Source organism: Lampetra planeri, chromosome 6 (genome assembly GCF_965212315.1).
Source record: "Lampetra planeri chromosome 6, kcLamPlan1.2.h2, whole genome shotgun sequence".
Classification (NCBI taxonomy): domain Eukaryota; kingdom Metazoa; phylum Chordata; class Hyperoartia; order Petromyzontiformes; family Petromyzontidae; genus Lampetra; species Lampetra planeri.
Genome location: NC_136112.1, coordinates 9012998 through 9085086, shown reverse-complemented (window position 1 = coordinate 9085086; position 72089 = coordinate 9012998). Strand labels below are relative to the sequence as shown.

Sequence of the window (72089 nt, the reverse complement as noted above, 5' to 3'; positions counted from 1 at the left end):
GGACGTCCGTGCGACGCACCGAGGTACGCTGTTAGCACAAGGATCAGCGGACCGCCGTGGACACTTAACAGTGAGTAAGAAGGTGAATTAGAATCATAGCAGATAAATCGGGAATAGGTATAGAGGTATCAGCGTAGGCCAGCCTCGTCGACTCACTGATTTAACATCTAGTTCCAGGTAGCGGATAATAAATCATTAATAGCTGATCGTGGCCTCGTGTGATCTCGTGTTATAAGTGTGAACGCGTGTGGTACTGTGTATGCGTAAGCTCGCGGCGTGCGTAATCAGCGTACCCCCGGTGCGCGATCATAACGTGAGCGGCGAGGGTTGAGTGAGTGCCGCGCAGAGCTGTGTGTGGGTGTGCGCGTGCGTAATTAAACATGCCTACTACGCGGACCCGCGGGGGAGGGGAATCCTGGAGCGACGCCTCTCACCCCATGGGTGAAGAACGCAGCAGCGGTTCGCCTAGCAGCGAGGGGGCGAGTAATGAGGTTAACCCGGCCGTTAGGGGTACCGAGGGAGGGATCGCGGGGGCTAGCGACCCCCACACATGGCTGCACTGCCCCCAGGTGCCACTGGCAACCTCCTCTAAACTGGTGCGGCCGTGGCGGGGCCCTGTGGAAGTGGTGGAGGTGTTACGACCGCAGTGCGTGCGCATCAAGTGGGGGAAGCGGCGATGGTTCGTGCACCCCTCTAGGTTAAAACCCTTCTCTGCGGTACAAAATCACACTTCACACGCGCGTGGCCAAACATGTGGGGGGTCGGCCGACTCGCTGGGTCCGTCTCCGTCGCTCTCACCTAATGCCTTGCCGGCTGTGCCACCTTCAGGTGCATCAGGAGTGACGGGCTCACGCCCGATCACCCCTCCTGCGGATACCGAGGGTCACGCGGAGTCGGATGAATGCTCACCCCAAGACGGACAATTGCCACCTGATGGTCCGCCACGCGCGGTTACCCCGTGTGAGGGGCCCGCTGCAAGGACGCGCGCTAAAATGCGCAAACTGTTGTGAGGCCGGAAAATGTGTACATAGCTGTTGTGTTCATTGGATGTTGTGTGGGTGGTGTGTTCCCCACTCCTCGGATGTACATATGTTGGCTTCACCGTGTGTTGTGTGTGCGTGGTGGGTTCCCTGCTGATTGTATATAGGCTGTTTTTTTTACGGAATTCGTATTTATTCGGGGGGGGTGCGACGGGTTGTTTTCTCATCTTGCTGTTGCGTTCTTGTTCTGGTTCCTGTTATTGTTCAAAAATAGTGAGGCACACGCGCGGTCAGGGGGTGAAGGCACCTTTATTGTCAAATTTTTGTATGTTGGCAGCCGGGACGGCTGCATGCTATGCGGGGGGGAGTGATGTAGGGGTGTTAGAGAGAGAGCCCGTTATGCATGGCAGCCTATGGTAAACAAACACAGTAGGCGGGGCTACATGAGTGCACGAGCAGGTGCCCTCTGCGACGTCCGCGCCAGACACCCTGGGGGGTCGATTCGGTCGTTATGATCCCCCGGGGCCCCACCCCTCAGGGAGGGGTTGGGTATAAAAGGGGAATGTATCGAAGGGCTCGGGAGTGATGTTTAGCTAAAGGAGAGAAGACGGAAGACGTCTTAGAGAGAGCCCTGGACTCCCCCTGGTACGCCGTCCTTATCAGGACCGCGCAGGCTCGAGCCAGTGGCGTGGTACCAGGGCCAGAGCCAGTGCTGGTCTGGACTCTGGGTACCGGGCCCGACTGACCAGTGCCGGGCCAAGATAGCCTCCCCTAGCCCATTAGTGGAGGACTCAGAGGCAGGCTAGGGTTAGCTAGAGAGGTGTGTCCTCAGATAGACGGGTGAGGGGGCCGATACCCCCTCAAATGTGTATGTCACAACGTTGGTGTTAAATAAACAAGTGTGCCTCCAACTCCGGTGTGAACGAGTCGTGAGCGTTACTACACATGCTATTAACCTGTGTGCCATCCAGAACGAAGCTGTTCCTCTACAAGCAAGGATTAAGCTTCGGGAATCGTGTAAGGCTCCCTTAATAGCCCGGATGTCAGCATTGCTTTCTTTTTTCACACTTTTGTTACGTATGCTAGGTGTTAGTTACAAACCGCACCTCTCCATAACAAAGGCTCAGTCCTTTGTTATGCAGTCTACTCTTGGTCTTAAGCCTCAGCTTACCATATTAATAAAAAAGTGTGCCGTTACTGGCCCTTCCCCCCTCAACCATTATATATACGGAGTGGTATTTCTTGTGATCTCTCATTTACTTGATACAGCTGTCGTGGCTGTGACGGTTCCACCTGAAGACGGAGGCTTGTGTTGCTTCCGAAACGTCGTGAATTCTTTAATTTGTTTTATTTTACTTTTATTAATTTAAATTTTTTACCTACGTGATTTTACAGAAAAAAACCTAAGAATATGAATCCTTGCAGTCACGAAAGCTTCAAATCTAGAATTAACAGCATGCTGTGGTTTCAAATATCTTAGCAGCAAGATTTAACCTATGAACGGGATCATCCTATTCATCGTGCTGTTCCGGAAACAACACTGGATATTGCGCAAAAAATATGATTCACAATTGCAGTGCTAAAAAATAAATAAATGTGTTTTTAAACGTAATGTGGGGTATTGAATAACATTTCACCATGTATGTTTTAACTTATTCTACGGCGCAAAAGAAGTTCAACATACACACATTACCACAGGCTATCGTGGCAGCCTTGTTATGGGACACGTTCGAATGGTGGTGTCACAAGACGCCAAGTCTAAGGGGCCGCCGTCCATAAATGACGTCACGCGACTTTGGACGATTTTAGACCCCCCCCCCCCCCTAGTCACACAGCGTCACTAAAAGTCAGACCCCCCCCTCAAATATGACGTCACAAAGCTCTGCCCCCCCCCCCAAGAAATAGAACATGCTCCAAATCGCTTTAAACTATTGTCAATGTAGTGCGTATTTAATGTGGCGCTGCACTCTGACGTTGTAGGAGAAAACATTTATTAAAAAGTATATTTAATTAAGTAGAAAGTGTTGTCCATATTTATTGAAAGTTGCGCATTTTGATGTGACATCACATTTCTCAACCCCCCCCCCCGCCTCGTCACACATCGTCACAAATGTCTGACCCCCCCCCCCAGGTGCGTGACGTCATTTATGGACGGCCCCTAGGGGAACAGTCCTTACTCCGAGCGAGGCCCTCCTGGGCGGTACTGCCCCCCCCCCACTTCGTTGAGTCGCAGGCGCAATCGTCAATTTATGTGAGTCTACCTCTTTGCAGGTGGATATCTCTACACGAATATGTGTGCCTCTGTGCGTATATGCACCTGTGTGGAACCAGTTTCCTGCCGGAGAGCCTTCGACACTTCACGTGGCCTCAATGTGCACCTAGCCTGGTACAAGCGTCAGTTTCAGTTTCATGTATTTGGTATAGCCCTGTGAGCCATTCGGCTCCTGAATCGGGTGCAACCGCAAACAACAAAAAACAAAAACATGAACAAGAAAACATCTTAAAGCGACTATGTGGCTGTGCAAACAGAAAATCCAAGAAAAGACAGCAAAATATTGCGGGAAAAGCACCGTACACCAACGCTGTGTGCAAAAATCCAATTGGGATGCAAGTCAAACAACAACAACAACAACCACAAGACAACTTAGATTAAGGCCATCAGTCTAACTATGCACTCCAACAAACAAACATGGCCAAACCAAAAAACGTTTTCGAAATCACCAAAATAAAGCCATTAAAGCAATGTAACATTACCGCCACCAAGTGAACGGCCGCTGTTGCCATATATATCTACGTCATTATCCGTGCGTGGGCATGCGTGTATATCTGTACAGGGGTAGCGTGAGCACAAGATAAAGTCGGCCCCTTGCCACCTTCACACGGCTCAGGGAGACGGTCGCTGGGGGTGGAGTCCCCTGTGCACGCCTCGCCGGCGGCAGTAAAGGTTTCCTCAACTGAGGGCCTCATTCAGACGCTGTCTTCCCGACAGACCTGTTCTTCACCTGAGGACGGCTGCTTGCGTTGTGGCCAAAACGTCGTGAGAATTATTTTATTATGTTTTATTTTTATAATTTTATTATTTCCATTCTACGTGATTTTACCGAAAGAACCAAGAAGATGAGGGCCTCCTGTTCTTGGTTCTTTCGGTAAAGTCATGTAGAAGGGAAATAATAAAATAATAAAAATTAAACAATAAAATTCTCACGACGTTTATTGTTTTATTTTTTATTATTTCCCTTCTACGTGACTTTACCGAAAGAACCAAAAATATGAATCCATGCAGTCACGAAAGCTTTAAATTGAGGGCCTCCTGTTCGGGCCGAGCCCTCTCGTAGAGTCAGCAACTTGCCTAACACCAGCAGCACTCACTCACACAACGCACCACCAACAATACAAAGACGACACCGACTGCGCAACATTTATTCTCTCATCTCTGGTGTGGCTGGGCTCAATAGGAGCTTTCAGGGGTGCCTAGACCTGGTGTGCCCGGCGTGGTGGCACTGGAACCCAGAAGGTGTGGGGCTCCAGCGGAACCCAACGCCTTCAAGTTTCTCCACACGTGTCCACCCTCCAGCTCGCCCTCCACCAGACTCCTGGCCCTCTGCCTCCCCACTCCTGGTTTCCGCCCACTAAAACTTCCTCATTCTCTCCCGATCGTGGAGGGTTCGTGCGGGATAACGCCGATCACATCACCCAGACTCTCCCATTCCACCCCTCCCCTCCCCTCTCCCCTCACGGGTTCGTTAACTGCCCCCTTAGCTTTTGAATTACTCCCAGTGAGAAGTGGTCGTTCCCACGTGCTTGGGCCCAGCTATTTTATTCTTGTCTGCTGGGGACTGCCACGTGTTCGATCAATATTGAACCTCGTACATGAGGAAAACACACTCGGGCCTCCAACTTGGAGTGACTTGGCCTAAACCCCTTTAACCAAGTGGCAGAGAGAGAGATCCATAAATAATGGGTATTCCACATTGAGTTTGCCCCTGCGTAACCAACAAAGGAACATCCAGACAAAGCGTTCTCTGTTCCTTTGTGTGCTTATCTGCATTTGCATGGACGCGTTGGCATGTGTGATGATGTTAATATGTGAGAGATGTGCCATCTTGGGGGAGGGGGGGGTGGCGCCTGCCTAGCCCACATTAGCAGGTGAAAGGTGCAAGGGTTTAGCACAGAGACATGACCCGGTGGTCTATGGCTCCACAGCGTACTCTTAGTTTTTTCGGTAAAGTCACGTAGGTAAAAAATGAAATTAAAATTAATAAAAATAAAAGAATATTAAAAAATCACGACGTTTCGGAGACAACACAAGCTCCACAGCGGTCCATGACTCCGGGTTGAGGAGCCAACATAGTCCACCCCGTGGTTTTTAGCGTGTAGGTGGATTAATTGAACAAACTAGTGGCTTCACGCACAGAGATAAATAGGCTTACATATAGACTCACATAGACACCCATGGACTCCCACAGAGGTCAGAGACCACGAGCCTCACTCGAGTGAGACCCATTGAGCAACTGACACTCGCTGGCTGTGGCTTCATCATCCAACGGACGAACGCACGCAGCTCACGTAGCTTCCCGGAGGTCTGTTCTGGTCTGGTGCGCAGCGCACCAACAAATCTATGCTTTGTATCACAATCACCAATTATCCCACCAGCGCGCAATATCACCTGAGACTGGGGAAAACCCCCGAGGCGGACTCTTGTTGTCTCCTCGACCTCTGGGATCCATCTACGAGCTGACCACCACTGGCGTGACCTCAATTAAACACGTGTATGCGGATAAAGTTATCGAGCGTAGCATTCCCCCCCGTCTCACCGTGGTTGTTTTTTTGCTGGCGCATGGAATGCTCACGGTTTGTTCCCCTCCCGCCGACCCGCTCGCGGCTGGGCCAAAATAACAAGTGGAACATTTTTTTTGTGGGTCGAATCCGGTCGTCACACAGGCACACACACGCACAAAAACAACAACTTAAATATTTCAAGAGTCGCGATGCGTGTGAATCCGAGACGGACGTTCCTTATCCGTGACTAACGTCACGACTAAGCAGCCCTTAAATATTTCGATTTAAAGCTTTCGTGACTGCAGGGATTCATCTTCTTGGTTCTTTCGGTAAAGTCACGTAGAAGGGAAGTAATAAAATAATAAAAATAAAACACAATAAAATAATTCTCACGACGTTTCGGCCACAACGCAAGCAGCCGTCTTCAGGTGAAAACCAGGTCGCCTCGACGGACCTTGCGTTGTGGCCGAAACGTCGTGAGAATTATTTTATTGTGTTTTATTTTTATTCTTTTATTACTTCCCTTCTACGTGACTTTACCGAAAGAACCAAGAAGATGAAGCCCTTAAAGAGCCGCAGGTTGCCAATCCACCGTCCCTGTGGTCGCCGTGCGGATTATATTTATAGTTGAGCGACGGCAACTGGCAGAGAGGGCATCGTCCGCGGCTGGCGGGCAGGGTGCCCAACGCTGCGGTGTTTGCGTCGCAGGCGGGGGTGTGGTGCCTTGACTCGCGCGCTGATTGGACGAGAGCGGATGGGGACGGACGGTTAACGATGGGATCAGCTGATACCGTAGGGCGAGCGGTTAGGGGCCATCCATTGAGTGCGTAAGCATGGAGGAGAGAGGAGGGGGGGGGTTCAACCAAATGCGTAGGCTTGCGTATTGGGGGGGGGTCTACTGACAATATGCGTACGCATAGGACACGGGGGGGAGGTGAAGCCTTGATAATAATTTGTCTACATTGGCCTTCAAATGAGTTAGATAGTCCGGCGGTGGACTATCTGTTTGCTAAAACGCGTCAATATTTCCTTTGCCAGGACCAAAATATGAGAATATGTTTTTCCCCTTTTTCTGGCAACAAAACAGGTGTTGAGATGTTAAAACGCCAAACTGAAACCTTTTACAAGGAAACATGTCTGCATTAACCACAATACTTGTGGTCAGAATGCAAACAAAAAACGTACTCTGATAACACCGTTCAAAGACAATGCATATATTATCAGAGTACGCTTTTTGATTGCATTCTGACCACAAGTAGTGTGGCTAATGCAGACATGTTTTCTTGTAAAAGGTTTCAGTTTGGTGTTTTAACATCTTAACAACCTGATAATTGTTTTTTTACCCTTTTATCTGGCAACAAAACTGACACCTTTTTTTACAAGGAGTCATGTTTGCATTGACCACAATACTTGCAGTCGTAATGCAAACAAAAAACATAACTCTGATAATGTATGCACTGTCCTTGAAGTTGATTGGTCCACACCCGAGACAGCTTTCCTTAGAGCCTAGTCTCATTCTGGCAAATTAGGTTTTAATGGTGTAAATCTTAACAACCTGTTTTGTTGCCAGAAAAAAGGGGAAAACCTATTCTCACGTTAATATTATGAATCCTTGATCGTTTCTGCCTGGATTAAATATCGGCCGTTCTATAGGATTCGGAGGGGGGGGGGTGCTTCAACCGTACGCACGCAGGTGGGGGATGGGGGTCAAGTTTTGACAGATTTACCTACTCAATGGATGGCCCCTTAAGCCCTCTCGTGGAGCCAACAATGTGCGCGCGTGGATGTTTGTCACGCGGTCAGCGGTGCCTTTGGCGAGCGTTCGAGCGGCGGTTATAACGCGCCTGCGCGACCAGACACGATTTATCTGGGCCTCCCCTAGGTCGACTCGGCCTTAAATTAGTACTTGGCGCGATGCGTACACTTTGGTGCTGGCCACCCACCTCCTCAGCACTTGCCCCAAAAAGTGTGCTCAGGCTATAAGGGGGAACTTTATTATATTGGAAATATTCGCACTTCTGATTTAGCTTATCGGCTATATTTCGAAGTGTATATAACGTGATTTTGTTTTAATATGTCCTGACTTTTACATAATGAGTATCATGTTTTTGAAGTTACACGCATCCATACTGGAGGCCATACTTCACTGGACGGGTCATTATGGGTCTGTGACGGTGAGGGGTGGGAACCCAGGAGTAGCTGGTCATATAACACCGATATTGGCCGTGGGCTGGATTTGATCTCAGATTGCTACGTTCATAACCATTGCGTCACCACTCCACCCCCATATCTATTAACAGCGCTTGGTAAGCTCGTGAACGGGTCTGTAACACGTGGGTCTGTCGCTGCCAGCTTCCGGCCCGTCTACCACAGTGATCCTCCTGGCTGTGCCATATTCCACACAAAGAGAATTTGATTTTGTGTTTAGGGTTCATGATTGCATGCGTGGAGTCCATGATGCGGTCGTGTGTGCCCAGAACTAAGCACAGGTCTGGCGGTTGTGGCTTTGTGTGTCCAAGGGGGCCCAGCACCTGGTGGTGGTGGTGATTGTGGGTTGTAATTGTGGTTGTGGCTGTACATGTGAAGGGCCAGACCTGGTGGTGTTGGTTGTATGTGGACGAATAATGGCAAAGTGGTCAGTGCACTGACCTCCAATCCTCGCTCCTTGGGTTTGATTCCCAGCCGTTTATGATACATCAGTGGCCCGTAGTAGATCCTCTACTGGGCCTCTTCAAGGTCAACTCACCCTTAAATGTATATAAAGTAAGTGTATGTGTTGCCATTTTTTGGAATCGATTGTTTGGTGTGTGTGCGTTTTCACGTACTATTTACAAATCTAATTTGCCAACTGTATCATGTTAAAATGTGCTTGCCATGTGATATATTTTTTTATTTTGATCCAGGTGTCAATTGATGAAGACACGTCTGTGTGTCAATGTGTTCTTATATGCACCGCCCCTTTGTCAATCTATTGCTGGATGGGGGCCTCCCCACGTCATATTTATTTTCCCATACTTCACCGCAGCAGTCAACGCGGGTTGGTGAAGACAGACGGAGAGCATAGCCATTGTAGCGTAGGACAGTACAACAATGCATGTTGCTACACTGCTCCCTGACAATCACTTTAGCCCCACGGCAGCGTATAACACCCTGTTCTACACTCCAGCAAGCACATCACCAACTTCGAGGTGAGCGTCTGGACACGCTCAGAGCCAGACGACTTCGACTCTTCGGACACCTTCGTCTGGGCGGACGCCTCAGCTGATCACATCAGAGCCCTGCGCGCGTGATCATCGACGGCCGCGGGATTGGAGACGACCCCGGGGCTGCAGGCCACGGTTGACATGGAACACGCACGACCAAGATTGATCTTCACCACCCACCGTGGCCTTGGCCTGCACTCAAAACTAAACTTTTCACTTTTTATTTTATTTTATTATTTTATCAGGTAAGGGCCACTGAGCTATACATCTATTTTTTATAAGCGACCTGGCTATCACAAATGATAGCTCAACGAAGTGGCTTATCACGTGGACATTTGTAGTTAGACAAATACCGTACTCTAAACGCATGTTGATTAATTATAAATTTGGGGGGGCGGGGGGGAGGAACCGGGAGGACCCGGAGACAAATCCACACGACCGCGGGAAGAAGATGCAAACTCCAAATATACAGCAGGTGTCAAGGTATGGGATTGAAACCACGACCTCCCGCGTACCAGGCGAGGGAGTTAACATCTCGCCACCACGGCGCCCCAGAACGGCGAGCGAGATATAGGATCGCTTGACGGCGTCTCGTGGGAACCGCTGCACCCCGAGGGGTTCGCGCCTTGTGACGATGATGGTTGCCCATGGCTATCCAGGCTCAACCTGCTTAGTTTCCAAGATTTGTTACGACCTGACACACCCTGGCACACAGTTGCATCAGACGAGACTTTCTCCAGCAGGAGGGAAGATGTAGATGGTGAAACAAAGCTGAGAGTTAGCGCAATGATATTGTAACTGTGACGTGGAGCCAATGTTCGTGGTCACAATGACCATGTACGTATGTACAGATAAAGATTATTGACATGTGCCAGAGGAAAGGCAAAATGTGTTTGCGTAAAGCCGAATAAATGTGTGACTATCGTTATATCATTGTACAGTTTGTTTGCATCCCAAACAGTGCCTTATAACCTTGCTTTCATATCATCGATATCATCACGTGAAGTGATAAATAATAATTTTCAGCAGTTTTTTAATCCTGAATGCAGACCAAATAACCCATTGCAGGACTCTCCTGAAACAGAGCATTGAGACGCTGTAAGGATTTCTAGATGAAATTGAGGACACTATTATCTTCTTGGTTCTTTCGGTAAAGTCACGTAGAATGAAAATAATAAAATAAATATTTATTATGTTTAATTTTTATTATTTTATTATATCCATTCTACGTGACTTTACCGAAAGAACCAAGAAGATGAATCCTTGCAGTCACGAAAGCTTTAAATAGACACTATTATCATTGCACATTGTGTAGGCGCTCAGTGTATTGTTACAATGCAGAAGGGTGAGCGATGGTGACGGCTTGGGAAGGCCTTCACCGGGACGCGTTGAACAAAGATCAAGCTGCAGCAGCAGCGTGCACAAACATTGCGCGCACACAATCCTCTCGCGCGCGTCGTGACGGGCACTGCGAAATCCGACCGTGTCCGTCCGGTGCTCGCTGAGCTGCATCTGTTTCCGGTTGCCGAACGAATCCGTGATTATAAGGCCGCACTCGTTACACACACACACATCGATTGCCACAAATGAACCACGATACCATGCTGATCTCGTCAAGCATAAACCAGCACGCGAACTGCGGCCATCGCAGCAACGGCTTTTGGCTCGCCAACAGATGCGCTTCTGCGGCCGTCTGGAACGCTCTTCCTTCCGATATTAGGAAGCTACTGGAGCTGTGCACTTTTAAATAATCTAGATTGAAAACTAATTTCTTTAGAACCGATTTTTGTGTTTAGTTGTTTTGTCCTTCCACGCACCTCCAATTCGCACGGTTCGCTACGTACGGTGCGAAAGAAATTCAATATATATACATCAGGCGCGTGCAGCGTGGAACGCGTGAATTTGTATATCAATGGGAGGGATTGATAAACGGGGAAAGACGGAGCGTGGTTGAGTCGCGAGGACTGAAGTGTGGCAAACCCTGGGACTCTAATGTCCGCACGGACACACACGCACATATATATCTGGCACGTTGCTTTTCCTTACATACCGAATGCACGTATTTATTGTGCAAGGAGTCAAACAGCGAAATACAAATCCGACGGCGGCGCAAACACCCACGCCCGCACGAAAGTTCACCAAAGCGTGACCGTGCCAGTGGTGACTAAACGCCACGCCAGGAAGGGCCTTGTTCCCCCCTCTCTCGCCCAGAGAGCGGCCAGCTCTGCTTGGTCGCCCGTGTGGCCGCTTCACACAGAACCGCTGAGCGAGCTCGGGCGGAGCGAGGCGAGGCGGAGCGGGGAGGTGGTGTGTGGGGGGGAGGCTGTGTCCGTCCGTGCCATCCCGTGCGTCACCCCCAGATCGGCTGTAACTAGTTTGAGCCGGCGCCGTTCAAGTTCTTGGCCAGGCGGCGATGTCGTCACTCGGCTGGTGGTTTTCGCATTGTCTTCCTTGAAGAGATGTTTTTTTTTAAGTTCATTCAATTTTGCGTTTTCTTTCAGCCGCAAACTCTTTCTCGGTTCCCCTTTTCTCCGAGATATTGCGTGGAAATGAGCGTAGCCGTGGTACTTCCACTTTCTGGGTAGGCGGTTTTTCAGCAACGCATGCGGCGTGGTTATCCATCAGCTGTTTTGTGGGTGTCGATTGCATTTTCTCACATGAATGTTTCTGTTCCGTACGTATGTTGAACTTATTTCGCACCGGACGTAGCCATCCGTGGTCTGTGGATATGCGGGGAAGAACAATCTAAACACAAAACGATATAAAAAATGCTTTTTCAATCTAGATTTGAAAATGCATAGTTGCTTCCTAATATTGGAAGAGACGATGCTTAATGAATAACGTCACGAAGCGGTTCTTAAAGAGCAGCATGAGGCTCCGGGACTGAAGATTGCCGACCCCTGGCCGTTAGTGCAAGGAGTGTGATGTCAGTGTTACTAAATCACGATTCTAAAAGCTTTCTTGTAGCCCGTTGAAAAAACTCACTTCAACCAAGTTGTTTACTTGTTAAGAATAACGATTCACAGTCTCTTGTCAATCCACGGCTAGATGAAGGCCTCCCAACATCTTTCTAGATTTGAAGTTTTCGTGACTGCAAGAATCCATACTCTTTGGTTCTTTCGGTAAAGTCACGTAGGTGAAAATAAAAAATAAGAATAAAAAACAAGAATAAAAATGAAAATTTTTAAATTGAAATAACTAAATGAAATCACGACGTTTCGATTGCAAAACAAGCAATCATCATCAGGTGTGAAAATCACAGCTAGAATTTTAAAAGTATTTTTTTGTAATTTTATAGCTGTGATTTTCACACCTGATGACGATTGCTTGTGTTGCAATCGAAACGTCGTGATTGAATTTAGTTATTTCAAATTTTGTATTCTTATTTTTTATTCTTATCTTTTATTTTTATTTTCACCTACGTGACTTTACCGAAAGAACCAAAGAGTAAGGATCCCAACATCTTGTCGGCCAAGGGGGTTGTTTGACCATACTTCACCACGCTGGTAACTGGTGGATGGTGAATGAATTGAGATATGACTCACTGCTGATGGTGTCCGTTGCCGGGAAAAACACTGGAGTCGCTGGGTTTAGAGCAGAATCCGAATCAGAATCTTTATTTAGACTGGAGGAATCCGATGAGCTATGAAGCTTTTTTCACAAATGTTCAGTAGGGGCGAGTCAGCAAGTTACATGAATGAACAAACCACAACAACCCTCGCTTGCTTCTGGCATTGTGTTACGTGTACAATGTTACTACACCTGTGGAGATGACATCCAAACGGAAGCGTGGGATGAAACAGAACTCGGCACACGGGTTCTTGTTCAGAGTTAGGTGGTAGGAAAACATTTTGTTTTCAAAAACGGATGATGCTCACCTTGTCATATTACGCAATGCAATGATATTTGCTGTGTATAAGATTCATTCGTGCCTCATACATTCAGATCAGCCATTGCCACCACTCGTTTTCTCTATGACCAGATCAGAGCCCACTGTTGGCACAGTGGCTAGAGTATTGCAGTATGAACTCAGTGACCTGAGTTCGATTGCCAGCCACCACGAGCATCAACAATCAGTGATATCCGACCTGGTCCAATCCGCACTGACCGGCGTGGTGAAGCACGGTCGAACGGTTCCCACTTCCAACACGGTATGGAGAGAGAGAGCCCTTTATCCGTAGCCAGGTTGAAATACAATTATATCTATAGGACACTTCTATTTAATTTGGCTTAGTCACATGCCCACTTTTAAAACTCTAAAATAAAAAAAATAAACACTCGTTTCATCGAGGGCTGCAAAAGTATACGAAGCAGACGTGTGCACATCGGTGGGCATTTGCTACCAGAATAAATTACGAAAAACAGGGTCCATCATTTCATTATCTGCACCGGGGCTCGTGCCAACCACGTCACTGCCGAAGACACCGTGAGGTTAGCAACAGGTTGCCTGTCGTGTCTGCACAAAATGTGCTTAACCCGAGAGCCTGAAACGGACTCGGGCTGGCATTGCAAACTCAGCAGCGTTCGCGCGCGCAAAGCATGCGCGCACGAAGAACAGGAGCCAAACCCCGAACTTGAACGCCAATCCAAAATAATCGCGAACCTACGTGGCACTCAACTCTCCAAACCTGGTGATGGGGCAACAACAAAAAAACCGGCAGTCCGGCTTGTAATCGAGACAGACCGTTGAAGCTCCTGTTGACTCGATGTCCTCGGCGACTTCGTGGCCAAATAAGAAGATTTGGGGGGGCGCGCACACGGGGCTGGAGGGGTTTAGAGCGCCCCTGTCACTGACGCAACACGGAGCCGGCCTCGCCGATGCTATTAATACTGCCAGGCGGATTGGGCTTTGAGCGGCGTGTGACGGCACACGTGACACATAGCCACCGAGGCGGCGGCAACCGGTTTTGAGAGGAGCGGCGCACCAAATTAAGATCGCCGTGCCCTCCTTTCAGCCGGCGTTGGGATTATTTTTTGTATCGCAAGGTTGGCGGCGCGTTGCTCACTGCGCGTTGTGTGAATCATGGGGTTAGGTAAGTTCAGTTTAGTTTGTTTCACCAGGCGAGTGAGAATTCAAGAGGTCGTGATGGGCCTCATTTGCAAGAGTGATCCTGGGTTACCAACATGACCAAAGCAAAACAAATAAAGTACGGCCATGAAGTTAATAGACATCAGGACTAAAACAATTGCGTCACGTGAGAAATTGAAGATATTGCACAAAGACAAATCAGTGTTAAATATCAAATTCCCTGTAGCGTAGTCGGTCGGCTCGGGCAGATTTTTTTGTTGAATGATCGTTGTCTAATTACAACATAAATTACAGAATATTTTCCAGATAAGGTGACTTTCATTCAATATGTAAACGGTTAAATGTACCCATTCACATGAATTACCGATCTGCCTTAAAGAAGGGCATTTATAAATCATTGCACGTATTGTGTGCTATGCTGTGCGAATCAGAAACATGGACAAATCAAGTGGGTTTTTTCTCTCCAGGTTCTCTAGTTTCCCGTTACACGAAACTAAACACTCAATGATACTGGCCAAACACTCCAATTCAGGTTCTTATTGACACAAAAAGTATTGAGACTCAGTCAGGCGCTCCTGGGTAGATAGTTTGAATGTTTATGATTTTACTCTTCTCATTCAATTCGTTCAGCTTGCTTGAAAGTGCATTGTATTGTATTTAATGACAGAGCCAGTGGCAAATATTTATCTTGTAGTAAAGACGCTGCCTCCCACAATCCCCCTCAGCCTGTTTGCACAGTGGCAGGGATATAGGTCCCTGCTGTTACCGTCTTTGTTAATCAGGGGGTCCTGGCACAGATAGGGTGTTGAAAACCCCTGCCCTACGGTGTCTCCTGTTGACACAACACACACACACCACTCTTGTTTCGCCAGGCGATGAACAACAACGCGGCGAACACAACATGTGGGACGTGCTCTCATTCCCAACGGTGCCCTGAGGTTGAGTCATTCGCTCCGTTTCTAAAATCGTACGTGGCAAAACGAAGTAAGCAACCGCAAAAACAAATCTAAACTCCAAAAACGAACGTGAAATGCACTTTAAATTGGGAAGAAATAATAATCTGAATTAAGTATGGGAAATTGATTTAGTTGTAACTATGAAACCCTAGGCGGCTGCTTGCTAATTTCGAATCCTGTGCATATTGTTTTAAAAGCTAATCTTTTTTTTTACCAGGTAAGGCCCACTGAGCTATTAACTCTTTTTCAGAAGCAACCTGGCTACAAATGAGAGCTCAACGAAGTGGCTTATCAAGTGGAAATTTGTAGCAGCCAAATACATTGAACGCACTTTTTAAATATGGAGGGAAAAACCAGAGGACCCGGAGAAAAATCCACGCAACCACGGGGAGAACACGCAAACTCCAAATAAACAGGCGTCAGGGTCGGGATCGAACCCACGGCCTCCTGCAAAACAGATGAGATAGTTCATATCTTGCCACCGTGGCGCCCCGAATACGACAAAAACATCAATAACTCAACAACGATAACAGACCATTGTCAAACAGATGAACCGAAATATTACGCGTGTACATTCCAGTCACCCTTTTTGTTGAATAATTGTAAATGTTGAAACCAACGTGCAGCGCCTGAAGTTGATAGAGGAAGACAGCTCTTCGTTAAGTCAACCGTTTGACGACCCTGCAATCTTGTGACATTTAGCTTGCATTCCACACACGCAACAATTTGACATGCAGGTTGGGAGTGGGAGCAGATGCCTGTAATGTCACTGCCCAGGGGCCAGGTGTGTTAAACACAAACAGGTTACTGTTGTCCTGCCATTCTAATTGCTTTGGTTTTGTTTGCATGAAGCTTAGAACCAAAGTGCCAAAGTCGTGTGGCAATGCTGCAAAAATTATTGACGCGTTTGACATATAATAATAATCAAATCCGTTCCAAACACCTACAGTATGACCTATCGTCCTACAGTTGATTCATGTGCACATCTGGCGTATGTATATCAGTGAATTGAGTGAGCATGCTGACATTGATTACGTTTGTAGGTAAGGGTCGCCAAGACACCATGGTGTTCTGGAGGACTTGGAGGTCACACTTGCTGCAAGACAAATTGTGGAAATTTGGCTCCTATACTGCAAGCATCACAGAAGTTCAGCAGGGTTGAAAACAGGACGGCGCTTGGATTGGTGACCACCATACACGCGATTTGTTAACCTATCCGATACTTTGCACGCCTATCGTGTTTTGGTATTTGTTGTTGTACCGTTCTGACCCGCGCCTACTGGACATCTGTGAAAACGAGCTTCATAGCTCATCGGAATCCTCCAGTGTACATATTCTGATTCTGACACAGCTGGTTGCTGTAAGCTGCGGGGCTACGTGGTGGGCACCAGAGGGCAGTGTAGCAGATTCCATTGTTGTACTGTATTTTATATGCTTCCACATGTCATGTGCCCGGTCTTCACCAACCCGCACCGGCCAGTATGGAGAAGTATGGTCAAATAACCCAAAACTCATCCAGCAGTGGATTGACAAAAGGGCTGCACATGTCCGACAATCATCTAAACGCTTGTGAACTCACGCCGGTTTAACATAATCGTCTGCCTCTACAAAAAAAAACACTTTTATTTTGCGCGCATGTTTCATTAACAGTAGTTAACACTAAAATAAATCGATTAAAACATTTGAGGCTATTGAAGTAGAACACGAAAAATTGAGGTATCGACTGCCTGAAAATGTAATCTTGCCTTCTTGGTTCTTTTGGTAAAGTCACGTAGAAGGAAAATAATACAAATTAAACATAATAAAATAATTCTCACGACGTTTCGGCCTCAACGCAAGCAGCCGTCTTCAGGTGCAGAACAGGTCTGTCGAGAAGGCAGAGTCTGAGAAGATGAATCCCTGCAGTCACGAAAGCTTTAAATCGAAATGTAATCCTGATTGACTGAAAATTCAGGCAGGAGCTATTCAGATTGCCTCAATATTCTAAAGTCTCCCTCAACTGGATGACAATATTTTATTGTGTTGATGGGAGTTCCTACGTTTACATGTGTGACCTATCTGTTAGGGGCTTTGTTAAAAGCTGTGAGCCCGACACAAGAAGCCAAAACATATTTTAATGTAATTGCTTAAACATCCCGATGTAAAAGCCAACTTAAAAGTTTTGAGACTTAGCGGAGCTTTCGTGGGTAAATAGTATTACTCTATTGATACCGATCTTCATTGTTTAAGAGGACAAAAGTTGCATTCTGAGGCGTGGGAGCTCAAGCAAGATCAAGGGACATCAGTTTCTGTTCAGGCACAATGCCTTGTATCTAGGATAGATACAACATACACTAACATGGGACGCGATCTCATTTAGAATATAGTTTAATCCATATTCAAAGTGTGTAGACTGCAGCTTATGGAGACAAAATGTAAGCACATGCTTTCCGAGGGCAACCACGATGAAACATGCGTCCAGAATTGCATCATTGAGCTACACAACACGAGATCAGCTGAGTGCAAGCTATTTTTGTAGTAACTGAAAGTGAATAATACATGAAATCACACAAACATTAACTATCTGAAGATAACGGGAAAAATGTATCGCGTTCAAATTGTTTCATTCCTACTCTGCTAAATTGACATTCTTTATATTCTCGTCTGCAAAAAAACAATAAAGACACTCCTAATTTAATTGTATTGTTGCTTGGGTTTTAGGAAATTTAATCATATATAATTAATCTTTATCGCAAAAGGGAGTCAATCGTGATTAAGATCTTGTTCACAGCAGGCCTAAAATCATCATCAGCTATGAGTAATGCACTGCTGGATGAAGACAATCTAAGATATGGGCTAGCATTGACTTGCTGCCTACCACTTGTAAATCAGGCGTTGATACTATTTTTGTAACAACCTTGAGACAAGCGTATTGAGACTCAGTCAGGCTTTCCTAGAGAATACATGATAATAAACTGAATTTGTCCATGTGTAAGTCTGTCAGTCACAGCACTTTGGTCTTATTTGTTGCAGAATGTCTCTAAAGATAGAGGACCACGCGGTGTTGGTTGTATCAACCAACGACATGTGACACGGGATAATTACTTTGATAATATTCTGGGATTTTTAGGAAAGTCTTAACTTTCTTCCCATTCATGTATTGAGAATTTGGAATGGTTTAGTAAAATAAAGAAAGATCTAGTCATCAAATGAGGGATGTCTCTTGCACCTTGCTGAAGACATTTATGTCGCATAGGCAGTGAAGCTGGAACCTAAAAAAAATATAAGCTGGAATTTGGTCAAATTAAGGAAAAAACTAATTTAATGTCAGGGATTTTGTGCCGTCATCGATGACCGGGTTTAGATCATGAACTCGCTAGGTTACAGAAGCCGGTTTAATCATGGGTGGCTGAAATCGAGATTTCTAACCCAGGTTCTTAACGACACCAGCTCAGTGCCCTGAACCCTTCAGCCAACTCGCTACCTCCCACCAAATTTTATTTTAAAATATATTTACTGTATCACGCATAAAGTTTCTACCAGTATTTTATCAGCTCAATAAAGACAACGCCATACATACTTGGTTCGAAAATGTAATTCCCCGCCCATGTACATTCTACGTAATAAAATGTACGGAGATCTGCATTGTCGTTCGATGTTTATTTGTTGACAGACTTTACCCCAAAAATCTTGTTCGAAAATAAACAACGTGAATGTTGTTTTAAATTTAGTTGAAGGCTAGTGTTCCTTTAACAAACAGGAATACTTTGCAACTAATTTAAACTGACAATTTTCACGTGAACAATACCATTTCCAGTGAAGTGCTATTGGTATGAGCTGTGGTGCAAATGATTAAATGGGGATCCACGTTCAATTCACCCCCTCTTCGTAGCCTGGTGCCTAGGGACTTTAGCCCGCAGTTGCACTGCATGGCTCACAGGGCGATACCTAATAAATGAAATTGAAAACTGAAATAAAAATACCTTATTAGCCTTCCCACTGTGCATTTCTACCCACTACGATTTCTCGTGAACAGTTTCGCAAAGTGGTTAGAAATATTGCTGCGGTGGCCTGTCCAATGGCACCGTCTACTGGAACAAACATGTACTTGCATGTGTTACTGGTAGGGACCTCCTGGTTACACCAGCCCACAGGGGATTATTGTGTCCGTCCGTCGTGCAGGGAGGGGCCGGGTGGGGAGGGGCTGGGTGGGGAGGGAGGGGCTGGGTGGGGGGTGGGAGGGGTGGGGCTGTGTGGGGAGGGGCTGGTCACCCCGTGGTGCCCTTATAAAACTCAACGTTTAACCTACTCACGCCGGCTTGTGCCCGCCCTCACAGTCGGGCATATTTGCGGAATACACCACGCCGCCGTTGACCCTGGCCATTGACCGAGCAACCCAACGTTCCTACCAGCTACCTCCGCAGGAATGTGTTTTAAGACCACACGATACTCTCTGGAATATTATGCATGTGCTTGGTCGATGCGTTTTGGTTTGCTCAATAAACATGAGACAACGGCTGCTTAGGGTTGCAACGTGTAATTGGCAAGAGCACTCCGTGAACGTTGTGGGGTTCTATTTAACGTGTGTTTTAAACGAACGTTGATGGTTAACATGTTTGGAAATCAAATCGGCTGATAAATTCAAAGTACCGCAATAATGCTATGTGGGCAGAAGTGACCGATGACGCTAAAATGAGAATATCATTGTCCTGTAAAACCTTGGATTGCGAGCATAATTCGTTCCGGAAACGTGTTTGTAATCCAAAGCACTCGTATATCAGTTGTGATCACGTGACGCTCGGCAGACAAAGCGTATACACGTACTACTCGTATTGCAAGACCTCGCTCGTTTATCAAATTAATATTCATTAAAAAATTTTGATCGTCTTGCAAAACACTCGCAGACCAAGTTACTCGCAATCCAAGGTTTTACTGTACGTGGTTCTGAAATATTACCTTCTAGAACCAGAATGGTGCGGTTAGGATGCTGCTTTGGCGGATACACATTATGTTTCAGACCACAGTGGTTGCTATTTTTATTAAGTGAAGTCTCGGTCCGTGTGTGAAGTCTCGTGAAGTGAAGTCTCGGGTCGCGTGAAGTCTCGGGTCAAGTGAAGTCTCGCGTGAAGTGAAGTCTCGGGCCGCGTGAAGTCTCGGGTCAAGTGAAGTCTCGGGCCGTGTGTGAAGTCTCAGGTCAAGTGAAGTCTCGGGTCAAGTGAAGTCTCGGGCCGTGTGTGAAGTCTCGGGTCAAGTGAAGTCTCGGGCCGTGTGTGACGTCTCGGGTCAAGTGAAGTCTCGGGTCAAATGAAGTCTCGGGTCGCGTGAAGTCTCGCGTGAAGTGAAGTTGAAGTCTCGGGTCGCGTGAAGTGAAGTGGCGGCTGCCCGTGTGTTTGTCGTGGTCCCCCGCGCAGTGCAGCGTGGGAACATTGCGCAATCCTCGTCCACTTCCGGCGACGTTCTGGACCGTGTTCGTCCGTGTTCCTTCTTGGCTTCCGCTTTTTTTGTTGTTTTAAGTTAATTTTGGTTAAATTTTCGCTGCGGAGGCGCCCGTCTTGACGCCCATTCCTCACCATGGGCAAGCGGCAGCATCAGAAAGACAAGCTGTGAGTGTTATGCACTACCGGAGGCGATCTCTGTCTGTCGGGCCTTGCGGGCCCGAGTCCGGCCCGCAGCGCTTTCCTAGATCGGCTACCGGGATAGAGGCGACGGCCCCGGCAGCAGAGCGACCAGCCCGGCCCGACCCGGTCAATCAGTGTCTCGCGACGATTAAATCTCACCTTTGACTTTAAATTAAATAGTCAATTATAGTTACAAGTACAGCAGCAATTGTCATCTTGAAATTACAATTTGGGACTGTGATTTCAATTCGTGATTAACTACACAATTGGGATTAGCCTCACGTCTCGTAATGAGACAGACCTTTTCGTATCAAAACCTTAATTTTTCTGGAGCGAGACAGCCTGCCTTTAAGCATCAATCATCCCTAACTCATGATTGTTATTACGCCCTCCTTTGTTCTTTGTACAGGTACATTACGTGCGCTGAATGGACACATCTGTATGGTGGCAAAAAACCAGGTAACTCATGCTAATTATCAGCAATATCTTACAATTTAGAATGAAGTTAACAAGCATGCAATTGTAGTTCAAGTTAATTTATTTGTTTTAGCCCTGTGAGCCATTCGGCTCTTGAATCGGGTGCAACCGCAACAAACAAAAAACAAAAACACGAACAAAAAACATCTTAAAGTGAATATGTGACTAAGTGCAAACAGAAAATCCAAGAAAAGACAGCAAAATATTGCAGAAAAAAACACCGTACACCAACGCTGTGTGCAAAAATCCCTGTGGGATGCAAGTCAAAAGCCACTCCACAACAGCAGGAGCATCAATCGGAGTATTATAATTTTTCAATGCACCTTTAAGATCAGCACACTAAATCAAAACACAGGTCATACTTTATCCAGGGAAGCTTCACTTAAATCTTAAGGACACTTTTCAGCAGGGTTCTGCAATGGAACGTTGGGCCAATTCCATGAATAATGAGTGTGTGTGGCTTGTGGGAGGAAACCATGGCATTTGGAGAAAACCCAGAGCTCTGGATATTTTTTATGTATTGCTGTAATGTATTTCCATCGTCTGGCTGACTTTTGTTGCAACCCAAGTCTATTCTCGGGCAATTTCCCGCCCGCGTGCTGAGTAGTAGGAATGAATTCTTCTTTTAATATCGGTTCTTGAGGTCAGTCATATGTAAATCAACATTGTAAGAATCAATGTTTTTCCAGGTGTGTGTGTTTTATATGCTTAGTTCACGTCACTCATTCACGTAAGATGCTCCCTTTGACCACAATGTTAAAAATAAGATTTTAATCGTGACCGTTAATTGAATCGACGTGAGGGAGGAAAGGAAAATTATTTTGGTCCCGACTGACCTTGCATAGCTTCCAAGATCTGACATGTTCGAGCGCTTTCAAAGTTATTTGTTAGTAGGCTGTATACAACACGTCTAGAACACTTCATATATATGTACAGCGCCTTTATATTACACCTTGAATCTAGCTATGAGTATTTAACATAAGATGTGTTGATTTATTTCTCTCTCCAGATGGACCCAAATCGGACTTCCGGAGGCTGTCTTTTGATCGCTGTAGGTAAGTAAAGATGGTTTGTAGCGCTCTGCGCAAACCACTTCTCACAGCCTTGTCACATCCTGAGAGAGCGTTTATCCAACTGGTGGATAAAATGTATAACAGTTACCTCTGCATTACACAGAAGCGCACGTGAATGATGATGGGAAGAACATTTAACGATGATGCTTGAATAATGTGTTTGTTGTTTCCAGTTTGTCAATGCTGCCCTTTGAGCATCCGATGTGTACACCAGATGGCATCGTCTTTGATTTCATGTGAGTAGTGTGATATTATAAGCACAGTTCTGTATATATGTATGTTGTACTTAGTTTAACACGTCAGCTTTCGCGACCAATATCCATAAGAGGTTTGTTGGGTTCAATCGCATACATATATTTACGTGATATAACCAAAAAAACCTCTTATGGATGATTAATTTATTTTTCACCGTACGAAGCCAACCGTGCTAATCAGAGGTGCAACATATGTTTACATTATATTGTTAGGAAGAAGGCAGTGGGCTTCTGATTCAAGCCCACTGCTTCAGATATAAGCACACATGTCCCTACTCCCAAGGAGTGTGCAGTGCTTATATCTGCCTTCCACTGTATAGAATTAATCTGACAACAGAGGTTAACTCAAAACAAGGATGAATAAAATCTGTCAGAATTCAACTCAGGGGTTACATGGTGATATGTAGCCAATGTGTTTTCTCTCATTTTTTGTGTTTGTGAAATACATTGATACTTTGGTTTTGCCTGAATATAATTTAAAGCATTTGTGTTACAAACTGTAGATTAGTGTGTTTGTTTTTAAAATTTGCGCTCAAATCTATTTGACGGTTTAACATAAACCATCGATTTTCAATTTTGTACAATTCGCAAGAAATTACAGGCATGCCTTCCAACCTTAAATGGGTTTATTGTGAAACTCGAGTGTAATTATTCTTTTGACAGGAACATCTTTCCTTGGATCAAGAAGTACGGAACACATCCCAGCACTGGGGAGGTAGAAGTATATTTATTTTCGATTTGATAAAAACAACTTTCAGATTTCAATACTTTGCAAGGACACTTCATATGTTTTCCTTTAAACCATCATTAACCTTCAAATGACAAATGCTTAGATAAATGTAAAATATGCTTCTCTTGCTGTTTTTGTAGAAACTGGATATAAAATCTCTCCTCAAGCTAAATTTCCACAAGAATGCAGATGGTAAGAAACTCGAATGAGAATAAATAATTATTTGTGATGTTTGTCAAGTTTAATAGCACATATCCACATGGTATTCTCCCTAGAATGAAAGTAAATGTCTGTTTTTTTCACACGTTGAACTGAGAAAAGACAGTTATTCCTAAATAGTACAACATGTGAAATAGTACACGGACACGCTGTTCTAGTCCATAGCCCCCCTGGAGAGGCTCTAAACACGTTGAACCAATGTGGCAGGTCTTCTTTAGCTCAGCTTATCCCCACTCAATATTCAGAAGCTTTTATCTGTCATTACAAATTCTTTGTAACGTTGGCAGCATTGAAGTACAACATGACAAAGCATGACTGTGGGTTCATTAAAATCACATTAGTGTAATAGAGTGATCCCTCGTTTATCGCGGTTAATGGGGACCGGTACCCCTCGCGATAGGTGAAAATCCGCGAAGTAGGATTGGCCCTCTAGGAATTTCCATATATGTGTGTGTGGGTACCAGAATGTTTAAAATATGTATATTTATACTTTATATATTTTACTTAAATCTATTTAATTATAAAACCTTAATGTTATACATTCACTCTCTCTCTCTCATACGATACGTATTATGGTGTTCTACACTCACTAATGACAGTAGTATCTTGAGACTTGACACCAGTAATGACGACGACGACGATGACAATGACGATGACAATGACGACGATGACAGACCTGTGCAGTTCGATGAATGTGATGATGAATGATGATGATGATGGTGTTACTGCACAGGTATAATGAGGCCTTTAAATCAGTTCGAAAAATCCGCGATGCACTGAGGCCGCGAAACTTGAACCGCGAAGTGGCGAGGGATTACTGTAGATAGGTGCAATACATGGTCACGCATCTTTCACTTTTATTCATTGTGTGAGGGAAGTACATTTAGTAAAACTACCAAATAAATGTTAGACAGAATATTTCTGGTAATGTCTTGATCCTCTTTTCATAGACCTATCATCGTGCATGAAATTGTCATGGTATTTGTATACATTAACGTATGTTTTTTAGTCCAAACATATATATATCGTTAATTATTAATTATCTCTCCAGGGAAATACAGCTGCCCAGTGCTGTTCAACGTCTTCACTGACAACTCTCACATCGTGGCGATCAAGACGACGGGGAATGTCTTTTCCTACGAAGTGAGCAACTTTATTGCATAGGGGTCGCTAACGAGAAAAGTGGGTAACTTCATCCTGCTCTGTGACTACGCATGTATGGTTATAATTGAAGTCCCCTGATCGCTGAAACATGAAGGAACAGTTGTGTTTTTACTTTGATGTTCTGCTGTACTTGGTCACATTTCCTGTTACTTATGCTTACACCTCGCAGACATCAAGCACCTATTCTCTTGATATCTGTTCCAATCACACTTTTCGCTCACACTCCCACTCTACACTCTTCGCTTGCTTTAGGTCCGTGTTTTTCAGCCGGCAGTGCTAATGTTGCAGGCAGCAATTCACAAGTTCTATCATGGCGTTATGCAGAAGCTACGAAATAAATAAGTAATGTATAATGCTACCAATTTGAAATTAATGCATTTTTAGTCCGGTGTATTCGATTTTCATGTGCCACCACTGCGGCATTGGTATCTAGAAATATTGACAAACACGGCTCTTGGTAACCTTACTCTACTGTGTGTACAGAAATGAAATGGTATGTGTGGAACCTGTTTTTGCAGGCTGTTGATAAGCTGAACATCAAGGGAAAGAACTTTTTGGAGCTGATAACAAATGAGCCGTTTACCAGGAAGGACATCATCACTCTGCAGGTGACGTGATGTCGTGTGTAACTTGGAAATTTTGCCCGTCAAATGCAAGCACCTGGGTTTGGTTGAAACAGTATTGTCTGGGTGTACTGTGCGACGCATTGTGAGGCCGTCTCGGTGTTAGTTATTTACTTCAGTGAATTCAACCACTGTTGAGATGACCGGTGTAATTTAACTTTCACTGTGCTCTGCTCTCCCCTCCCCACAGGACCCACAAAACCTTGACAAGTTCAACTTGACGAACATGCACCACATCAAACACAAGCTCAAAATACCAGATGAAGGTGCCCAACAACTTTTGTTATTATTTTCACCGTTACCTTGTACGGTTGTGCTCAATGCGTATTGAACAAAGTTTCTTGACAAAATAACATGAATACGTTACTGTAACAATTGCTGCACCGTTGGTTTATTTTCATCATGAATTGCGAGGGGAAAAATCAGCATGGCAATATGTTGATCTACACCATGATCTTTGTCATTGTAGACGATGTTGAATTGTCAGGTGATCTTTGTAGTTTAACCATATGTGGTGACTGAACTTGGTGATGCCTTATCAGTCAGGATTCAATGAATTCTCAACACGCATTGGAATTGGCCAAGCGTTTCAAAGCAGTACCCACCTGTAAAATAGTGAAATTCAATGACGGCCTTCCTCGATGTGTTCATTAAGATCACTTGTTGGGGCAATGCTTCAGTTTTCAGTTTCATTTATTAGGATTTACCCTGTGAGCCATTCGGCTCTTGATTTGGGTTCAACCGCAACAAACGATCAAATTACAAGATGCACCTAAAATTCATTGTACACAAATCTAAACATCACATACGTAAACAATACAATCCTACAGAAAAAGCACAACCCGTCCATGTTGCGTACAAAAGTGCAAAAAAAATTCCATTTGCATATTTACATGACATGGTCATAAGTTTGTACAAGGGTTAGCAATCGTTTGTGTGTTTCTATATCGGACAAACCAATGCCCAAATCACCAGTCACCCAGGGCTATGTTGTAGCACCAGGTATTGCCAACAGAGGCTCCTGCAGCAAAATCCACTGTTGCACTATGCTTCTTTGCAGTCATGTCTATACTACCTGCCTTCAACCTACACTAACTAGTATGGTGAAGTAAGGTCAAACATCTCCCACGACTGACACAGACTGGGTGGTCCTTTGTCCGGCGGTAGTTGGATCAAGGGCTGTAAATTATTATTGAAACTAACAGTCTCACTCTTTGGTTCTTTCGGTAAAGTCACGTATAAAGATAAAATAATACATTAAATAATAGCATACGACGTTTCGATTGCAACACAAGCAATCATCATCAGGTATAAATGAAATTGCAACAAATATCTGTCTCCTTATATGTCTGTCTATAGTTTTCTGGTTAGATTTTTGTTGCTATTTCATTTTTACCTGATGATGATTGCTTGTGTTGCAATCGAAACGTCGTATGCTATTATTTAATTGATTATTTTATCTTTATACGTGACTTTACCGAAATAACCAAAGAGTAATTCCTGCAGTCACGAAAGCTCCAAATTTAAGAACTAACAGTCTCTTTTTATTCTGCAATTGTTTGAGTTACATAGACCATAGAGACAGAACTATTCACGCCTCTGACCCACATGCCGTTGGGAGTCCCTCATTCAGCAGTGGATGGACATTAACATACTGCAGAAATTTATTGTGCTGTTAACACCGTCCATATTGTTTTTGTTTAATTTGTTTTATAAATGTACTTGTGCATAGCTGACAAGTGGGTCACATGCAGATGATAGGTTATATGTCAGGATTGAGCCGAGGTCATGATCGGTTAATTTGCTTCTTACGCTCGTGTGCATCGCCACAGAGGATGAGAAAGCGCGGCAGAAGCCAGACTACCATCTAAAGTCGACGAACCAGGAGACCCGCGAGACGCTGGCCGAGCTGTACCGTGACTACAAGGGGGACAAGCTGCTGGCCTCCACCGCCCCACTGCCCAACAAGAAGATTGCCGACAAGTTCAACGAGGTGAGGGCCTGCGGTTGCACGCACGTAAATATATACAACATAGATCCCTTATGCCGCTATATGCACTGTCTGGGCCAGTACTGTTAGTGAGCACCAGAGGTCGCAACCGGGTACCCGATACCCGTACCCTACCCGATACCAGGCTACCCGTACCCGGCCGGGTACGGGTACCCGTTTGCGACCCTGGTGCGGCCGGGTACGGGTAGGCCGTGAGTCACTGGTGAGTAACCGTTTGTCACTCATTTCGGGTAGGGTACGGATAGGGTACGTTGACCCGTTTGCGACCCTGGTGCGGCCGGGTACGGGTAGGCCGTGAGTCACTGGTGAGTAACCGTTTGTCACTCATTTCGGGTAGGGTACGGATAGGGTACGGGTACCCGTTTGCGACCCTGGTGCGGCCGGGTACGGGTACGGATAAGGAATCAAAACCCGTTTGCGACCTCTGGTGAGCACCTACGATTAAGACCGGCTTGGCACTACAAAATGCTGCTGTGGTCAGAACTACGTACGGCTGCTTTTGTCTCCCCGGCGATTATTTTATAATGGCTGAGTCAACCTAGGGGAGGTCGAACACAATTTCTGATACCACTTGCCACTGATGTTAGCCTTGTTGAGGAATTGAACTCGGGTAACCAGGTTAGTCGTGCAGTACACACACCACTGCAGGTCATGCAAATCAAACAACAACAGCTGCTATTCCCCAGAACGTGATAGTGATGTCACCACAGCACTTGTGCCTGGCTAGGCACACTTTTGAGGCCACTTGAAATGTCGCAAATGAAATGCACAAGTCGTTGACTTGGCTTAAATGACTCTCTGGTATGGTGTTTATACATCAGCACTGGGGAGACAAAGGTGCCCAGGGTGTGGTGTTGGCAAGACAACCCCCTAGCGTGCCTTTCTGGACTTTTTTCGGAGGTGCGTTAACAGCATTTGCTGCAACTTTCTAGATAAGGTATATACGGGATATTTGTTTCTTGCAATCCACAAACGAAACACAACAGCATGTTGTGATATGCTGCATGCGTAGATTCATTTGGAGAGTTCTGCTGAAAGTGCTCCGACGTACACATAAATCAGGAGCCAACAACTGTGTGTGTATTTGACCATAATGCACTATTAAAATAATATCTGGTTGAAATGATCATAATTGACGCACTCTAACGCAATTCCATGATGCGCGTCGCGTGGTTTTATATCGGGTTAATGTGAAATTGTGAATCGATCAGGGATGAGGTAATGGCTGTGCCTCTTCCAGCCTCTGGTCACAACAACCCTGACGCACAATCTGTCATCTATGCATGACCTGTAGGGGTCAGTGTGCGGTCAGACTGTGTATTGGTCTATGTTCCCACACATTCTTTGAGCCTCTGCTTTCCCTTCTGGAATTGTTGGGTTTTGATTTCTTAGCCAGAAATGATATAAATAGAATTACATTATTTTTCCGACGCTGCCTTGCACACATGAAATCGGTAACTTAATCATGATGCGAAGACATTTTGGCAAGCGTTTAGGTGACCTTACGTGGTGCACGGCTTATGAGGCCTGTAAGAATAGTACGTCTCGATTACCAGCAATATCAGGGTGTGATACTAAACACCCCAGGAAACAAATAAACTCCTCCAACCGTCTGCTCGCTAATTAATACTCATCAGTTATCCTCATCTGGCTGGAAATGGGGCCTTGCGGCAGAGGCTGCGCCCACACAGTGCGTGCCAATGTCTTTTGTGCTGTTGGCGACGTTATATTGTGTACGGTAGGTCGGCGGAGTGTGGCAATTGCCACCCAGAGCCACCACTTCATGTGCCGAGCCAAGAAATGAGGGCGCACTTAAGAGCCGCCTCGCCTTGAAGATTACTGATACGAGGCTTTTCATCCATCACGCATTACAATAATAGGTGCGGCGGTTAATGCGGTGGAAGCGCGTTTAGTATAACACGGTTTCTAATACGTGCGCTACATCCTCTGAAAATAACGTAGTGCAGCACAGTTTCAGTTTTCAGTTGTATTTATTAGGTATGGCCCTGTGAGCCATGCGGCTCTTGACTCGGGTGCAACCGCAATAAACAAAAACATGAACAAAGAACATCTTAAAGTGACGATGTGCAACAGAAACATCCAGGAAAAACCAGTGAAATCTTCCAGAAAAAAACACTGTATATCAACGCTCTGTACAAAAATCCCAGTGGGATGCAAGTCAAACTAACAACCATAAGGCAATTTAGATTAAAGTTATCAGGCTAACTCCGTACTTCAACAAACAAACATGGCTTAAATTTCGATTTAAAGCTTTCGTGACTGCAGGGATTCATCTTCTTGGTTCTTTCGGTAAAGTCACGTAGAAGGGAAATAATAAAATAATAAAAATAAAACATAATAAAATAATTCTCACGACGTTTTGGCCACAACGCAAGCAGCCGTCCTCAGGTGAAGAACAGGTCTGTCGTGACTTTACCGAAAGAACCAAGAAGATGAAACATGGCTTAACCATACGTTTACGAAATCACCAAAATAAAGCTATAAAAACAATGTAACAGTGATCATAGTAGCTGTGATTCAAATGTATCAATAAACTATATACATAACATGTACGACCCATCTTTGCAGCCATAGCTGGCAGCATGAGTCACTCCATTACAGCAGTCGTATCAGCAGGAATATCAACATTTTTCAATGCACTTTTAAAGATCAGCACACTATAATCAAAACTTAAGATCATACTTTGCAGCGGACATCCGGAGAGATGCATTTGATTTCAGGGCACTGCATAGCAGGGGCAGCGGGGGGTGTACAGCTCCTCAAGAGCAGTTTTGAGTGCAGATCTCACAGGAAATTATCCAAGTTGCAGTTTATTGGCGATAGCATTCCAGACCCTGGGGGCCTCACCAGCAAAGGACCTTCCTCCAGTATTTGTACGGCAATAAGGAATGTGAAGCTGGTAAATGAGCGAGGACCTTTGGTCACATTTGTTCTTCAAAACAGTGAGGAGATTCAGCAGGTAGTCTGCTGATTTTTTTGTAAGTACATCGTGAATAAATAAGATCTGATGCACAAGCCGTCGATCATTAAGAGATGTTAGGTTTGACCCAATGTAGAGATCGCAGTGGTGGGTCCTATATGGGCAGTTCAATGCAAATCTTAAGGCCGAGTGAAAAATTGGGTCAAGCTTCTTCAGTAGAGTACTGGGGGCTGCTTTATATACGATGTCACAGTAATCAAGTAGAGGCAGTACGGTAGCTTTTATCAATTCCAAACGGAACATAGGGGGGAAACAATGCTTGTGTCGATACAGAAAAACTATTTTTTTATTTTGTCTTTTTACCAATATAATCAATGTGATCTTGAAAATTCAGTTTTGAATTAAAGATGACCCCAAGATACTTATAGATCTTGACTTGCTCTATTTGACAATTATTTGAGAAATGTAATTGGGGAAAAATAACTTCCTGCTTTAGTCCTGGTGAGAAGCATAGCACCTTGGTTTTGGAGGTATTGAGGACTAGTTTAAGAGCAGCCAGTAGTAATCAGTATCGTGTCATCTGCAAACAGATTTACCCTGGAATGATCCAGGTCAGCTCCCAAGTCTTTGACATAAAGAGAGAACAGGAGGGGGCTGAGGATGGAACCCTGTGGAACCCCTTTTGTTATCTTAACACTGTTTGACCTTCCACCATCTAGGAATACAGTTTGGGTGCTAGAAGAGAGGTAAGTTTTTTAACCATTCCAAACGGAGACAACTTAGTTTACTAAACAGGGTGTTGTTGTGGGCGACTGTATCAAAGGCTTTGGACAAGTCAAGAAAAAGACTGGCGCAGTACTGCTTATTGTCAATGCTACTGTAAATGTGATTAGAGAGTCTCATGCAGCAGATGTGGTGCTGTATTTTTTTTCGGAACCCAGATTGGTTTTGATGTAAGAGATTGTTGTCGGATAGGAAACTGCTAATTTGGTGGTTCAATAATTGAGATAGGTCGGTAGTTATTTGGATCATCTTTAGGGGCCCCCTTTGTGAAGTGAACGAAAATAATTAAAACATTTAAATTACAAATTAACTCACAGCGCCCTAACGCCTACAGCTAGGCCTAAAGCCTAGAACTAGGCCTCTCCCTTCGTATCGTCCGATTCGGTGTAGCAACATCGCCCCCTACTGCAAACACTTGGCAGGACCCTAGAAAAAACTTTAGACTCAGTGGGGCTTTCCTGGCTAAACAAGTGTAATAATACATTATGTTTATATTCTTTGGTTATTCGTTCCTACCAGCCCACCCCGCAGGGTCCTGTTTTGGATCATCTTTAGGGGCCCCCTTTGTGAAGTGAACGAACATAGGAATGTTTCCACACACGTGCCCTTCGCAGTAAAACATATCCATCAAGTAAAATGAAAGCTACAAAATGCATATTTGCTATGTTCAGACGTTGCAAATATTTTGTGCGTAAGTTATTCTCAATACTCCTTGTCAGACACCCAGACAATTCATATGTTGGGCATGAATATAGGACCATAAATAGGTGAGATGGAAACATATATTTTAATTTGTTGGATAAGAGCATAAGAAAGGGATAAACTGTCATTGTAACACACAGCTGGAGTGTGTAGCAGTTATAATTTTCTGTAATGTATTTCTTATTTTAAAAGTATTTTGTGTAACTATGCATTCCATGTGACCTGACCTCTTTAATCAAGTAAGAGCCCATAAGACCAGCAGTTGATATTTTCAAGGGAGACCTGCTTGTCCACAAGTTAAGAGGCAAACCCTCTCTTTAAGTTAATGAAATAGTTGTTTGCTGCAATTTAAAAGTGTTGAATAAAGCGGTGAAGTGATCTCTCACGGGGAGGGCAGCAACCATCACTGAACATGTCATCTTGGCTGAATTGCTTTGACCTCTGACCCTAAATTGAGGTTGCAGTAAAGGCAGGTAGGGCAGAACTTGAAATGTAGAAAATAAAAACCCTTGCTGGACACTAGACAATGATCCCCCATATAGGCTTGCATACTTTTGGGGCAAGTGCTACTAGCGAGCACCTATGAAGGCTGGATGAGCACACGAGGGGGTGGGTGGCCAACACAACGCCTTCCCACCTTTGTTTCCGTCGTATCAATGTTTACATACCACTCCAGGTATTCAATTGAGGCAGAGTCGACCTAAGGGAGCCCCCAAGACAGGTTTAAATAATGGTCACCGGTGTTGGCCGTGATTGGGAATTTTACTCAGGTCTTCTTGGTTCTTTCGGTAAAGTCAAGTAGAAGGGAAGTAATAAAATAATAAAAATAAAACATAAAAAAATAATTCTCGCGACGTTTCGGCCACAACACAAGCAGCCGTCCTCAGGTGAAGACCAGGTCTGTCGAGGCGACTTTACCGAAAGAACCAAGAAGATAAATCCCTGCAGTCAAAAAGCTTTAAATCAAAATTTTACTCAGGTCGTCTGGTTTGCAGCGCAGCGCACTAACCGCTGCACTACTGCAGACACGAGCAGCGCAGTGACATATACACGTGCTGTGCGTGTGGATATGTTATTGTCGTACGATTAGTTGTTTAGAAGGGGAAAAAGCAGTTTGTACGTGTGTTTTTGTCTGCTTCTTTATACGTTACACCTTGAAATGGTCGCTCGCTGGCCCCAAATTTACCTTGTTATTCTAACTTCGTTTAAACACATTGTGCTAAATTCAAATAAGGCTTTGTAACAAAATAGATAGGAACATTTAATGATACCCCCCACCTCTACAGTAATTCAATGAATTGCTTCGATTAAGGATTGCTGTTTGATTTAAGAATCAAGTTCGTTTTTTACATTGTGGCTTTTGGGTGACATGAGCCCTTTACATGCAAAATAAGTACCGAAAAGCATCCATTCTTACATGCAATTATCTTGAGCTTAAGCATTGATATTATTGGATTGATACATTCTTGTATCTATACATATGATGCAATTACAGCAATGCCTAAGCAAATGGGTGACATGGTCACGAACACATCATATGGATATGTCCGTGGCCATGTCTCCTTGTGACAGCAGAGTATTTTTAGTGTTATTCCCATGTTTAGCCATTATATGGGGTTGTAGGGTGATGAGGATGGACATCCGGTTCTTAAAGAAATCATCAAATCATTTGCTATATAGCTTGAGCCTACAATTTCCTTTTTAAATCCTTTATATTAAGTTCGCTTGCTTGCTTACGACCGTGCAAATCTTTCGGTCGTTTTTTAACCCACTTCCAGTGATCCAATCGAGCTGACATTTTCCACACAGACTCGTTGTGCGTGACAATTAATGTTCGTGAAAATTTTTTTCCAAAATGTTACACTGTTTAGGAAAAAAATATTATATTTAATTACCAATTGCTTAATGGTGCAATGCAATCATCTGACCCATAGGTGGCAGCCATCTCAAGCCAGAGGACGAGAGAACTCTAGCCGCCACGCAGTTAAAGGATTTATAGTGAAAAACTTTGTTTTTACGGGTTATACTTGTTTACGATCTAGTCATAACTGTGCGCCAATGTTCACTCGTACTTTCACACTTATAAGTGAATTTGATGGTTTGAATCTTTATACTGTCACGTATTTGAATATCAAATACGGATGCTTCTTTAAACCATTTTCATTAATCGCACTTGGTCATCATGTCACTTGCATAAGGAGTTAAGTAAAAGTAAATGCACATTAGTGTTTTGATTGATGCTTTAATGAGCCAGTTGATCAGCCACTTTATGTATTATAACTAGGTTAGGATGACTCCTTATAAACTGATCTTCCAGGAGCATGGCCGTTGCATGGATACGTTTTATCAACACTTATCCATGGAATCGGTCTTTTTCATCACACCGCTGCTTTTCCAGTGAAATCGCCCTAAATGGGCCCACCTCGTCAGATCTTGGAAGCCAAGCAGGGCTGAGCATGGAGAGTTGCTTGCATGGATGACCACCACGCACCAAACAAGTATTGTAGGCTACTGCGTAGCTACAATCATAGCAGAGTGCGTTGCAGCAATGCCTGTCGATATGCTGTTCTGTGCTCACCCTCCACTCCTCAACCTGCACTCATAAGAGCAAATAATAACCCCCACAATGCCGTACAATGTTAGGAGGGCCTCGTTCAGCTGTGTACATGCTCAAGGACTGATTTGTGTGTGTGTGAAATGAGTGGCAGGCATGCATCATTGCATTCATTTGAGAGTTCGATTTCTCAAACAAAGGTCAAAAATACTTGAAATACAATTTGACCTGTGCAAGAGCGTTGAGTAAACCGTTAATAGTGTGTGTTAACATAGGGTGAATACTATAGATCATTTAGTACATTAATTCAACAAAATCAATATACAATATGTTCATTTCAAAAAGCTATGTTTTCAGTAATGTATATAGCAAAGACTATTTGCTTTTGCCTGAGGCAGACTTTCACATGTCAATATTTGATGTATAGTATACACTTACCGTTATTAATATATATTTATGTATATTGAAGTTTTTTCGCATCGTACCTAGTCAACCGTGCTATATATATTGCATAAGGACAACAAATAGTGTTAGAATTATTACACAAATACATGAACACACTGTCCAGAAGGTATTACCTTGCTTTGCAGTTAACGGGTTCATTCAATCATACTGCCGCATGTGTTTTATTGGCACAAAAGTCCATAAGAATTCTCATCTTCCTCTGCTGCCTATTGGCACAAAAGTCCATAAGAATTCTCATCTTCCTCTGCTGCCCCCCATTATTTGGAACTCCCCCCCCCCACAACCATCAGCACTTTCGACTCCCCTTCCCACATTCAAGTCCTGCCTCAAGACATTACTATACACCTCTGCTTATACCACTGTTTCTATACAGCACTTTGAGATGTGGTCATCTATAGACACTATTTACATCCGATTTTGTATAAGAAGTGCACGTCTGTTCATAACGGTGAAATGTGAAGGGGGTGAGAGCACGAACTCCCAAACAGCCGTGTATTCTCCGCGCCGGTCATCGTATATTTTTGTCCGCGCGCTAATCACCGTAAGCCCATTTACAGAGCTCAGCGGCAACAACCTCATGGCGACCTTCTCTAAATCATTGCGTAACCTTGCACGGGCAGGGATCGATTCGGCATGTGGTGGTGGTGGTTGTCAGCGATGGTGGTGTGTCGGCTGTTGGTGGTGCTGCTACTGCATAAGAGTGGCTTCCCTCGTAAGGAATGGCACTGCATGGCCGTAAATAATGCATGGCGCAATACGTATTGTGCCGCATGCAGCAGCTCTGCATGTTAAGTGAGGTTCGGGGCTTATGAATGCTGATGAAAATGTACACTCAGGGCCACTAGCAGCAGCAAGTAATAAAAGCAGGGAATACAGATACAGTTTTTATGAAAGATAAAAAATAAACACGTGCACACGTGGTGCTTTTGGGCTGTTTACACGTAGCGTATATTTAGTTCCGTTGTGGTAAGCGAACAAACACAACACAACTGTATCCTGTGTATAATGTGCATCGCACTGTGCGTTGTGTGATATTTGTTAATGGTATGCTGTACAAATGTGTGTCAAGAATGTGTGTGTGTGCTTGCCTGCATGTCGTGTACCAGGAAAATAGCTCGGTGGTTTGGGGGGTTTGTCTCCCAGACAGCCACGAGGCGGGAAGCTGCATTGCCAATGCTTTCCAACGTTATATTTGTTCGTGCAGAATTTTCATCGACTCCTAAAACATTATTCCTTGGAAATGTGTATAGTGACTGTCATGCCCATACCAAAATATGCCATACTCTTTTGATGATGATGAAGACTGTGATGAGAATGATGATTAACATAACATTGTTATGCTAATTGATCAATCATTCTTGCAATGCGTATTCATAAACCAGCCATTCTATTTATAAATGTGTCATTTCATTTCAATTAGTTTGTGGAGAAATTTGAGCAAATTAAATTTGGCCCACTTCGGTCTTAATTGGGTTGTGGGGAAAAATACGATCAGTGGTTCCAAGTTTTCAAGGCCTGTTGCTACAATAGAAACAAAGGTGCCGCACCATTCGAGGATGTAATTGCCTCACAAATGTTTTTCAAAAAAATATAAATCAGTGGCAGGAAGCCCAAGCAGCCGTCCTTCAATGAGGACGGCTGCTTGCGTTGTGGCCGAAACGTCGTGAGAATTATTTTATTATGTTTTATTTTTATTATTTTTTTACTTCCCTTCTACGTGACTTTACCGAAAGAACCAAGAAGATGAATCCCTGCAGTCACGAAAGCTTTAAATCGAAAGGTAATATATTACCTTGGAGTTTATTCATACCCCGGCAAATTCATGATTTTAATTAGATTAATGTAACAGATTATAAATGCACGATTAAACAGTAACACAATAACACTTAATAACACAACTGCACAATATTTAGCGCTCCAATGTTTAAAAGTACGTTCCTTAGGCAAGTTTAACTGTCGACCTTATACGGTGCACTCATTACACACAAATGAACCGCAATACCTTGCCGATCTCGTCAAGGAGCATAAACCATCACGTGAACTCCGGTCATCCTCGCAGCGGCTTTTGGCTGGCCATTGAACAAAGACGGTCACTGCATCGCGCACTTTCAGATGCGCTTCTGTGGCCGTACGGAACTCTCTTCCTTCCGATTTTTGGAAGCCACTGGATTGTAAACTAATTTCTTTTGAACTGCTTTTTGTGATTTGTTTGTTGTCCTTCCCCCGCACCTCCCATTCTCATGGTTGGTTACGTACGGTGCGAAAAAAGTTCAACATATATACATACTTACGTTGTGAAAGTGGCAGTTGCTGCCTGAATGGCAGAGTGATTCCGCTGACATCACTGCGCGTTCGTCAGAAACAATTGCGAATTGCGTTGTGCCCATCCGTTTTATGATTTACAATTTTGACCCATTTCACGTACTGGGCTAATTTAAATGGCAGATGAGATGAGCATTGCCGGGCCGATGAGGCCTAATTATCTGAAGTATCGCCTCAAAGAGCAAGACATTTATTAATTATTTCTACCTCGCTCATGTTAAATACATATCATTAGCTTTCAAATGGCAGCTGGGTCATTTTGAACCAAACCACTGCAATATTTTTTTCCTTCTACCCTTTCGATCTCTTGCCTTCAATCTCACCAAGAGAACACAATCGTCCCAAGCCTTTTCGTCTCATCACATTAGCTTTCAAAAAGTGTACCTTTCAAAAGTGTACCTTTCATTTTTCGATTTAAAGCTTTCGTGACTGCAGGGATTCATCTTCTTGGTTCCTTCGGTAAAGTCATGTAGAAGGGAAATAATAAAATAATAAAAATAAAACATAATGAAATACAATTCTCACGACGTTTCGGCCACAACGCAAGCAGCCATCCTCGGGTGAAGAACAGGTCTGTCGGAAAGACAGCGTCTTAATTTTATTATTTTACTATTTCCCTTCTACGTGACTTTACCGAAAGAACCAAGAAGATGTACCTTTCATGTTAACTACCTTGAATATACCTTCCTACTGAGTTAGATGTAGGCTAAAATAGAATACTAAAAGCAAGATCACTGTATAGAAGGGTGGAATACATCCCATCCACACAACAGAAGTGTTTATGAATTTAAATGTTGCTTATTATGATGCTGCTCATTTAGTACCTTACAATCAGCACCTTTATAGTGTCCATGTAATTCCATAATACTCGTCTACATTTACGACTTGTCCACAAACTGAAGGTTCACACTGACTTGCCATGGCTAGAGTTTGTGAGCGTGCATGGTCATGTAGTGCTGTTTGACCTTCATGTGACCTCCATCGCAGTCTGCTCCGTGAACAGAAATCACTGGGAGATTGCACATACCGGACATTTGTTTCAGGCTTGAATGGGCTTCACGGTCATTTCCTTCGACTGTAATCATTCTGAGTTGGATACTTTGAACCATTGAAGGGGTTGGCAGTTACCAATAACCCTGGCATGCAGACTAGATTTTTTTGTTAGGTATTTTTCCCGAATTGTTATCCCTATTGCACTGTCCGTGTCATGTCGTGGAACTGAGTATCCAATTGGGTATCTCGGAGAGCAGCAGTAACCCTTCGTATTGCAGAACAGCCCACAGAGGCGGATAGCACAGAGATAACTCTGAGATCCCTTCAAGTGATCTCTAGCATGCGGGGGAGAGGGGGGTTGGAAAGCAATGTTTGTCACATGTTATTGAGCCATTTTCAATTCTCAGAGCTGGAATTTCGCTTTATTAAGTGCAGAAGGACTGTGATATATTGTTCTCTGCAATGGTAAGATTGAAAGTCGTCAATAACCTACTTTAAAATGTCTTTAATTGGCACTATCCCCCAACAATTGATCTGCGTTAACCGGGGTGGTCTAAGGCCACTAAGCTTACCTGGTTTGAGTCTCCGCTCCCTGGATAATGTGTCTCGGAGACATTCGGAATCTGTCTGCTGTCTGCTTGCTCGCAGATGTTAAAGAGCTCAGTACACAGTTGACAGTAGCAGGCTATTGCCTGTCTTACAAGGGTAACATAAGAGCAAATGTCCCTGAAATGTGAGAATAAAAGAGTTTGAGTAAGGTACAGCATTGCCACATGCTTTTTACACCAAATTTTCACTATTCTCATCGTTATCATTGAACAGGCACTTGAAAAGAGGGGGTGTATTTACAGCCAGCATACATGAAACGTTAAGTGATAATAAGAAGAGTATTATACTTCATGACAAATGTGCACCATTGTCACCATTTAGACAGTATTAGCAGCATCTCACATGTATAAAGGAGTATAGACCACATTGCAATTTTATTTAGAACTTAAAAAAATCTTCCAAATCAGACTTGAAACCTTTCCAAACAATAGTGTTTTTTGTTTTATTCACCAATTTTGTTAGGATTGTGCTTTCAGTGTGATTATTATACAAGGCAGACATTTCCATATCGAACGCTTCAAACATGCAATGGATCGCCTTGTTTCACAGAACTGCTATGGTAGATGACTTTGCAGAATTATCTCTGACGTTACTTCCAGAAGCTTCTTATCGACAGTGGGCTTCACACCTTTTTATATGACCTGCAGATAGTATATGATATCAAAATATGCTTAACCAAATATGCCAAATTGATAAATGAATCATGAAGATAATTTACATTTCATTTTCAATCCATTGCAGGGCACAGGCCTCCCAATGCTGTATTGCTCATGGGGATGTTTAACCATACTTTACCAAACTGGTTAATTCTGTACTCTGTGGTTCTTTCAATAAAGTCACGTAGATGAAAAATAATTATAAAAATTATAAAATGAGAATAACTCAATTAAATCACGACGTTTCGGAGGCAACACAAGCTTCCGTCATCAGGTGGAACAACCACAGCAAAATTACTGTAGTGCATAGAGAGCTATTTGTGACAAGCGATTATATAGGGTAAGAGGGGGGGGAGGAGCCAGGGAGGCTTGTGTTGCCTCCGAAACGTCGTGATTTAATTTAGTTATTTTCATTTTTTTTTTCATCTATGTGACTTTACCGAAAGAATCAAAGAGTATGGATCATTGCAGTCACGAAAACTTCAAATCTAGAATGGTTAATTCTGGTTGGTAAATGGTGGAGGGCCAGAAACTGATCAGATACCACTTGCCATTGATGCTAGCTGTGGCTGGAAAACGGACTTGGGTTACCAGGTTCATTGTGCAGTGCACTCCTACTGCGCCACTGCTTCTCCCGCCCCCCCACCCCCATACCAAATGAAGTGACACAAATTTACAACGAGGGACTTTTTTGTGCTGTCCCCGCTGGTGACTGGACCAAAACCATCAACTAACTCCGCTTGAGAATCCGGTTTAATCTCAGGTGGCTCAAACCCAATTTTTAACCCAGCATCTGAGAAGTGCTCACTTATTTTGCTGACATAATATCCCCCTGAGCTATCTGGCCACCTCTGTAAGAATGCTGAAAAAAAGTTTTTCCATTTTTGCTGTGGCTGTGTTTTGATGGTGACGAGGTCTGCTTGTGTTTTCTGTTTGTTTGTTGTGTGTCAGGCACACTACTCGACGGGCCATACGGCAGCGGCATTGATGTCCACAACCTACACGCCACAAACGCAGAGCCATCGAGGTAGGTAGCACGGGAACTCGACGCTGCTCAACCCTCGGGTTGCCGAATCGTGGGAACAAAAATAATATCTCACACGCCGAAGAGTGGTGAACTAATTGTGAACGTATTGGCTTGAGTGGTTTATTATTATGCATCTGGCTTAAAAAGTGGGACTTTTAAAGTCCCGAGAAGACTCAGATTTCCCAGGATGGCTACCTCAAAGAGAGGGTGTCCTGGGAAAACCAGAACAGGTGGTAACCGCACACATTCTCATCCACTGCGTGCTGTATGCTTCTGCATGCTTCTGCCCCCAGTGGGGTCTCAGGTCTTTGAATTAATCGTACGCAACAAAAGACAATCAGTTTGCTGCACACATCAAAAAGTGCAGCCGCTGCGTGTGTCTCGGTCGCTGTTCAGTTGTACCACGCGGTGCCTGATGAAGCCATTCCGCTAGTGCAGGGGTCGGCAACCTACGGCTCCGGAGCCGCATGCGGCTCTTCACGGGCTGCTTCTTGACGATATGTACGTATGTACATAGATGCATTGCGGCTCTTGAAATACTGAATTTTGTACCGAATTGGAAAGAAATGGCTCTTCTTGTTATTTTGGTTGCCGACCCCTGCGCTAGTGCTTTATGATGGCCGCCACTGAAGAATTGGATTTGCATACACTTGACACGCGTGCCAATCGATTCAATCGTTGCGAAAGTTGTTTTGAATTCTATTGTCAAATCAATGATGATTGAAAAACGATCACTGATTTTGAACACAATTTTTGGAAAAATCTATAATTGATAACCATTTCAGAAGTCAGAAGAAGTCATGTTTATTTATCGATTGATGAAAACAAAATAACCGGTTAAGAACTCGTGAGGCAAAAATTGCACATCCATGATGGGTGGGCCAGCAGTGTTCAAAATTAGATGCTTTGCTGTTAATCTTTAATAAAAGTACAATGTGTACTTTCCAAATGATAGCTCCACTTTTAAGAACATACTCTATTGAACTGCCGTACAACAAACCACTGCTCTCGATGTTTTTGTGAGAGAGACCTACGTGCACATTTTGATCATGAATCGCGAAATTAATCGTATTTTTCTGTTAGGCAATTGCAAGACAGTTTTAAACATCGTTTTCGTGGGCCTGCAAAATACGCTGCCGTAATTATGTTCCTTTCCAGTAGGCATGGAATGATGTATGGAGTTGCCATTCCATTCAATAATCTTTTGATTTTATATCTCATGTTTATCATGTTTATTTGCTCTTGCGTTTGTTTTCTTAATTGTAGTTTTGTTTATTCTATTTGCCTAAATGTGTCATAAGCACTGCATCGCATATTATTTTACATAAATACTATACAATGGATTCTGCCATGCTTAATTCGATGGATGTATATTGTTGTAAGAATAGATTGTATTTGGTTAAACAATGTGGCATTACATAGCAAAATGGTTGGCATTGTTTTGGCTTCTCATCAGCGATGCTAATGAAGTGTCTACTCTGTGGTGCTGTGTTAAATTTGAATTACCCTGTGTAAGGATATCTGGGTCCTGCTTCATACCTGCCTACTTGTATTCTGTGTGTTTGTCATGTCAAATATTTCTGTGTGTTTTGTATGTGGAGAGCAGTGGTGCAGTGATTAACGCACTGCATTACAAACCCGGTGACCCGAGTTCGATTTCCGCTAATACCAGTGGCCAATTATCTCAAAACTGTTTTTTGGCGTCCCCTAGGTCGACTCAGCCTGAAATAAGTACTTTTTGCGATATGTAAACATCAACACTGGTGGAAACAAATGCGGCCAGGCTTGGTTCTAGTCACACCAGCCCCTTGTTGTGTGCCTTGCCAATGATTTTAAGTGCTCCCTAACAGCGCGGGGGATCTTTGCCCATGTCGGTGTGTGCCGTAGATGTCGTGGATGAGGACATAGTGCGCTTCAAGTACGTGCAGAAAAAGAAAAAGGGCTACGTGCGCATGCTAACCAACATGGGAGAACTCAACCTGGAGCTGCACTGCGGCATGGTGAGGCGTCAAACCCGTGGCCTACACACGCACACACCGGAGCGTAACTTGTGCAGCCGCTTGCGAGCACGCCCGTACTCATCGAGCAGGGTTCTTCATCTGTGTTTGCCAGCGGGCTACGTGATGAGCTTAACGATGTGCTGCCCACAGGCCGGGGGTCGGCAACCAAAATAACAAGAAGAGACATTTCTTATCTATTTCGGTAAAAATATCTCAAATGTTGCAAGTGTCACAGTGCACGCGAATACCCAGACGGACCTGAATAAATAACGTCACAAAGCAAACCTTAAAGAGCCGCATGTTGCTCCAGAGCCGCAGGTTGCCAACACCTGCCATAGGCCACGTGACATCGAACGTCATGTGTATACACGTTGCAGGAGAAGGAATCACTTGGCAGCACTTTGTGAATGCTAACTTTTGCCTGTAGCTGAAAGACTTCTACAATATTTGGCCTTTATAATGCCAGTGGCCTTCAAACCACATAAATGTGGGGTGGGAGAAGGGCAGCCAGTGAAGACTCGCAAGATGTTACTTTGATAGTAAGTATATAGTAATCCAGCTCACATAGTCGTAGTGCACGTAGACCGTATTCTCCAAAATTCGAGACGCTCTGGAAAGTGAGACGCACGCCAAACTTGTGTTCACTGCCAATAAAGTAATACAAATCTTGTCCCCACACACCTACTGGATTATAAGATGCGCCTCCCATCTTTTTGCTTTCAAATACAGGAAATGAAGTGCATCTTATATTCTGGAGAACTTTGCAAAGAAAATAAAACAAGCGTGTCCTCTAGGTGCAGCGTCTTTCAAAGTTTAAAACGAAAACCTCTCACCCTCTTATTTATATTTGCTGCCCTTACTACCTTGTTGTTTTTGGTCCCCTGCTGGCATGAAAGCCTATTTCCAAAGTGAGGAGATGGAGTCGTTCCTATAGGTGGTGGTTAGTATTGTCCCTAATTGAAAATGTCAATGGGACAAAGTGTTCATCTTCTTGGTTCTTTCGGTAAAGTCACGTAGAAGGGAAATAATAAAAATAAAACATAATAAAATATTTCTCACGACGTTTCGGCCACAACGCAAGCAGCTGTCCTCAGGTGATGTTTCATTCTTCACCTGAGGACGGCTGCTTGCGTTGTGGCCGAAACGTCGTGAGAATTATTTTATTATGTTTTATTTTTATTATTTTATTACTTCCCTTCTACGTGACTTTACCGAAAGAACCAAGAAGATGAACACTTTGTCCCATTGACATTTTCAATTAGGCAGCCGTCCTCAGGTGATGTTTCATTCTTCACCTGAGGACGGCTGCTTGCGTTGTGGCCGAAACGTCGTGAGAATGATTTTATTATGTTTTATTTTTATTATTTTATTACTTCCCTTCTACGTGACTTTAGCGAAAGAACCAAGAAGATGAATCCCTGGAGTCACGAAAGCTTTAAAGGGACAAAGTGTGTTGCTATTAATGTACCCTGGGAGCCTGTTGTTGGTGGTGTTTTTAATGCAGCCCAGAGCCGTTTCAGGCCAGCATGCTCATCATTTTGGTTAAAATCAGAGACTACCGTAAGCATCACGCTCTCAGGTTTGTCACGTGGATTGCACAGAACATTATTGGGTAGTTATGTTTCTATATTCTTCTTAAAATATCTTTCCCAATCACACTGTGCTGCTTAAATGTTGGCACACAAAACCTCTTGGGAATTTTAAATTAAGTTGGCGAATTCAATTTTTAGGTAAAGTTATTTCTTCAGCTTGTATTCGGTCGTCTTGCTTCAACGTAAAGGGTAAGAACTAAAACAACGAGCAGAGACTTGAGATGTATCTCTGATTCTAAAGTCGGCCAGTTTGAATTTCTGTTCTCACTACGAAGGTCGCAGTGCAGTAGATGTTTCATCTGGGACATTGCACCAGTTTTCATTGATAACTCTGAATCAACAAATGCCGCAACAATTTTCTCTGCCCCATTGTGCTCTCCCCCGCATTGCTTTTTATCTGTTGACAAGTGCTCCAGCTTAGGATATTTGGTAGGCTATGGGAAAAATATCGGATTTTGTTTCACCTACTTGACTTTGTTCATTGAAAAAGCTATTAAGACCACGGGGCTGGATAAAGCAAGCTTGGCTCGTGCTCGAAATTCATCCTTTTGAGGTGTCACACAAATGTGGCAGAACTATCAATCTGCAGGAATGCCAAAATGTGCCGCCGCAACAGTTGCAAACGCTCGAAACAAGTGGTCCCCGCGTTCATTGCATCGGGGAGGGTGCGCAAGCACTTCTCAGGCTCTCGCCCAGCAGACTTGTCAGCGACTTACATTTCTTGCGTTTCCTTCGGGGGGGGGGGGGGGGGGCTTTGTCCTTGTGAATTCATTGCGATTACAGGGACATTGGGCCCTCTATGCACAGAGTGCACTTTCATCAATGTTTGCTTGCCTTTTCCCTGCGTGTTTACTTTACTTGAAGCAGTTGGGCTGAATGGGGTGATTTATTTTTTTTACCACTGTTGTTTCCAGGGAGTGCACAAATAAAATGTGATGGAAATTTTTTTGAAAGCAAATATGTTAACAGTAACAGGAAATAGATGCACATTACAAAATGTGGCTTTCGCTGCAGTATTTACTGCATATAACATAAAAAAAATATTGGCAAATTGATATGCTTGTTGCGTAACATTTTCTCAAATGCACATTGTTTATGTAATAATGCACGTGTGATCATGCTTGAAGTTTTTGAGAATTCGGGAAAGAATGTATTATTTGCTGCATTTTTCTCGCATCAATTGGACACATCTTTAAAAGTGATTCTTTCTCTCCAATTCCTTCCCTCTCCCTGCCCTCGTTCTATTCGGCTCTGCCTCACCTAGCTGCTAGGTTTAAAGACATTCTCAAAAAACAAACATGTTGTACATTAGTCTCTTGCAAAAGCCAAAAAAAAATATCAATCTCACGCCGTTTTCTGAATGGTGTGTGTACACACTATATAACAGACATCACAGCAGCTGAGGAAGACGTGCATTTAAGATGGGGCCTTGGGAACATGTTAAAAATTAATGTGTGGCTCTTTTTAAATTTATTAGTGGCTGGTGTTTGCTGTCAGCTCGCATGGCACCATTATTTTGAGGTGTTGTATTTTTGGTGGGCACAGCACGGACGGACGTTGCGTGTGTGTGTGTGCGTGCGTGCAGACCATCACTCATGCCAGCGTGCAACTACCAATTTCATTTCTCCCATTTCATATCAGCGATATGCTGATAAAACTTGTGGGTTTGTCATCTTTGCCAGTTGTCATTTCCACCATAGCACAGTTATCTTAGGTTCATCGTTCAGGTTATTAATGGTTTTGGGTATATACTCGGCATTTGCTTATAGGATTAACGGTAGAATCGTATTTGGAGTTAAGTATAAGAGGTCATATGACCAAATCACCTGGAATGCACCTGATCTTGTCATATCTTGTAAGCTAAGCAGGATTGAACCTGGATAGTGTTTGGATGGGTGCCCGTCATGCACACGCACGTTGTTATAGGCTACAGGTACTACGTGGTGAGCAGCCGAAGGCAGTGCGGCAAGATTAATTGTTGTACTGTACCTCTATATTCCCCGCTTTTACCAAGCTGCACTGACCTGTGCAGTGACGTTTGGTCGAATAACCACTGATGGTCGACCCGGCATTAGGAAACCTTCATTCAGCAGTATATTGACAAAAGGGCCTCGTCTTCTTGGTTCTTTCGGTAAAGTCACGTAGAAGGGAAGTAATAAAATAATAATAATAATAAAAATTATTATTTTATTACTTTCCTTCTACGTGACTTTACCGAAAGAACCAAGAAGATGAATCCCTGCAGTCACGAAAGCTTTAAATCGAAAAGGGCCTCGGTCAGCTTTGGTATTAAGATGGCCGTAGCAATGTAGTAAACGGTTAAAATTAGCATTCGGATTAACATTACAAGTATGGAGTCGTGTTGGGGATATGTTTACAAGTAGGAATGTAATGAATATTACTGTCAGGGTTAGCATGAGGACAGGAGCACATTTTTTGATAATGGTGAGTCACAAGAGCACTTATGTCTTGTATTGCTTCTGGGTCTAGAATACTTAAGTAGCAACATTTCCATTAGTTATGTACTGTGCGCCATTACCCTTGTAAGAGCAATTTATTTTTACTACAGACTTTGTGAAACCAATCAATTGAGGTTAAAATATAAGCAACCTCAGTTTTCTTTTAAAGTTGAAGCAGAATTTGTATATAAATAAGTTGCCATTTTTGCACAAGCATAACCCTGGTGTCGGTTTAATTTCAGCAAACAGCATGTGCTTAGATTATTATAAATGTCACTTGTGAATTATTAATGACTCCAATTGCAAAACACATTTCACGTGCACACGAATCCCCACTAAGCCTACATTACTCTCTCCCCACGCAACCCTCAACCCCTTTGGAAACTTGGACGATAACACTAATTGGTGACGGTCTGTCATGTGTGCGGCCTGTACATTGGAATGTTGTGAGAGTAGAATCGTTGGGGGCATGTGCACTGTGAATTGGTTTGCATGTTGTTTCAGCGTGTCCTTGAAATCCCAAGTTAATTCTGTGGCGGGTGCCCCTGGTATATTTGATGTATTAACAGAGCCCCATTATTTTCAAACAAGACCAGCGTGTATCCCATTCACAGTTTGTAATGTTATTGATAGTTTTCATATTGTAACAATATCTAAAGCAATGCTGAAGAAAAGCAAAAGAAACACTAGAGAAACGACTGAGAGACAAATCACGAGACAATTCTGGGAGGCACGCAATTCAATGCTTATGTAGTAGGTTCAATGAGACTTGGACGACGTAGTCGGAGGCACACTTATTTATTAAACGTTTCACTCAATACAGGCCAAGGTATACAACACTCGAAGGGGTATCGGCCCCTTCACCCGTCTAACAGGGAGATCCCACTATCTCTATCCCGGCTAGCCTACTCCCAGGTCCTCCACTACAGAGCTAGGGGAGGCTAGCTGATCCAGCTCTGGCCAAGCTGGGATCACGGCACCCTTAGTCACCAGACCGGCTCTTACAAGAGCATCGGCTCTGGGCTCTCAGTGTTTGTTTGCCCTCCCGTAACACCTCTACACTTATAATAGTTGCCGTACGGTACTAAACTGGAACTGACTGGCGTGTGACGTTTCTGTATGACCATTCTTGGCATTGCCTTGCACGCTGTTCAATTATTTGAGGTTCAGTTGTGCAATTAAAAATTTCATAATTAATTTAGAGGCCCCGCCCCACTACATTTTTTGTTTATTGCATACAAAACACGTAATGTTTATAAATCCTATGAAGAGGACACTGGAAATTATGGTCATTGGTTCTCTTGTTGTTGGAATGCAACGGTGGCCGCTTGTATCTTGCGCCTCCTCGTCGCTGACGCTACTTGTAATTGTCGCCGATAGGTTCCCAAGACGTGCGAGAACTTTATTCTGCTGTGCCAGAAGGGCTACTACGATGGAACCATTTTCCATCGGTCGATCCGCAACTTCATGGTGAGTGGAAGCTTTTTATTTTGACTTCTTGCATTAATTGCTGCTTGGGATTGAGCTGTGATGCTTGCAGGGCTTATTGACTGCGCTCAGAACCCAACAACAAGCTGCATTCGATATAGTTATGAGAACGGCTACACAAATGATTACTGACAGTTTTTTTTCTGAAAATCTCTTCTAATGGCCTTTTTTTATCTTTCGCAATACTCTGCTATGAGTTTGCCACTTTAAAGTCAAACCGATATTGAAATGTAGCCAAATTTTGTGAAAAAACACTAATGTTTCATGCAGTCATTGGTGACTTGCTCAGTTCGAAAAATAAGTTCTGCCGCTGGTGGCTGACACCTTGATTCAAGCGCAGGGTTTCTCAAGCATGCCCACTCAGTGCTCTGACCCCTGATCCATCTGGCTACGTCAGTTTTTTGCGTATTTGATTGTTTTGTTTCACTTGGTGGTGCTGTGCTTCCTTCTCACTCATACCATTTTAATCATTGCAACTGTTCAATATTTATAACCATTTTTTTTCCTTCCTTGTCTGCTTTAGCTTGCACTCTAAGACCCTTCAGAATAATCAATTGTTTAGCAGTATTATTGGAGCCTGGATCATAAATTCCATTTCTTGTAATTTTAGTAGCCTCATTAAGTTGTTTATTTTACAATCATCCATACGTTATATCTTAATGGCAGGTATTAATGTATGTGTATTGTTGTTATTGCAGTGGTTCTTGGAAATACCAAGTTTGGAAATTGCAAGAACATTTTTGTAAATTAATTTATCATCAGGATAGCTCTGCAAATAATTACCAGGTGCTTTTAAAATATGTCTGAAATAATTTACCGATCTAAGACGTTTTGCCAACTTAAAATAGAATTAATATATTTTTCTGATTCACTTTCTCACCCTATCATTTGATAAATAGGCATTTCTCCTGCAAGCACCAAACAATCTTAAATAAGAACTATCTTTCTACAAATGCTATTAAATCATTAGGACACTTTAATATATATTCACCTTGCACCTTGTCATGCACTACACTTCAGCCATTCGAGACAGCACAGTAATTGTTTCCAGAACAGTAGAGGGCACATTCCCAAATGTTGGCAGATACTGAGTTGAAGCCACGTTGAACAAAACTGAAGTAGATTCTATGTTTTCCTTTAACGCTGAATCAATTTAATTCAGTACATCCTTCTGCTGCTGTGTTTATCATGAATGTGCTGAGAATCTGTGACCTGGAATAAAATATATGATAGGGTTTTAGCTGATGTGATGAAAGTTGTGTCCTTTGCTCAGCATGATTTAGAAGGTAAGGTACATTTGTGTGTGTGGAGAATAGTAGTGTCGTGGTTAGGACGCTGAGCTACGAACCCAGCAACCCGCCCGAGTTGGATTCCCGCTCACGGCCAACACCAGTGACGATTATCAAAATAGGTCTTGGTCCTGCCCTAGGTCGACTCGGCCTCAAATGAGTACCGAGTGCGAGGAGACAAAGGTGGGCGGGTATGATGTTGGTCACCCACCCCTTGTGTACCATGCCGGCCTTCATCGGTGCTCGATAACAACACTTGCCTCAATAGTTTAAGTTTATACGGAGGATATTTGTTTGTTCTTTGTTGTGTTATGAATGGTAATAATGCAGCTTTTGCATTGTTCTGATTACAGATTCAGGGTGGAGACCCAACAGGGACTGGCAAAGGTACGGAGCCTATACATTACATTTAAAAGGCAATCATTTTTTCTTGACATTCGTTCTAAGAAGTGGATGCACACTTGTGGTTGTGAGATGGGCTATCATTTTGCATGTCGCGTGCATGTGTGCAAATGTGCTTTTGTGGATGGGCAGATACATTTGTGTGTACATTTTCCAAAAACCTCGGTGATGTCAAAGTGCACCTAGCCTGGTACAGTTTCTGCGTTGATGTCACCACAATCGGTGGAAAATGAGGGATGGCTGTTTTTTTGCATGCTTGCACAAATTGGTGTTTGGCCAGTGTGACCCATGCAGACATAATTTTGGTAAAAACAAGATTCTGTGTTGGGCAATACGCTTAAGGGCATTAATCAGTGAAGACATTCAGTTGTCTGTGATTAAATACAAATCTCTCATTAACGACGAATAGGCAATTGCACTTGCGTTAACGCTCTATCTAGTAAATATGCGTTCGGCAGGTTTTTCGAGTGCAAGTCTGCATGCATCATTGCGCTTTTTATAGTTTAGTAAGTGCAGGCATTTAAAACGGTCATTAAGGCTGGGAAGCACATTCTAGTGTATCCAATGCTGGCCCATGTTGGAAGCATTCATAGGTAAACACCGCACCTCTGAAGGGTTTAATTTCTGTTTTGTGTTTGCTTTGTGTACTGTTGGTCGGTCTTTGTGCGCCATACATTTATGTCAATCTGTATTTGGTATTCTGCTGTGTGTACTATAACGTCCCTTGCCCATGTCTCGCATTTATGTAAATCTGTGTTCCTGTTTTACGGCACGATTTCTGCCGGGATGCTGCGCGATCTCCGCTTCTCCGTTTAAACAACACTGAACCACCACTTACCCCAGCGCTAAATTTATCCCAACGCTTTTGTTACTCGAGAGACAGGGATAACGAGCGATGCTGGTGCGCCGTGCGTGCCGTTCCTCGCAGCGATTCTGCCGGTTTTAGCAGTCGGCTCGTGTTCGGCTCAAGGTACAGCGAGGAAAGCCTCCAGGGACCTCGCCACGGTTTCGGCCCATCTTTGCTTTTCCTGCTGCGCATTTTTTTCTACTCTACATTTTTTCTCGTGGAGCTGTTTTTGCGGCTGCAGCTCAGTACATGGTGTTAGGGCGGCGCTGATTAAAGATGCAGCTTGATTTATAGCCTGTCACAGCTGGCAAGTCTTTAACCCCTCTGTAGCTACAAGACGTTGGTTTATGCTAATAAGGAATGTGGGCTTTGATTTTTTTTGGGGTTATATGCCTGTTTCTTCTGTGACCTATCAGCTCTGCACAATGAACGGATGCTCGAGTGTCAGAATTCTGGCAATCCTCTGGCACCTTCTGATGCTTTTGTTTGTTTCTTAGTGCATAGTAGGTCTTGCTGTTCTGGATGCAACTGATTAACTTTGGTGTAATTTTGGACGTTTTTATTCATTGACACCAGCACGTAGGGAGTACGGTGCATTGATGTTCAGGGGGTTCTAACGTTCTGTCGTATTCGGCAAACACTTCACATTGGCAGGTGAATTTGGTATTGAAATGCCTCATTAAATGGTGTTGACAATTTACTTATTGAGGAAACCAGAGCACCTGGATAAAACTCACGCACGAGGGGGGAATTTTTTTTTTTACCCCTAAGTTGGAAACAGATTGCGATTAGTCCACTTGCTTTTTAAATCCTTTATATTAAGTTCGCTTGCTTGCTTGCGTGCTTGCCTGCTTGCTTACGACCGTGCAAATCTTTCGGTCGTTTTTAACCCACTTCCCGTGATCCAATCGAGCTGACATTTTCCACACAGACTCGTGCGTGACAATTAATTTTCGTGAAAATTTTTTTCGAAAATTTTACACTGTTTAGGGAAAAAAAATTACATATTTAATTACCAATTGCTTAATGCTGGCAGACAATCATCTGACCCATAGGTGGCAGCCATCTCAAGCCAGAGGACGAGAGGACTCTAGCCGCCACGCATATAAAGGATTTAGAGTGAAAAACTTTGTTTTTACGGGTTAATTTTTTACTGCCTTCTCCTGGTGAGCCAGGGTATGGCACCTTGATACCCACGGAAAGGGCGTTTCACAACATTTTTGTGATCCACCAACTTTCACCTCCATAAGTGGTGGATTAGAGGCCACATGCATATCCACCACCGCCTGGCAAAAGACACTTAAACATTTTGTTGAAGTAATGCTACGCCTCTTTAGAAATCGTTTTTCATTTAGCGCTCTACATCGTCTAAGGTATATGGAGTTTTGTTCACATTTTTACACGGCATTGAAAAAAAAATTGTGAGTTCATGTTAATGTCCTTTTAATATTATCTTTTCAAAAGTAATTATTTCCATGTTGCAATACTAGTACAGTTCTTCAGTATTTTTTTATTAACTTAAATTTGTTTTGAAAAACAAAAACTCAAATTTCACAACCTCTCACGATAACTCAATGTTTTATGTCAATATTAAATAATTCACCCTCACGTTTGTAAAGCTCCGTGAAATGTGTCTACATTAGAATGTTTTTTCTTTACTTTATCCTGAAGGTTTCACAGCATTCTAGATTTGAAGCTTTCGTGACTGCAAGGATTCATATTCTTAGTTCTTTCGGTAAAGTCACGTAGGTAAAAAATGAAATCAAAATTGATAAAATAATGATTTTTATTACCTACGTGACTTGACCGACAGAACTAAGAATATGTTATTATTTTATTAATTTAGATTTCATTTTTTACCTACGTGACTTTACCGAAAGAACTAAGAATATGTTTCACAGCATCACAGCCCCTAGTCGCATTCGCTACACAGATGTGGAGCTCTCAAAGGTTAATTCGGATGGATTTTTGGCTAATGTGGCTGCCTATGCCATCAGTGTTCCACCAGAGGGCCTAGACACATCATCCATACCAATGGCCCTGCTGGAATAGCTGCACATGGACAGAATCAGGACTTCCAGATTTGAAGCTTTCGTGACTGCAAGGATTCATATTCTTAGGTTTTTTCGGTAAAGTCACGTAGGTAAAACATTAAAATTAATAAAAGTAAAATAAAATAAAAATCACGAGGTTTCGGAGGCAACACAAGCTTCCGTCTTCAGGTGGAAGCTTGTGTTGCCTCCGAAACGTCGTGATTTTTATTTTATTTTACTTTTATTAATTTTAATGTTTTACCTACGTGACTTTACCGAAAAAACCTAAGAATAATAATCAGGACTGCCTAGCAGCACTCACTTGTCATGATGCCATTTTACTTCAGCCAGAGCACTACCTTGTGCACGTGATACCTTTAGCTAGTAATTTTGTACAGCATCCTTCAGAATTGGGTTTTCGGCAATATTGTAACTAATTGTTGGCAGTAGACACATAGCCTCATCTGATGCTTAACATCCCATTGGCAATGGATATTCTTGGACTAGAAGTAATACTTATGCAGCAGCTACCCTGATGGATGAAAGCAGTTTGTAGGGCCCTTTATCCAGCAGTGGATTGATCATGGCTGATGATGATGAGCAGTTACCAGTCGGTTACAAGTTAACAAGAACAAATCTTGCCATACCACATGCGCTAGGTACACAAGCATGGGGTCAGAGACAGACATTGTGGTGACAGGGTTTGGCGCAAATTGCCAGCTGGTGGTTTTGTCTCAGACAGGGGCCTCAATTAGTCTTTTCATGTTTTCAGTGTTTCACGGAATCCCGTAGCACGCTGCTCGACAGGTCCCTTGCTCCCAAGTTGCAACGCTCATTGAGATTCCATGTCCATATTCTTCTTATTTCATGATTTGGGAGGCTGCCAAATCCATTTGCTTTCTATCCACTTCTGACTTGTGATACATATTTTCCAAAAGTTCCTTTTAAAGCGAACCCGCAAAGTGCTTTGCTGAGATATACAAGCAGACCCAGCCATAGGGGCATAGAGCTTTGATGACGATTACATATTTGACAGTTTTTCCTCCTGCAATTGGATGTTACTGGGACGCGACCAGCTGAGCGTAAACACTTCACACGATGGTTTGTACAGAATTGGTTACTGACTTGCATGTGTGGGAATTAAGTGGTCATTCAGAGTCTTAGCAAGAATTTTTTATAGACAGGCAAAGAAGACGAATGAAAGATGGCATAAAGTAGCATTGGGCTAAGAATAAACCGCTAAGCTGTTTTAAATCTAATGAAATGTTGTTAATTCTAAGTAAACATAATTTGCTGTTGACCTTACGGAACTTGAGCCATTAAAATGTGTGCGATAATCAGGGGCACTTCATGATAAATGAGCATGGCCTTTGCAAGGGTATGTTTGGAATACAGGATTAGTGAAAACGGTCCTCTGTGTGTGTGTGTGTGCATATGCAGGGGGTAGTTGCTTGTGGCTATAAGTTCAACCCTGGTGATCTTCGCTTTACCTCCTGGCTTTGTACCCGAGTACCAATTTGTAAAACAAGAATTACCTACCATTGTCCTCCCGTTTACAATGCAGCTTTTTTTTCGTACACCATGAATAAAATTGTCATTCAAGATGGCACGATTGTTTCCGAAGGCAATTTTGCCTGGATTTACTCACCCGGATTGAGTACCCTGTGTCAACGCCACCGTTACAGAGGCAAATTGCAGCCAGCTCCAGTCCTGGCCTCAAGACCCCCTCACGTGCCATACCACCCACAGTCGGTGCCCACGAACAGCGTTTGACCCCAGCAAATTTAACCAAGCCAACAAGGCGATCTTTGTCCTTGTCTTTGGGTCCATGTCGCTGTGCTTTGCTGCCTGACTGCCTGCGCACATGTATTGAATTTAAGCCAGGCTTTAAAGGGGTTTGTTTTATGGGGCTGTCAGAAAACTGCTCACTGCCATGCTCGCACGCCTTTCTGCCTCCCATGTTCCTCCTGTCTGAATGTGTGCCCCTTCTGTGTGTTTAGCTGTCTCTCTGATTGGTCTGTCCGTCTGCCTCAATGTCAATTGATTGCCACATTACCTCGTCCTTCATGTACATCTCAAATCACTGCTGGATGAGGGCCTTCTCATGTCATGACCATACTTCACTATGCCGGAGCATAGACAGAGAAGCATAGAAGCACAGTGTAACAAAGGAATGTGTTGTACTGCCTTCCACAGCACACCACACAGCCCCACACTCTATAACAACATCATATCACATGACTTGTGACGTGACCCACCAGTACACACCAATTTACAATGCGGCTTGCTGAATTATATAGTTGGAAGAACCCTGCCGTGTAGAGTATTGTTGTAACCAATCTCATCTCACACCAACCCACCAGCACCTAATTTCCACTAGCTTAGCTGGTAAAAGCCTACACCATGTAAATTACCTTCCTGTTCCTTCAATGTCCACCCACCTCATTCACTTCTGCTTTTGACCTATTCACTGGAAATTAACCCAATCCGAATGACCTCCGATGATAAGAAGGTTTTGTACCTGAACAATGCTTGGATAGGTTGACCACCATGCACAAACAGATAGTTATAGGCTGTGGGGCTATGTGGTGTTAAGCGGAGGGCAGAAAAATCTATTTTCCTGTACTTCTGTGCTCCCATGTCGATGTTTCCCACCTTCACCAATCGACACGGACTAGGGTGTTGAAGTATGGTCAAATAAACTCCACAACCTGTACGGCATGGGAGGTGAGGCCGTCATGCAGCAGTGGACTGCACGTGTAAACTATTACTTCACAGTCCCTCTGCGTGCACACTTTCATATTCAATTTGTGATCGTTTATTATTGTGAGTTTATTTCTTTTGTTTGTGCATAAAAGGTAAAATTGCATGTTCTTCCTTTCAGCGTATTTCAAGGGGTTACAACTTTTGTTAAGAGGCTTGGCGCTTTGGTTCAGTTGACGTCAGTACTAAGATATCCTACTTAAGCTTTGTGTGGTGACCAATATGAATGTGAACATTTTTTTCCATAAATAATCCACTGAAAAATGATTGCCTCCAATAGAGACACAATTGATGGCGCATGTCCTGAGAATTAACGTGAGCCGTCATCTGTTACTGTGGGCAGTAGTGGCACATTGGTTCACACGCTGTGCTACAAAACAACATACATTTAATTCCAGGCCACGGTTAACATAATTGACGAGCGGTGTATAGGAACTGGTCCTGGGCTCACATAGGTCAACTCGGCCACAGACGAGGACCCAGTGTGGTGTATACGCCTTGGCACTGGGGAGACGAAGGTGGTTGTGCGATGATGCTGGCCACACGAGTATCCTCTTATTCTTAGGTTTTTTCGGTAAAGTCACGTAGGTAAAAAATTAAAATTAATAAAAGTAGAATAAAAATAAAATAAAAATCACGACGAGTCTCCTCTTGGTCGGTCGTATCCTTAATAGGTGCTCACTCACAACCTGCATGGGGATGCTTTGTATGTGTGCGCTAACGCTGGTGTGTGCACCTACGTGTTAATGATTAGGTTTTTGAGAATCTGTCTGCAGTGTAATTGCCGCGTAAAGCTGCATCGGATTTTTGTTAGCAACGTTTACAAGATTCTCGCTGAATGTATTAACCCTGCGAGTAAGGATTACATCTTCCTATTCTTTAAGTGGTTTGCTGTTTTGTGGAATGTGAAACGTTTAAACGCATTTTCTCAACTTCGATTTATATTTGTGTTGCTTTTTTGAAAGCGCTAGTAATATAAATCAGGACCTCTTGTAAACTGAAAGAGAATTTTTTTGACCAAACTGGCTTTCATCAAGATGTCAGCTTTCATCAGTGCCAATATAATAAGCCTCTTGACACAAATGTTGATTGTCGAATATTTGTTTTATCGTTTACGTGTGTGTTCTTGGAGTCTTCTTTTTAAATCCTTTATATTAAGTTCGCTTGCTTGCTTGCGTGCTTGTGTGCTTGCTTGCTTGCTTGCTTACGACCGCGCAAATCTTTCGGTCGTTTTTTAACACACTTCCCGTGATCCAATCGAGCTGACATTTTCCACACAGACTCGTTGTGCGTGACAATTAATTTTCGTGAAAATTTTTTTCCAAAATTTGACACTGTTTAGGGAACAAAAATTTAAATATTTAATTACCAATTGCTTAATGCTGGCAGACAATCATCTGACCCATAGGTGGCAGCCATCTCAAGCCAGAGGACGAGAGGACTCTAGCCGCCACGCATATAAAGGATTTAGAGTGAAAAACTTTGTTTTTACGGGTTAAATTTTTAAGGATTATAAGTTACAGTTACGCCAAATATTGTTTTTTTTTCAGTAAAAATTTAGGCCGATGCTTTGTAACAAAGTCCTCGTTATTAAACATTGCCTGTGCTGTTGCGCGTGTACCAAGCCTGTATAACGCACCATACACTCTGTGATTATACCGTTCACAGGGGGAGAGTCGGCTTGGGGCAAGCCCTTCAAGGATGAGTTTAAGCCGAACCTCTGCCACCAGGGGCGTGGAGTGCTGAGCATGGCCAACTCTGGACCCAACAGCAATGGGTCCCAATTGTGAGTATTTATCTGAATAAACCTTGAACCTCAACTCACTCGGACAAGACCCCTGCAAGCGATTTTAACGACAGTGTTGCCAGTTGAACGGCACAAACTACTCACATTGGTGGGAAGCAGTGGTTAGTGCAGTAAAATCGATTATTGTATTGTGCTATGATCTGACATCGACGCTTTCCACTTTCACCAATGCGCACTGACAACTTGATGACGTGTGGTCAGATAACCCCCACGAGCCTAGCAGGCCTCATCCATCTGTGGATTGACAAAGGGCCGTACATGTACAGCCACTTACAGGTGGCTTTATTGTTGTTTATTGAGGATTGTCAAACTTAATATTGTCCTGTTTTGGTCACCCATGTTTCATTCCATTAACATTCATGCATTCAGGGCATGTTATGTGCAAATGTTGAGCCTTTGTCTAAATCTGTATGTTTTACCAGAGACTTTATAAAAATGTGACATATTCTACATTTGTAAAGCTGGCGAAAAAAATATTTGTAACCACATCCAAAATTCTATCACCTGGAATGTTACTAATCGTGATAAATACTGTTATGGATGTAATATACTCTTAGGTTTTTTCAGTAAAGTCACATAGGTAAAAAAGAAAAAAATATAATAAAAATAATAGACGGAGACTTGTGTTGCTTCTGAAACGTCGTGATTTTTGTATTTTATTTTTATTTCTATTATTTTTTTTATTTTATTTTTATTTCTTACCTACGCGACTTTACCAAAAAAATCTAAGAGTATGAATCCTTGCAGTCATGAAAGCTTCTTCAAGTCTAGAATGGATGTAATATGTTAAGGATAGTGGTTTACTTAATCCTTTGGGAAGACAATAGTGGTTTTGTACGAATTACATTGTGCATTGGTCTGGAGGCGGAAGCATGTTTTTGCCAAAGTCGGGGGGAAAATTACATTCTGGCCCAATGAGAACTGGCCCACATTGTTATTAAGGTGGATTCTTGAAGCTTTTACATATTCAGTGTTTCATATTCAAAGCCATTGTTAAAAAGTTGCATAGCATCACATGGACCCAGATGGCATTTTATTATTTTAGCAGCAGAAGCCGCAAACTTTCCCAAATTACAATTCCATCTTGGGTCACTGCACCGACTCAAGACCAGAAACAGAACGGCATGATCTTAGAGCTCGCCCGCGGCTTCACTTTGCTTGGGCTGAGTTTCTGGGGAATTCCAGGTGAAAATATTGGGGTTACGGCTCGCACACTCGCACGCAGTGAATCACGCTCGCACCAAACCACGCGGAAATTGACTCGAGTAGAGCCCAACCTCGGAAGCGCATCCCTCTGCGCCAGAACCGTCACCGCTTGAAGCTTGACAAGCAGCGGGGCTGCTTGTGGGAGAAGGGCCGTAATCACCTGCGATGGGTCGATGTCTTCAATTTGCGCTTCCCACAGTGGAGTGATATCTGTTGACAGCTGCAGTAAATTGTGTTTTTGCCTTTTCCCTTTGCTTTCTGGCAAATTGCATATTGCCTATTTAGTTCTTGGCAGATGTTTATTTTTTTTGCCCCTTCATTTGAATCCATTTCAATGTAAATTTTCAAGGCTTTTTTTCTTTTATTGGTCTCGGAAGCATTCGTTGATTGCGTTTTCTTTTCTTACATCGTATCTTTTCCAACAATCCTGTTCGGGTGTCCCCGTTTGGGATAATGCCAAATAAATGTGGGTCCAAATTACAAGAAAACCAATTAGTTCATGATGCAGTCATGGATTTCTAAACAGACGCAGGAAATATGCATTTGCTGGACAATACAACCACCATTTGCTGCATCTGCACTAGCTGCAGAGGCCGTCAAATATATTCGCTTTTCTCACATTGTGGAAACAGGACAGTTAATGTTGGGTTTAAAGTCATGAATAACACTGGTCAACAAAAAAATAACATTTTTTTCTGGCCTGGACTTTTGCAGCTGTTTTAGACTAATTTCAGGGTGCTGATTCCAAATCTGATCACAGAATTGCTCTATCACATCTCATTTTTATGCTATCGGCATACCCCATTTTCATTGATTTTACCCGAAATTAACTCTGTCACTTATGATTGCGAGTTGTTGCGAGTCAGTGACTGCTTTAGTGTTAAAATATGGTGCTGTATTTTTTAGGATAGTGTGTTTATAATATCATTTTATGTAGATATCCACATTTATGAAATATTTTTCTTCCGCAGTTTTTATTGAAAATGCAATATTTGATATCTCAAAAACCTGATGTGATAGATAAAAACTGATGCCAGATTTGGAATCAGCACCACAAAATTACCTTAAACCCGTTGAGAATACCTTACGCCAGAAAAAGTGTGTTGACCAGTGTAATCCTTGCTCCTCCCCCCCCATGTAATGCGCATCCTCCGAGTTATTTGACCATACTTAACTCCCGATTAGTGTGGTTGGCTACATACGGTGTGAAAGAAGTTCAACAACATACATACACGCTAGTCAATGCACATTGGTGAAGGTGGGCACATTTATGTGGGAGCATAGAAGCACATAACAGCGATGTATTTTCTGCACTGCCCTTTGCTGCCCACAATTTAACCCTGCAGCAGCCTATAAGAACCAACATTGGCATGGTGATCGCTGATCTCAGCACTATACCTGTGCAAATCTCCTTTGCGTTTGAGATCTGATGAGTTCAGGCACATTCTTGGTGACTTGATCATAGTATGAATTATTATAACCCATGCACGGTTTTGTGTTGTGTTGCGATGGTCGGTTTAAACCCCGAGCGTGCATCTAACCGCTTTTCTTTTTCCAGCTTCATAACGTTCCGCTCCTGTACCCATCTGGACAGAAAACATGCTGTCTTCGGACGGTAAGTCCCCGACCCCGTGTCCACCCAATCCCTGTGCCACTCTGTGCGACCTCTCAGCCTGCCTCTCGGCCGTCATTTTATTATTAGCAGCCCGCCGGGAAATCTTTTCTGTACATCTCCCTGTTGACGGGGCTGGGCCACGACAGCCGGCCAATTGGCCAGTCCCTCTTGGGGATTTAGCAATTCGCAATCCGGTGAGTTCTGTTTCAGAGAAGCGGCCGCGACTCACAAACTGGGCATCTGTCACGTGGTGGCGACAAGTTAATTACGGGTGCAACTTGAGGGTGGGAAGATGCCACAGATGTTGGCCCAGATATGGGCAGCAGCGTCGCATTCATATGCTAATGGTTGTCTCCTGCCCTAGATTCATTGTTGTGCTCAGAGCTGCCAGGACTCTTTTTTTAAACTTTTTTTTTACGTGTTTCAGTTCCAAGAAACGCTTTTATTATTCCTGTGATTTTTTTTCATTACATGCTGCTCTAATAGCACGTCTGCTGTCACCCCCTTTATATTGATGTCTTCCTATCTTTGGATTCAATCCATCTATCTTGTTTGTCTATTTTATGAACTCCTATATATCCATGCTGTGTATTGATTCTATCTTTCTTTTATGGGCATCCTACATATATTTCAACCCTATACGCTGTATCCAAAACGCAGCGTAAGTCATATGTATGCATTTCTTTATATCCTGTGTATCTGCCTTGTGTATTGTTAGGATCAGTCCTATATGTTTTTGCAATGTGCATGCATTATCTCCTGTGTATCACAACTATGTTATCTGTCTTATACATGGAATAATTTTTTTGTTAAATAGAAATCTATATTTTATTTTGGCATGGCAGGAATGCACTTTAGTAACACTTGTGCCTCACAGCAAGAAGTACCCAAGTTAGAGTCCCAACTCAAGTGCCTTTTTGCTTGGACTTTGTATGTTCTCCCCTCATTGTGCAATGGGTTTCTTCCAGGTTTTCCGGTTTCCTTTCATAGCGGATAAAGACAAACATACAGTATAACTGGAATTGGCCAAACATTGTAATGCTGAAAAAAATACCTTAAAATTACTCAATTGGCATTACACAGCAGCAAAATCCCCCCCCCCCTGCCCCCCACCACGAATACTTGACAGGACCGTCCTTAATTTGCATCTTGAGACGCGGTGATTCTTTCCTGGGTCAACAAGCATAACAACAACTACTACAGTAGCAGTTGAGCGGTGGCGCAGTGGTTAGTGCATTGCGCTAGGAGTTCAGCCACCCGAGTTCAATTCCCGACCATGGCAAACAATGGTCGCGAATAAGTCCTGGAACCTCCTTCCCTTCCTTCTTTAGCAACCCACACTGACCACGGTGGTTAAGTAAGGTCAAAAACCTCCATGACCAATACAGCATGGCGAGGCCTTCATCCAGCAGTGCGTTAACAAAGGGGTCCACACGGTTGTGCTACAGCAATTTGATTGTGCCGTTAACACTGCCTGTTGTGTGTCCACACTGAATTGCGAGTGTATCCGTTTCAATGTTCGTTTGTTGCGGTTTCCTTTTGTAAGTTTGAAACCTTTTATAAGCAGTTCTTTTACAGTAGCCACCAAAAAGGCACAAACAGAACGCACGCTCAGCTCCGTGTTGCATTCGCACATTGTATATTGAGCAGCTTTGTTGTGCAGTAAAGTAGGTGCCACTTTGGAAAATGTATATCTCAGAATCGCATTGCATGATAACGTGACGGAGACACGTTTTTCTCTTTTATGTTTTTCACCTTGTTTAGCTTTCCACCGTGGGCTTACAGTCGGATAATGCAATAAGCCTACATGACTTTTTTTTGCAAAAGGCCCTTTTTAAACCTAAATTACGTAGGAATACTTAAAGCAAAATGTATTATGAAAAAAATACTTTGACAAGACATGCAGATATTTATCCCAGACGATTTTACCATTTTACGTAAGTATCGTTGCCCAGTTCACATTTGTGGTTAGGTCCAACAGAGAATGCGAGTGGGACGCCCTGCTCATCCTAACCCGTGATAAATATTCAACGTCAATTGCGGACGCTTGCACGCGAGGCTTGCCCCCTACGAGGCTTGCCCCCCTGCGAGGCTTGCCCCCCTACGAGGCTTGCCCCCTACGAGGCTTGCCCCCCTACGAGGCTTGCCCCCCTACAAGGCTTGCCCATGGCCTCCGGCTTGGTTGCATACATTGAGCCTGCCAGGACAGCAGGCCCCACGTGCCATCACCTCACATCGGCGCCCGCGGCAGGTCTGATAAGCTTCCCTTTTTAAATCGCTGATCGTGGCCGGGAGGGAAAGGGTTGTGCCTGCCACATGAGAGCAGGCGGTAATTAGTTGAGCTCACATCTGCCCTCCCCTGATATTTACATCTCTGTTGTGATGCATTCAGGCTTGCTGTGCCGTGCTTGCCAATAATTACAGCTTTGTTTGGGTGGAACCCATCTAATTTCACGGTGTGATGTTGATGTGCAGTGATTGGTATTTTAAACTATGTGTAATTTGTCTCTTCTGCCGGTGCCTCTTTGTGCCCTGTGAGGGATAGGGACTCGGGTGCTCATGCGTGCTCATGCGTGTGTGTCCATGCATGCGTGTGTGTGGGGAGCGATAGTATAGCAGTTAGCGCGCTGTACTATGATACCTGTGACCCAAGTTCGATTCCCGCTCATGGCCAACACAAGTGACGAATATCTTTTTACCAGTCCTGGGCCTCCCCTAGGTCGACTCGGCCTCAAATGAGTACCGAGTGCAGTGTTTAAACATCGCCACTCGGGAGACAAAGGCGGCCGGGCGTGGTTTTGGCCACCTTCCCCCCTCGTGTGCTGTGCTGGCCTTCCATCGGTGCTCGCTAACAGCACTTGCCCAGAAAGTCTGTTTAGGCTATATGGGGTATCTTTGTCTTTTCTTGTGGTAATGGAGAGCGACAGAGCAGTGGTTAGCACATTGCGCTGTGAACCCAGTGACTGAAGTTCGATTCCCTGCCACGGTTAACGCCATGGGGGAGTGATGTCCGAACTAATATTCAGATATCACTAATATTCTTCGTGGCCCCTTTGAAGGTTGCACAATGTGCACGTGCCTGTCCTTAAAATATCAATGTGCCAAAATTATGAAAAAAATATTCAACTGCTGTGACATGTGGATCCGAATCATGGTTTATAATGAAGAAAATGAAGCTAAATCTGAAAAGTGCTCAAAGAAGCATAGCAGGATTCACGCTTGGAATTACATTGAGAGAAAGGACGATAAACAAATGGATTAGAGAATAAAGGCAGATTAAATCGATGATTCGAACTGTTAGGAAGAGTGAGCATGGGCAGGACCCATCACTTGAAGGTGTGATTGCCCATAGTCAATAATAACGACAAAGTGGCAGCCAAGAGATGGAACGCGTCCAAGCAGATAACCTGCCGAAAAGATGGAGCGATTAAATCGGCACGTGTGTAGGTGCTGCTAGGTGGGAATAGCGACATTGCAGGATCGTCAGAGGTGGCGGTGGTGGCTTAGGGAGGCTTTCATCCAGCAGTAGACTATTTATGGCTGATGATGATGTGCCTGTCCTGGTTTTTTTCTGTTTGGCAAAACTGTAAACAAAGCTGTATTTAGGTCGGGTAAAGGCACACTAATTACGGGTTTTGAAACAACCTGATTATCAACAGGTGTTCCCATTTACACCAAGCCATGCACTGTGGACGCGAGGTATCCAAAGTGCCCTAATGGAAGTCTACTTAAGCGTGTGATTACGTGTAGAGATTCTTTCTGACTGACACGTTATTTCCGCGTATTCCCCCACGCGTGTTTACATGCCGGCCATTTGCGCTTCATTAAAAACTCCCAGAGTGGTCGTGCACACCGGCTTAATATTCAGATATATAAGCTGTTTGATCGTTTGCAATGGGCAACATTTTAATTGTTAATCATTGTGAAGTCAAATTAGTAAGACCCTAATAAATCACAGCGCGAAAATGTTGCCAGCCAACTGAATTAGTTTTTTTATCAAACCTGTTTTTAGTTATGGTCCATTGAATGTATAATTGTATTTTTAAATGGCTTTATATATATACATAATTTTAAAAAATTGTCAATTGCTGAACTATGTCGTTTAATAACCTATGCCGTGGTGTTTTACGCAGTGTTTTTAAATTAAACATTTTACGTTAAGCGTTAAATTGAAATTATAGAAAATAATATTCCAATAAACGCGATGAAGGGGTGTGAAGAGAAATCGGCTGTTGCGACGCGCGCTCGCTGCTCGGAAAGCGTGCCACGAATCGGGTTTCCATGGCAAGCAATGGTTGCCATGGCAAGCAGTGGTTGCCATGGTTGCCATGGCAAGCAGTGGTTGCCATGGCGTGGGTACCGGGAGGGTGTGTTGCCGTGACGGCGGTGGTGCGGTGCGCTGCAGGGCCTGTGGGCCGAGGGAGTGGGTTGGTGGACGGTGTGAGGGGCAAGGAGCAGCAGCTGCCCACCGTGGCACACTGTTACGTGAACTCTTGGCCACTGATCTTCTTGGTTCTTTCGGTAAAGTCACGTAGAAGGGAAGTAATAAAATAATAAAAATAAAACATAATAAAACAATTCTCACGACGTTCCGGCCACAACGCAAGCAGCCGTCCTCAGGTGAAAACCAGGTCTGTCGAGGCGACAGCGTCTGAATGAAACAGCACATGTGCTTGGAGCATATATATAAGCTGGGTTGGAAGGGGGGAAAAGAGCGCCTTGACAAAATAATATGCATATCAAGAGGCATTTAGCATATTTATGGGAAATGCAAGTATGTGATTAGTACTACTCATGCCCGTGCATTATGCAGGATTAGCAGCATCAAAGGGAAGGGATATGGGAAATACAGGTACCTGCATTGCGTTGTGGCCGAAACGTCGTGAGAATTGTTTTATTATGTTTTATTTTTATTATTTTATTACTTCCCTTCTACGTGACTTTGCCGAAAGAACCAAGAAGATGAATCCCTGCAGTCACGAAAGCTTTAAACCGAAATCTTGGCCACTGCTTTTTTTTTACGGCAAAAAGAGCCTCCGCTAGATGGAGCTCTCGAGAGCCCCTCTAGACGTTATTTGGCCTACTCTTCCACAGTGGCCAGACAATTCGGTAAGAGGTGGGGGGGAGTACCCACACTTTGCCCACATTACACATCACCTGCTGATTGACTCTCTGTGGAGTACCCATTCAGTTTAGATTTGAAGCTTTCGTGACTGCAAGGATTCATACTCTTAGGTTTTTTTCGGTAAAGTCACGTAGGTAAAACATTAAAATTAATAATAAAAATGATACTAGAAATAAAATAATAAATCACGACGTTTCGGAGGCAACATAACGGACACTTGTGTTGCCCCCGAAACGTGATTTATTCTTTTATTTCTATTATCATTTGTTTTATTATTATTATTTATTTTTACCTACGCGACTTTACCGAAAAAACCTAAGAGTATGTACCCATTCATTTGTCCATTACCTGCCATGATCTATTTGTCCACTGCTGGATTGAGTCCTTGTTAAGGCACCCCCATCTTTTATGGCCATGCGATCCACCTCGCTCCAACGCACGTGCTGATTTTATCGCTCTGTCTCTGCAGTGGACACTCCATCATGAGTGGCGTGTTCAGTCAATCCCGCTTACTTTGTTTACCAGTCAGTATGGCAACAGGTGCAAGTACATAGCTTATTTGGGGTGTTCGCTTCAAAACATCCTATGGTATCGAATTACATGCTAATTCATACTAATTGTTGAATATTCTCTAACATAAATACACTTGTATTATATATATATATAGTCTGTATGTACGAGGAGTGTTATACATTCATTTTTAAACATTCATTAATTGGCTGAAAAAATATTTATAGAGGACTGCAGATCTTGGGCAATTATTGGCGCCGGCTCACCACCTTGCAAGCTTGACTGTGGTTTCTGAACGATAGTGAGAGATGCAATTTATATGAACGACGTTATATAAAAGTAAAATCAAATCATTATAATCCGGTTATACAATCCGTAGCCATATATGGGGCTTGAAAATGTACATAGAGTTTCCGTAGGCGTGAAATTTGTAATCCAATTTTCAAAACACCTTGTCCTGAGATGGTTGAAGGCGCTCCCTATGATCCGCTACCGTAGACTGATCCATGTTAAATTGCTTCCAATAACGATCTGGTGTTTTTTACTTCTTTAATTTTAACCACCTTGGCAAACACTTTGATGTGAATAATTGTAATGTTTCGCCGCCGATTGTTCACATTACTATCGCGACGTTCACTCTGACCTGTGCACGTCCGCCAATATTGGCAAAAACATTTCATTCCGAAAAGCAGAAGCAATTTTAAACCACTTATTTTATCAAGTGTACTTTTAACATTGGCAGAGCGCAGAAAAAAACACAGCGCTTCGTGTCATTTTCTGAATTAACACTTGACAGATGAAATACTTGAGGTGCTCTTGTAAAAAAAAGAATCACTGCAATTCATTTCTGTCCTTACATTGACTTTTTGTCACTCTGAACTCTAATCACGGCACCACAGGTGGCAAAGAGCGACACTCCATGTGGCACAAATAGGTTGGTGGTTGAAATGTCACACATTTTTCAGCTTCTGGGGTGTTTGAGTCTGAAATGTTAAGTATCTGTCAAGGACTCAAAGGTGTTTGGTCACACACTGTGACACAATTACAGCCGTGCACGCTGACATCGTTTCATATCTGTACCGGCTTGTTACCCTGTAAAGTTAACTCAGCCCGAAATTCGTGCAAACTTGCATAGTATATAGTCAGGCGTGCGTGGTGCCGTGGCTCCACCACTGCAAATGATGGCCCCGCTCACCAAAAGATTCTTCATCGTAAGAGATTACGCAGCGGAATGAAGGGGCCTTTGCTGCGTATGTGTGTACGTACGTTGAATTTTTTACTCACCGTACATAGCCAACCATGCTAATCGGAGGTGCGGGGGAAGGACAACAAACTAAACACAAAATCAGTTATAAAAAAAAAAAGTTTTTAATCTCCATTTAAAAGAGCATAGCTCCAGTAGCTTCCTAATATCGGAAGTGAAGGAGCATTCTAGACGGCCGCAGAGGCGCATTTGAAAGAACGCATTGCAGTCACCGTCTTTGTTCGATTGCTAGCCAAAATGCGCTGCGAGGGTGACCTGAGTTTGCTTGTGTGTTCGTGTATATCATAGCATGATTGGAGGTATGGAAGTCCTGCATGCCATCGAGAAGATAGAGGCCAACCCCAAGACTGATCGCCCGGAGGTAGGTGACTGAATCCTTTTCGACTCGTTGACATTTCGCTCCCGTTTTGACGAGCATTCTAGAGACACCCGCATATCTGTGCAGACTTTGTACCCTTGTTAACTTGAATTCTCGAGTCCCAGAAATGTACAGCGTGTGCTTGAAGGGTGACTCAGTCTTCCACTTAATGCTCCTATCTTGAAAACAGCACGTTCTTTTGCTGCGCTGGCGTTCTGCAGAGCATCACCGTGGTCCAGTCGCCTGCCGGGAAAAATATAAACGAGCACTCAAATTGAAATCTAGCGTAAACGAATTAGATGTATACAATATTCCTTGATGTCCGTTTTACTCAGTTGTAGAGGTTATGAACAAAAACGACTCGGTCATCATCTGGTGCACATCAAGGTGCAGGTTTTCAAGATCCACCCATGAGTGCAACTTAAATAAGCAGATAATATTTCTCCTTCACATATCTGTTCCTGCACACTAAAAAAATATGTTTTTTTACACTTCCTGTCAACCGCAAGGCCTGCTGAAAGTGCATTATTTCAGCAGCATTGGTGCACAAACAAACTCTTGACTGGTTTTAACCTACAGTGTCTCATCGGCAGTCGGGCTTGCTTGACCCAATCCTGGTGAACTGCCAGATGTTACAGGCAAGGACCATCTCTTAAAGATATGGGTCTAAGTTCTACGGAAATGTATTATTATTTTTACCATATGTACCCCACTGAGAGTGGTAACTGTGTGTGAGTGGGGCGTAATCTACACTGAAGGGAAGCCGGGTTGCGGCTAGAAGGCTCTTAACCATGGTGCTTTGTATTTGTGTCCCTGTATTTACTCCCAGAAAGAAATCAAGATTGAGAAAATGACAGTCCTTGTCAATCCTTTTGAGGAAGGCGATGCACTCGTGAGTACATTAAATAACAGGATAAAATGTACAAACAATGAGTGGGTAAATGACGGCGCATGAGTAGCAATTCCAAGCATGGAAATTATCCTGGAGTCCGTTGAGGTGTTGAATATCGGGGGTTGAACGGCAGCTGTTTTTTTACAATTACACTTGACAATGTATATTTATTGGAATTATTACGATTGCAAAAAACGTAAAAAAAATACTGCGTTTGTTCGTTGTTCGTATGCTTCGACTGTTTTGCTGGATTTTATAATAAAAAAACGCTCAACAGCGGTGTGGGAAGACTTGCGCCGTACCACCAGTGACAAGCGTGAAACGGCCGTCCCGTTTCAACCGCTGCAGAGTTACTGTCTACCCGGCTCTCCATCGCGATGGTTTAAAAAAAGCTTGGATATTTCTGAAAAACTTGTTTTTCACCCTCGTACAGTTGGCAGCTGATCGGCAGAAGGCTCTGGAAGAGGACGAGGAGCTGGAGAAATCTCGCCTGCCGATCGTCCGCAAGCCCGTAGCCAACCCCCAGCCCAAGACCTATCGCTCCGGCATCGGCAAATACATCGACATGGCCGCCGTGTGAGCACTTATTTTATTGACATTTTTGTTTTTACTTTTACCGGGTAAGACCCACTGAGCTATATAGCAACTTTTTTCAGAAGCGACCTGGCCACAAATGATAACCCAGCGAAGTGCCTGATCATCTGGAAATTTATCGCAGCCAAATAATATAAACGCATGTTTCTAAATGTGGAGGAAAAAACCGGAGGACCCGTACACGCGACCACGGGGAGAGCACGCAAACTCTAAATATGCAGGCGTTAGGGTCGGGATGGAACCCATGACCTGCATCTACCACGCCGTCCATGTCGATAATAGCTGCTACAGCAACATCTACAGCAATTATAGCTATATTTGCTGCCCCTATTCGGTGCAATCATTGTTGTGTGCTACATGTGAGCGGATGATATTTCATTTCACTGTCAACATCGTTCAGCGTGATTGCGCCCCTTGTAAAACAAATGCTTGCGAACAGGTCGTGAAAATATGCTTTCCTCATTGCTCTTGCTGTGCGCTTAGGGTCAACCGTGGGTGAACTAACGCAGCCTTGAATTTAGAGTAGTTCAGGCAAATGTGTTGTTGCTGCTGCTGCTGCCGCCGTTACAGGAAAGAATGTGACTTGCTGACTTTAAAATATCACACTGTTCAAGCTTAGCGGCAAGGGTTGGGTGATTCACCCCTCCACTCCTGCACCGCCCATTCGAAATATTGTCTCGCTTGAGAGTCACGATCAAATACAATTAGTTTTCTTTACATTGCGATGAATGGGTTAGTGCGTCTAGTAGCCGCAAGGGTATCTCTAACAAATTACTCAAGAAACGTAGATTTTTGCAGGCTTGATGCATATATCCTGAGCTTAACAATCTACTTGGAAATATAAAAATACGTAAAAAGTTATATTTCTAATTATTGCATTTCAGCGTTGCTCACCTGTGACCACTTGTTCGTCTTGTTTTCTTTGCAGGAAGCGCCGTACGGATGAAGAGAGCGTCGCATCCAGCAGTGGAGCCGCGGGGCCATCGTCTGCGAAGAAACTCAAGAACAGCTCATCACGTTAGACGAGCAGCAGTGTGTAGCAGGCTTGTTGTGGGCATCAACGGCAAGTGCCAGTGGTATTTCACGTAATTTGTGTCGATTAGGGTCATTATTCCCCGTTCATTATTTCCGCCTCTCATAAGGCACGATGGCAAGATGGATGATCTACAATGGCTGCGGGGTGTTTGTGGGGAAAAATGGACCCCTTTGTGCATTTGCATGAGTGAGAACAGCCGTACAGAGGGACAATTGGTGCACACTCACGTCAAGGTGATAACAGAAACACATGATGGCAGTGGCCCTTCTCCGCACCGCACATGATGGAAGTATTCAATTACAGAGCTACTGGTTTTCATGTTTTAACCTAACAGAAATGGATTTCACTGATGCAGACTACTCCCTTTGTGAAAGGCATGAAAGGACAAAGCCAGAGCAGTTCAGAGGTGGCAGCCACGTGCTTTGGAGACAGGTGACACAGGCGATCACACGACAACGCCGCCCACAAGAAAAGGACCAGCACTGCACTTGGTAACCCTTCACCAATGTATCTACTGTATCAGCGAGCTCCTCCTGACACACGAGCATGACCCAGCAGCGTCTGGAAGGGTCAGAGGTTGACCTTGGCAGAGTGTCCACAACCACTTAGCAGTTCCACCAGATCACGACTGCCTGGGCTGCCCTCTCGGTGGGGGCAGATTCTATCTCCAGGCTGGCGAGTTCTGCGATCGTCACGCCACCATGTGCGGCAGGCCGATGTCACGCTGGGATGTACATTACTTTGACATACGTCTTGTGCCCAGCCTCATTTGCCCGACGGACAATGTAGATGGGGGGTAGGGGGGTGCTGAGCAGGGTCATTGTAGTTGGTGATTGATCGTGTAGATGTGAGGTGTGGTTGGTAAGGATGCTAGCGAGTCGTATAATCTCATGGCTTTTAGGAGAGAGCTAGCAGGTGGTCCAAATACAAGAAGCCTTAGCGTGGCCTTGTGTCCTCTGCCACTTTTTGTAACTGCAGTGTAGATATTGTATCTTTTTTATTTCTGTCGCCTCACCTGCCTCTGCCGTTCTTTGTCACCTTTTATTACTTTATATTGTGAAATAAAATCTTATCCACAACTCTTGAGTCGGTTCTTTTTTTTTGTTTTAAAAGAGACAGCTATGAAAATGATGGTTGGCCATTTACCACCAGTTTGTTTCTAGTCTTGAACCAAGCTGAGCCTTGTTTTGAACGTAAACTCTGAAACAACAACAATGTGCCAAGGGGTCCACATTGAATTGGCTGCTCGAGTCGTTCACTTAAAATATATAACGAATGTTTCTACCGCACTGTAAAAAACAACCCCTCTAATCTGTTGTGATATGGCGGGACCGATTTCACAGATCCTATTCGTGAATCTATTCCACATATCCGTGGAATTAGGATAAATTTGCCACTCATCTCTCCTTGTGCCTATCCGAGCGATACACGGAGAAACAGACACACGGAGAAACACGGACAGCAACGGAGATACAGAGGGAACAAAGACGGACACGGAGACAAAAGATAATTTCCATAAGTGGTCTTGGGCAGGATATCTAGAAGGGATGATGGAGAATGGTCAAGAGTAACAACGGAGTGGCAGCCAAGGAATGGAACGTGTTCAAGAGTGTCCACCGAATTGGTGGAGTGATGAAATCGGTTCACGTGCAGACGGTGAGATGTATTGTTATGCTGCAACATCTTTGAGAGGTTTCCTGGGACAGGCCTGACAGGTGAGAAAGATGGATGGTGGGCTGGTCCTCTTCGCCACTTTCACGAGCCCTGCTTGAGTTGAATCGCTCGGTATCGTGCAACGTAGTCGGTCACTGACGTTGCATAAACACGAGATGTTCCGTCGCATCTGAAGAATGCAACCGAGTTGCGGGAGAATGGCATCGTGACCATAACTCTGTGCGCATCCATCAAGCTGGCCACAGCGTGCTCTTGCTGGAGGCGGCTAGCACATTAACAAGTGCCATGTACTTGGATGAGGGCCTCTTTTCCCCACACTTTGAGTCGGTCGCGGGAATGGTTTGGCCATGCATCAACATGCTGGTCGTTGTTGGTTTGTGGTAGAGAGCATAGACGCGTAAGAATCTATGTGGCTTCTGCTGCCCACCATTTGGCCCTAGAGCATCCTATAATAACCTGTCTGTACGTGGTGGTTGCTCATCCAAACACGAGGCTCAAGCTCGTTTGTCCAAATGATATAGGACGAGGTGGGCTACATTCAGGGCGATGTTATCATAGGCTAACGAGCGCCATCTCTTCTAAACAACAAATGCGTGCCAAGTTGCATCCATCCCGCTGCTGAGCAAGCACAGCACCTCCGCACTGAACAATCGGCGCAGGCTTTATTAGCACCGCGCCTAAACCGACCCTCCAATGTGGTACAAATACCGTGTAGACCAGGGGTCGGCAACCAAAATAACAAGAAGAGCCATTTCTTTCCAATTCGGTACAAAATTCAGTATTTCAAGAGCCGCAATGCATCTGAGTACATACTGTACATACGTACATATCGTCAAGAAGCAGCCTGTAAAGAGCCGCATGCGGCTCCGGAGCCGTAGGTTGCCGACCCCTGGCGTAGACCAATGTCGGGATTATAATATATATTTGGGGGGGGGGGACATCGCCCCCCCCCCCAAATATTCAAATATACTCAAAATGTCCCCCCCAA

The 72089-nt window shown here is 43.8% G+C and overlaps 1 protein-coding gene across 3 annotated transcripts; it reads left to right on the top strand.

Annotated features, from left to right (window-relative positions):
• The first annotated feature begins 20344 nt into the window (after positions 1-20344).
• LOC144719503 (RING-type E3 ubiquitin-protein ligase PPIL2-like) lies at positions 20345-70506 on the top strand. 3 transcript variants are annotated; one of them, XM_078595488.1, is made up of 21 exons: positions 20345-20529; positions 20954-21003; positions 22031-22076; positions 22268-22330; positions 23012-23063; positions 23219-23270; positions 24349-24440; positions 24980-25069; positions 25275-25350; positions 26917-27077; positions 40072-40147; positions 42035-42147; positions 47579-47668; positions 49329-49362; positions 50261-50347; positions 56689-56806; positions 59592-59648; positions 66836-66908; positions 67735-67797; positions 68231-68373; positions 69320-70506. In XM_078595488.1, the coding sequence occupies exons 1-21, from the start codon at positions 20498-20500 to the stop codon at positions 69411-69413; spliced, it is 1662 nt and encodes a 553-aa protein (XP_078451614.1). In that variant the 5' UTR covers positions 20345-20497; the 3' UTR covers positions 69414-70506. The 3 variants fall into 3 exon arrangements, with proteins under 3 accessions (XP_078451614.1, XP_078451613.1, XP_078451615.1); XM_078595487.1 differs by having other exon boundaries at positions 50255-50347; XM_078595489.1 differs by lacking the exon at positions 50261-50347.
• The last annotated feature ends 1583 nt before the right edge of the window (positions 70507-72089 follow it).

Coding starts and splice junctions, on each gene's coding strand:
- LOC144719503 (XM_078595487.1), top strand. CDS start 20,498: ATGGGCAAGCGGCAGCATCAGAAAGACAAGCT. Junction 20,530..20,953: donor CAGCATCAGAAAGACAAGCT/GTGAGTGTTATG, acceptor TTCTTTGTACAG/GTACATTACGTGCGCTGAAT. Junction 23,064..23,218: donor CACATCCCAGCACTGGGGAG/GTAGAAGTATAT, acceptor CTGTTTTTGTAG/AAACTGGATATAAAATCTCT.